The following is a 61,483-nucleotide window of genomic DNA, read 5'->3' on the forward strand; positions in this document are numbered from 1 at the left end:
CAAAGACGCTTCCATGCAGTGATGGTTAGCTACCGTGTAGAGGCGAGGCTGCCATTTGGCGCCGTCGGCCCCTCTGGCCACCACCAACACAGGCAAATTGGGTCAAGTGTCTTTCCCAAGGACACAACAGCAGAATACCCCTGGTGGGAGCTGGAATCGAACCCATGACCCTCCAATCATGAGGCAACCCGCTCTACCACCTGAGCTACTGCTGCCCCAGTGTGGTATAGATCCCATAGGTCAAAGGTGGTTTTGCATTCTAGACAATCGCTCATCTCACAGGAAAAAGGAAATCAGTGTTTGTAAGAAACAGATCAAGTAAAGTGGACTCTAGTCGGATCAACAATGAGCTGAGAAGGTTTAAAAAGTCGAGTCTAGGTCCAAGAAGAGCAACCCCAGCTTAACCCCGCCACCTCTGGAGTAGCAAACGAACGGACCTTCACTGAACTCAGCTCGGACAAGCCAAGACAACCAGGCCTGGAGTGGAGCTGAGGGGAAACCCCAAGTCCAGATGACCGCTTCCAGAAGCTGTTGATCCAGACTGGAGGAGTTAGGAACTCAGGTTTGGCTTTTTCACCTGACTGAGACTTAAGAACACATCGGACCACATCAGTGTCTGCAGACACACCTGAAGAACTGGAGGTTTGATCCAAGCACCTGTCAATCAATAGGTCATGAATCAGCTGACCGATGACACTGCTGACGTCCTGTTGCAACAGAAGTCAGGTTGATGGAACCCAACCGCGCCACCTGCTGGCTGGAGCAGAGCCTTTACAGAATCTGTGAACACGCTCCATCGTCGCTTCTCCTGTTTTGGTTGAAAGTGAACAATCAGCTGTTGACCTTTGAATCCAGAAGTGATTCCAGTGGCTGAATGTCTGGCACCCTCTGCTGGACACTTTGATGATCAACATGTTGCTTCAACTGAAGGTGACTAAAACTTTCCAATGTTTATTACAAAATGCAACAAAACATGTGGACTGGATTTATTCTATCAGCAAACACAACACGATGACGAACAACCTTCAACCCGTCAGAACCAAAACAAACCCACACCACATGGAGCTAAAGAGGGACAGAACCAGAACATGAAGACAGATCAGCATTAAACTAACTCCAATCACACAGTCCACATTTCTGGTGAACTCGGGACAGCAGGAAACAGAGTGGAGGGGGCGGGGCTTAGGTCTGCTTGTGTTCACAGAAACGGTTTCATTTTGGTGACCGCTCCTCCTCCAGCTTTATTTTACACTAAAATAATTCATTCACAGATGGAGCTGATCCCGGACAGGACCCCTTTAGCTTTTCCTTTGCGATCACAATAAAACCTTTCTGTGACTGGCTGAGGGGGAGGAGCTTGTGTGCACTGGTGTGTCTGAGTCATGTGACCTTGTTGGCCTCTGCAGCGTTACTTGATGAACTGGTGAAGAACTGGTGGTGCCGTCCACTCTGCAACTGAAGGATGAACGAGGCAGCGTCGCCATAGCAACGGAGGGTGTCATTTTCACTTTTTACATTTAAATAAGTTATATTTTCACAACATTTTGCTAATTCATAAATAAGTGCATTTTAAACTGCCAACACAACAAAACAGGAAGTGCAGTCTGTCAGAGCAGGGGAGTAACAAAACTACAAACATGGCTGCCTGACTCATCTGTGCTGACTTTCCAGCCTTAAAGTGTCAAAGCATCAACCAATCAGAACTCTGGGAGCTTTTAGCCAATCATATCTCTCAGACAGAACAGGGCAGGACTCTTGAGCAAAAAGAGGTGGGGCTAATGAGTTAACAATGACCAAACTATGGACCAAAACACAGGAAGTGACCAGAAACCAACACAGATTCTTGTGTGACATTAAAGGGTGAGAAAACTGCTGAAGGCTGCACTAACGAATCACAGAAGGTACAGACCGTCGGCTCCATTTCTTTATGATGGGATATCATTTATTGGTCATTGACTAGTACCAATCATCTGCTGACAGTAATGAGTCAATCAAGCTGACTGGGAGGGACTCCATTACCCATAATGCTCTGCAAGCTGAGGCGTAAAAGAGCAAAAACAATTCAGCTTCAGTTTGGTCAGGTGTGCGGGCTATGGGAAGGGGGAGGGGCCTGAACTTTAAATTTAATCCCATTTGAAGAGCAAGAAGCTAGCAATCACTTCGGACCACATAAGGTCCCCCCCCCCCCCCGAATATTATTAACCTTAGAAGGACATCCTGCAGTTATCTACACACAAGAATTAACCAGTTCCTGAAACCTGGATAAGCAGAACCTCCAACAGGTCCAGAACGTTTCTCAGTTTCAACAGAGCTGGTCCCAAACTAGTCCAGAACCAGTAAGAGCTGGTTCAGAACCAACTAGGACCAGCCAACACCAGTCCATAGTTGAGTGGCATTACTCTGAGTCGGACTCCAGCGGAGCGGTCTCATCCACAATGGGTCTGTTCTGGAGCTTGGTGGCGGTGTGGGCCCGCTGCTCACTCTCCAGGTGAGCCTTCTTGTGGCGCGAGAAGCTGGATGAGTGCATGAAGGTCTTGTTGCACGCCATACACATGTAGGTCTTGGTCTTGGAACCGGGAAGACCCGTCTTGGTGTGGAGCTGCCTCCCGCAGCCACTGCTGTCCGCCGCAAGGTGGATCTGCTGGTGCCGAGCCAGGCTGGAGGCATAGCTGAATCGCTTCCCACACTGGCTGCAGCCATGGCGCCCGGCTCCAACGTCTCCTTCAGCGCCGTCCTCAGAGGAGGTGGGGCCTCGTTTGCCGGGTCGGCCTCTGCGACGGCGGTTCTTCTTGCACAGGGTGTAGAAGTTGGGTTTGTCACGGGAGCAGAGCTTCAGACGGATCTTGAGGTCGGAGGAGCTCTCGCTCAGATTCTCCTTGCCAGGCGTGTAGCTGTCCAGCAGTTCCTTGACGTGGGTCACCTGATGTTTGGACAGCAGCGTAGAGGTCCTGAAGCTCATGTCACACTGTGGGCAGGCATAGAACTTGTCAGAACCCTGGGTCTGGATGATGGCAGTGGCCACATGCTGCTGCTGCTGCTGGTGCTGCCGCCGCCTTTTGGTCCCCTTGTTCTTGGTGCCAACCTTCAGTGGGCGGTGCAGGGTGGTCATGCTGGTGCCAAGGGCAGAGTCCTTGAGGAGACCCTTTCCCTTTTTGTGGATGAGGCGGTGGCGAGAGAGGCTGGAGCTATGGTTGAACTCCTTACCACAGATGTTGCAGGGGTGGATGCGTCGCTTCCCGTGCAGCCTCAGGTGGCTCCCCAGCATTCTGCAGGTAAACAAGCACACAATACACATGAGGATGCTTTGGCTTAGGCAGAGCAGCAGCATCACAGAGCCCCACCTACCCAGCCCCACCCCAGCAGACTATCTACTCCCATCCCTGCATTTGATCAACTTCCAGACTACGTAGGACATAGACACCGAGGTAAAGTTTGGTCCTCCCCTCCCCGTGATGGAACAGGAGTGTTCATGCCAGTTTAGGAGGAACCAAGGTCCTCCCGAGGCCCCCCCGAGCCAGGGCCAGGTACCGCCGTATGCTCCTGCCCCTCTACTGGCAAGCCAGGACCCAATCCCCCAGGCCCAGCCCAGATTCCAATCTGGGGATGACCACCCCCCCACACCCCTAGCCACCATACCCTCACCCACCCTGGGGCAATGCAGCCATCAGGCAGCGACCTGTGGCCATCGTCAAGAACTCCCAAGCTCCAAAACACGGCTGCCAGAAGTCCACCCACCGAGACCTCCCAACCACCACTAGTGGGGCAGCAGCCCCCAAGCCCCAGACCCGCCCAGAGAACCCACCCTCCAGGACCCTCCACCACATCAACCACAGAATCGTGTAGGACAATAACAACGACCCTTCATCATCGCTATGTGATGGAACAGATCAAAGGAGCTCTGAGAGATTTGAAGTGGAGGCAGAAGCGGTCTCAGGTGTAATTTGGTTAATGCAAAGATTATTTATCCTGTATATGAGGATAGTTTTCTTGATGATGCTTACGGCAGTCAGAACCACGTGAACCAAATTGGCTTCAATTGGGACATCGTCCAGGTTTCCCAGCAAGCAAAATGAGGGGGAAGTTGAGATGGCTGCTCCATTTTCATAACTTATGTAAATCACACACATTCTATAAACCAGGGATTCCCAAAGTGTGGTGCGCGCACCCCTGGGGGTGCGCGAGCTGCCGCTAGGGGGTGCGCGAGGTGAAAAGTGTAATGGCTGCGGAGCTCAGAGAAGTCTGTCATATGTCACCGTTAGCGTAGAAACTCATTTGTGGGCGGGCCAAAGAAAAAGTAAGTGGGCCCAATAAATGTAATTGAAAACAAGTATATTTTTGCGCGTGTCCTCCACATGTGCCCTAGCTTCATAATAACAATGCGCCGAGCTTCAGCACTCTGGCCTGCGCACGCCGATATGTTCCGTATTTGATCATTTTTAACGGTGTTGGAGAAATCTGAAGGTGGTGAGTCATTCTGGCAGATTGTAATCAACACCTGTCTCATGCAGGTGTTCTGACGTTGTAAACCTCACACACAGAGCATTGTGGATGTAACAAAATAACAAGAAATGATCCCCATTCAGGCTATTAACAGCGCGCTAACGATCTGAAGTTCAGAGTGCGTCTGTCAGAGGTCAGACGCGTTCCAGCGGAACCACAGCTCACGGGTGCACAAGTGAGCACATCTGGGCTGGGCAGAAGTCATTTTACAACATTGGTTTAAATAGCACGAGACGCGGTGACTTGAGCGGCTGTGTCACACACACACAGAATCAATAAGCGCACACGCTGCTTTAACTCCGGCGCGCCGTCAGACTGAAGGCAGAAATGAACGCTGCCTCCACCGTGATAAAAACTTTTAAGAGGTTTTTTTTCATTCAAGGTCAAATTAAGATATTAGCTTCTGGGATGAGTCGGGTCCGCTCCAGCCAGTGACTCCTCATGAACCTGACCACAACTCATGTTACTGCAGCATTTGTTATTCCGGTCCGCATGGCAGCGGATCGCAGATTCAGCCACACCATAAAACAGCAATAAGTCGGTCTGAGGTAAAAGTGAACATCATGGCTATATCTTGTCCCCTATTGACATTTGATCACGCACAAGTAGGTGATCAGCTCAGGTTTATGCAGAGCAGAAGGAAGGAGAGCGCTCTGGCCGCACAGGTTAAACGTTCCTACTTTAAGAAAACCGTTAAATTGCATTGTTTATGTGCTACCTGGGCACTCTAAATATTTATTTAAAATGAAATCAGAGGAAATTGTAATGGTATCGAATGTTTATTAATTACTATTTAAAAATGAAAGTGATGGGGAATTTTTTTAACCCTCTCTGTTTAGCTTGACATTGATATATATATAGAGCCATGCCCCGATGTGGGGGCTGGGGGGGGGGGGGGGTGCGTCAACATGGTCGGGACATAGAAGGGGGTGCGCGGCTAAATAAGTTTGGGAACCACTGCTATAAACTATTGATAAAAGGCATGATTACATTCTATAAAAGGTGTTCAACCCCTGAAATATCTCTTGTTCATTCTCAGAGATTTTGCTTAGGAAAAATTCACTCAACTACTGGTCTGCAACGTTGATGGTTTACCTCCACAAATAACACAAGCCTGGAGGAGTTCTGCTGTGTGGTGGAGTTGCTAATGCTAACGGATAACTTTTACTAGACATTCTCTAAAGAGACATTCTCTGCTGTTTTCTGGACACTAAATCAACAACAGCCTTCCACTTCATGAGTCCAGATGGGTGAGTCCATGAATGTTAAATGACTGTGACGTAGATCTGTCAGGATTTTCTAATCCTGGAGTTTCACCGTCGGTTTTCTATCAGAAGCTAATGCAGGAAATAGGTGTAGGAGACCCTTTTCATGTTCAGCCTGCATGAAACACTCAGAGTGACTGACTGTCAGAAACAGTAATTAAAATGGTTTTTCAGTGAACCACACCTTTAATTATATTTGCCTAAAAGCCTTTTTAGAGTTTCTGTAAAAAGACAAAAAGGTTAAAACAGGGTATCTGCAGGTTTAAGGGAGCCAAATTTAAGACTTTTTAAGACCTTTTTTAAGGCCACTTGGACCAAATTTAAGCAGTTTTTTTTTTTTTTATTTGAGCTATAATTTCCAGCTATTGCCTGGAACCGGTGCTAACCACATCGTGAATGTGGGATTAGCCATCCGGTTACCATTAATGTTGCACTTCCCCATGGCGCAAACTCCCACTAGCTTAACATGCTCATCTAAAAATAGCCCCCTTTCACAACCAACCCAACGTGTACGGTTCCGCTTACGCCAATACCATACACAAAAAATGCTGAACACTAACTAGAAATTCATGGAAATTTTATAGAAACAAAATAATCTTGTTTATTGGGTCTTTGGTAATTTAAGACTTTTGGAAACTATTTAATGATTATTTGTAATTTTTAAGGATTTTTAAGGCCTTAAATTTGGAAAAGCAAATTTAAGACTTTTTAAGACTTTTTAAGGACCTGCAGATACCCTGGCGCTGAAGGATGGAGACTCCTTAAAGAGTTAAGATGCTGAGGTTCTTCTAGTGCAGTTGTTATTATGAATATTACTGATTACTTGCATGTAATTTCTACTTCATATCTTTTCTATTTATTCAGTAAGAATAGTATTTGGACAAGGATTGATTATATTATTGCTATGTAGTAGGCTTGGGCGGTATCCAAACTTTAATACCGTCTAGCTTCCTCCACAGTTTACCACGGTGTACGGTATTACCGGGACTAATTTCAAAATGATGACGTAAGCCTCAGGTGGCATTACCAGGCTGTTAGTTTGGACCTTCACCATACAGAAACCGAATAACAAACATGATAACTATAACAACACATAATATTAACAAAAACGCAGCTTATAAAAAGATGAAAAACCAGCATGTTTACCTTTTGTGGCTTTAAACCTCCGACTGCTCTGCTGAAAACCCGCTTCGACGAGCCTGTGACACGGTATACAGGTACTTTGGTGCTAGTCGCAACATCTGGGGAAGACTGGCTGCTTATTTTGCACCAGAAACTTGTGTTGACATCTTTTAATAACTGGCTCCAGACAGAAAGCTGCCATTACAGCTAAGGCTTGCTCCTCTGCGGTTCAGTCGGAGCGTGGGTCTTCCACTGTCATCTTCCGTTAGCACTAATGACCTCATCAGTGTTCACCGGTGTGGTATCAGGGCACCATACCAGTCAGAGGAGCATACCAGCAGAAAATGTGCATGTGCTTATCTGCTGATGTGGTGTCACTGGGGTTAGGGTAAGAGTTAGGGTGCAGGGTAGGATTACAACTACATCAGTCTGACATACCTGGCCCCGTCAGACTGGTATGCTCTGTAATATGGGTATGCCAATCTGACATGGTATGGTGCTTCGACAGAACACCAGAACAACTCCTTAGCTGGTGCACGAACGGCCATGTTTCTCTCGGCGTGTCGTCCTCCGCGCTGTCATGTGATGACATCATGTTCATTAACTTTATGGAGAGTCTCCAAAAGTTGGACAAAACATTTGAAACTACTTCAGTAAAATTGAAAATTCAACCACGTTCTTTTACACCGAATGACTTTTATTTATCTTTTGCTTTTATTTTTTAATCCTCGTCTCCTACCTGCACGCATTTTTGCATGACGGTACTGGAACTATGGATGTCCCGATACAACTTTCTGACTTCCGATACAATACCGATATTGTAGCCTTCAGTATTGACCAATACCAATATCAGCACAAACCATACATACTTGTACCTGTTTCGTAGTGTGGAACGTATGACAGGCTTGATCACGGATATTACTCAATCAGAGAACAAGAGCCAATAACAGTTAGTATGAAAAAAATGACAATTTTTTTTAACCAGTTGTTACAAAAATGTGAACCTTAACGGACCACTTATATCAGAGATTTTGACGCCGTCCGATATAATTCGCCTGTTTTTGTGCCGATAGAGTTACTTCCGATATCGATATCCGAAAGGGTCACCCCTAATTGGAACTGACACCAGCTGTAAACGGTAATACCGTAATACCGCCCAAGCCTACTATGCAGAACAGGAATTACAGAGAGGTGTTGTTGATCAAATATTAAAATGGTTTTGCCATACAGGCTTGTTGTAGACAGAAACAGGAGACCGTAAAACAACACAACATGAACCGTTGTTCACTGGAATGTTCTAATATTACCATTAAATCCGTTCAGTCACTAACGTAATCTGACTCAGGTGAAGCTAATCTGTCTGCGTGATGAGATGATAAATTGGGAGTGACGCAACTTTTTTTCTGCTGGTGTTCTGACTATCCATGCTTCCTTGTCGAATATTCCCCCGGCAGCATGTTACGACAGTTTCGCTCTTGTTTACAGTAGAGTAACACGCCAATAAGCACGGTTTATTTTAAATAGGTGATATTACTCAAAAATACAGAGCTGTTGTACAATTATTAGCAAAAATATACAGTGTTTATGGCAATTTATTTATGAAAAATACCATGTTTGTCATGATTCAGTGAATGATGTTAAATCCATCCATTTTCTATACAAGCTTATCCTCGCAGGGTCCTGGGAGGCTGGTGCCTATCTTCAGCCGTTTCCAGACATCCAGGCGGGGTACACCCTGGACTGGTTACCAGTCCATCGCAGGGCATGTGTTTGGACTGTGGGAGGAAGCCGCAGCACCCGGAGAGAACCCACGCGTTCACAGGGAGAACATGGAAACTCCATGCAGAAAGACACCAGGCTGGGATGTGAACCCAGGACCTTCTTGCTGCACGGCAGCAGCGCTAACCACTGCTCCACTGTGCAGCCAATGACGGTAAACAATGGGAGAAATGTATTGTTTACAGTATGATAACGATATTTTACAAGCCATTTACAAGCTAACTGTCAGGTAAACATACGAAAAGAAAGAAAAGCAATAAAGTGATCAAGATAAAAATCATGAGGCTCTTCACAAACACAAAACTAAATGTTAAAGTATTAAAAATATTTCAAGAACTGATTAAAAATGTTTAAAATTAGAGAAAAAAAATTGTGGTTAAAAAAACGTAAGGAAAGGGAGAGGGAAATCAGAGGATCCTGGGAAAGGCAGAATCAGAGCAGAACCAGGGGAGGGTGGTGATGAAGGTCCCACCAAAGCCTGAACAGGTGAGTTTAAAGGAGACCACTGATCTCAGGCTCAGACGGAAAGAGCCTGAGATCAGTGATCATAAATTAATCCTCTCTTAAATACTGAACTGAAAAAGAGGCGAGCTGAAGAAAACCTAGGGAGTTCTGAAGAAACGTGAGAGACAGTGAAGCAAGCACAGAGAGATCAGAATCAGAATCAGAAGTTTTTATTGCCATATGTGTGCCGAGTCACAACATTAGGAAATTGCTGCGGTATTTTGGTGCAGAAGGTAAGATAGAAAAAAAAATTAATTAAGAGATAAGCAAATATAAGAACTAATAAAACACTCATGATAAAATTATTAATGTAAAAAGTGGCAAGAATTAGAGAAGCAGCTATCTACTCCGTGTAGGTATTTATCTGAGTATTTGTTGAATGGTTCAAGCACAGCATCGGGTCACGTGACTGGGACCAATCAACTTGAGTGGGCTGCCCTAGGATGTTCATTCAAAAGTCCAACTGCAGAGGGGAAGAAACTGTTTTTGTGGCGAGAGGTTCTGGTCCGAATGGATCTGAGCCTTCTGCCAGATGGGAGCGAGTCGAAGAGACTGTGTCCAGGGTGAGATGAGTCAGCTCTTATCCGACCTGCACGTCTCAGTGTCCTAGAGGTGTACAGATCTTGAATGGAGGGGAGTTTGCGGCCAATGACCTTCTCTGCAGAGCGCACGACACGCTGCAGCCTCTTCTTGTCCCTGGTGGTAGCTCCAGCGTACCACACGGTGATGGAGGAGGTGAGGATGGACTCGATGATAGCGGTGTAGAATTGCCTCATTGACTGGGGTTATAGGTTAAATTTCTTCAACTGCCTCAGGAAGTACATCCTCTGCTGGGCCTTTTTTCTGATGGTGGTGATGGATGGGCTCCCATTTGAGGTCCTGGGTGATGGTGGTGCCCAGGAAGCGACATGAGTCCATCATCGTGATGGGAGTGTCAGACAGGTTGGGGGGGGGGGGGGGGGTTGCTTAAAGTCCACAACAACCTCCGCTGTCTTCTGGGTGTTTAGCACCAGGTTGTTGTGGCTGCACCAGGACACCAGCCGTTCAGCCTCCATTCTGTAAGCGGACTCATCCCCATCAGAGATGAGTCCGATGATGGTGGTGTCGTCAGCAAACTTAATTAGTTTGACAGACTCGTGCTTGGAGGTGCAGCTGTTGGTGTACAGGGAGAAGAGCAGAGGGAAAAGAACACAGCCCTGTGGTGAGCCGGTGCTGATGGTCCGTTGGTCCGAGACATTCTTCCCCAGCCTGACTTGTTGTTTCCTGTCTGTCAGGAAGTCAGTGATCCACCTGCAGATGGGGTCAGGCACGTTCATCTGGGACATTTTGTCACAGACAGATCCGTTACGGTCTGTGTGTGCGCGTGGATGCCTGGGCCGAGCTGACTGAGCTCCCGGCTGCAGAGTTTGCACAAAGCGTGAAGACAGTCAGTTACCCAATGAGGATTTTCCTTCAGCACGATTACAGATATTTACGAGTTTTACATTCGTTTCATGCTCGTATTCGTCAAAAATGCTTTATCGGTACGCTCATCCCTAGCTGTAACCACCCTGCCCTGCCTCCTCCTCCTTGCTGCCTGCCGGCTGTGATCACAAGCAGCAACACAGTAGTTCCCGCTGCTTCTTCGGAAAATGGTGCAAAAAATAAATAAATACATTTAAAAAAATCAATAAAACTTGGGATCTTGTAGGCGTGGCGGTGGGATTTCAGCCGTGGCGGGCCGCCACGGCTACGCCTATGTAAGGGAAACACTGGAGTCTAAGCAGGTGTGGAACATCTGCAGTTTAGACATCTCATGGGGCTTAAAGGAGATGTACAGTTGGATGTCATCTGTGTAAAGATGGTAGGAGATTCCTTTAAAGGAGGTCAGGATGTGCTGAAGAGGAAGCAGATAGAGGAGGAAGAGTAGAGGCCAAAGCACAGAACCTTGTGGGACACCATGGGTGAGGGATGTGGTGGAGGACCTAAACTTGGAGGTGGCCACAGAGAAGGAACACTCAGACAGATATAACAAGCAGTAATAGAACAACTTCCAGAGGTGGCGCGTCTCTTCAGGTAAACAGACCGTGACGTAGAAATCGGTCACCAAAGTAGCAAATTTCGACGAGTAGCAGGGATTGTCGGAACACCAGCTCTTTAGCTGGATGAGACATTGTTCTGAATTTCTCTTTTAGCAGCTTTGGGAGTCTTAAATATCTCCTCACAGTAGGCTTGAAGCACTACCTAGGACGGAACGGAGCAGTCTCGGTGGTTGTTGATGCTGGTTCTGCTGCACACGTTCGTTCAGTTTCACTTTCACTTTGGTCTGCTAATTTTAATTTATATCTATTTATGGATTTTTTTTGCGATGTTGGAGACGTCTTTACGGTGGGCTAACCGCAGCGTTTCACACCGTGGTTAATAGTCAAACTAAGACCGGAAAATAAATTGAAAATGTATCGTTATTGAAATTTTTGACTCTTATCGTGAATAAATTTGATAATAAAGAAATGAAAAGATGTGTGTAGGTTGGCAACGTTTATGTCCCTTAAGGAAGCTTTACCACCTCGAGTCACATAAAAATGTGACTTGACGTAATACACGTGACAGCCCCATCTAGTGGACAACTTTTGTCTCTGCGCATACCTTTAGTTATCGTCCATTTATCGTTATTGAGGTGAAATCCTCAATATATCGTGATATTGGTTTTAGGCCAAATCGCCCAGCCCTAAGTCAAACTGGTTGTTCCTTGCAACCCTAGTTGGGACATCACATTTCAGACACTTTGACAGGTTTTCACATACTCTGCACAGAATCTCTATCCATATCCGTTTCCTGACTACGTGGGGGGGTTTGGTCCGCCTTTACAGGATAAACAGAACTCTGGTCGGCAGCCACAGTGAAATGGCTGGCCGAAATACAAACAAACGCCCTCAAATAATTAAGAACCACTAAGCGAAATGTAAAGTTTAGAGCAGAACATTTATCCACAAGTTTCCTGATCGAGCACATGAATGAGAATATATGTCACGACCACTTAAGAGATGGAACAAGCTATAAACTCGATATAAACTTTGCAGAGTCATCTTGTTTGAAATTATACTGATTTATTTAAAATATTGAGATGTTGACCAACCCTTATCTGAACTGAACTAAAGCCAACTCACATCTTAAAGAGCAAGTCACCCCTTACAAGAGGCGTTCTTCACTCCCACTTCATGTTTGAAAAATGCAACAAATGCTGTTGCCTAGCAGACCGAGAGGGTGGAGCCACTAACAAATACACACACTCACGACATTGTGACATCATAATGTACCAGTTTACATCATAGCATACCCCTTAGCCAATAGCGGTGGCAGAATTCAAATGCAGTGAAGAGTTTTTACCTGACAACGGCACAACACTGACAGTTTCAGGCAGAAAATTTAAATTTTAACTAAAATGCACTAAAGTGCGAAACTATTGACTACACGTGTCTGCAGCACGATTAGACACACATTTATATAGTTTATCAGAAAAAAATTGTTGATTTGGGGGTGACTTGCTCTTTAAAGTTCTAGTTACCGTAGAAACCGTATAAAACGTATCGTTTTTGAAATACAACTGGTCACTCTGAGTTTCACAAGCATGCTGAACATGAACATAGTGTAGCCAGAACATAGACCTCCTGTAGCCAGGTTTGTGTTGCCTTCAGGAATACAGAGGAACACACACATCAGTACCTATAGCTTTTAGCTAGGTGATATTTGGGCAGATAACTAGATTTATCAGCTGTGATCAACAGCTGGGTGGGGTTAGAGTGTGTTATCAGCTAGCTCCATATCAAAGCACTCAGTCTTATGGTATCCCCCACCCCAGACAAGCAGAGCAGTCAGCAGGCTGAACCTTCTCACCTGTTTGTAGTGGCGCAGAAACCGAAGCACATACAAAACTACATTACGACATGAACTCATTCACTGCCAATGACGACTACTCGTCATTTGCATTTTTTTTTTACTGTGTGGACATCGGAACGAGCCCCCGCACCGTGAGAACAAACATCTCAGCTCTAAAGCCAATCTTCATCTGCATACGTTACACGTCACGTGATCAGGAAGCAGAAAATCCATGTGTTAGGAGATCGTTTTGGGCCGCTGCTGTAAAAAAGGTCAGGCGCGAACCGGAAAAGCTTCTGTCGATCACAATTCAACAACAGATTATGAAAGAACGGATAAAGCTCAAAACGCGCGGATTCTTCCTGATGTAAGAGGGGAGTCTCTGCTTTGTTTTGGTTGTTTTGGCGTCGACATCATCCTAACAGTTAAAAACGCTGAAAAACGTTGGCAGCGAAGGGCTTTACAGACCATGAAAGGGCTGGCAGCGAACAAATTATTTATGGAAGTGAAAACACTGTTAGAAACTGAGCCCATTAAAAGACTCAAAGCAGGTTCTGGAGGTGAAAGTTCAGTGTACCCACCTACTGCCTTTGAAGCTCATGCCACAGTGGGGACAGGTGTATGGCGCTTCCTGATGTGTGGGCTCCAGGGTCCTCTTGGCAAGCGGTGCCGCTCCAGCTTTCCCGGTGTGCGTCTGCTGGTGGCGGTACAGGCTGGAGGCGTGGCTGTAACACTTCCCACAGTAAGTGCAGCGAAACTGACGCTCATCCGGCTCATAGTCGTCCTCATCAGAGTCAACCTCACCATCCAGCTGGCTGCTGCCTGCCTCCACTAGGTCCTCCTGGTCCTCCTCAACATCCTCCTCATCAGAGTCTGTCTTTATCTCCACGCTCTGCTCCGTCACTTCACATGGGTACACCTCCTCATAGGGAGCAAAGAAGGCCTCATCTGTCTCGATCTTTAGTTGGTCAGCCGTCAGGTCTGCTGAGTCATCAGAGTCCTTCTTCACACACGAGATGGTGAACTTGGAGCCCACCTCAGCCCACTTCACCACGTACTCAATGGGCTGAGTGTCAAGCTCCACAGTGATGAAATCTGCTCCCAAAGCATCTGACTCAGACACCATCAGCTCTGTCTCAGAGTCCTCCATCTTGACAAGGTGTGCCCAGCTGTACCCAGGCCCAGGAGCAAGCGAAGCACCTGAAGAAAAGGAGGGACAGATTATTAACAAGATAAAAGAAAAGCAACTATGCCACCAACACGAATCTAAATGCCATCTTTCCCCAAAACAAATAATCAATGACCAGCAATTGACCAACATTAGGTGTTGCTTAGCTCTGCATTCTGATTCAACACAAGTTTTTTTACAGTTCTTACTGATTGATTCACTTTAAAATCCAAAACTGATCGCAATCCTCTATTGGACATCCAGGAAATCAATGTAAAGTCTTTCAAATGAAAATAATAATATAGTGAGTCTGTCCAGAGTCTCCAGACTGAGATCACATTGGGATTAGGACCTCTAGCCTCAGATCACATAAGAAGTAAAAGCTGAGCTCGGACTGGACTGGGACCAGAAACAGAGCCCTGTGGAACTCTAGCCTCATATGAGATCAGGACTAAAGACAGAACTCCTGCCTCTGATCAGATTAGACCAAAGACGGAGGTTTGTGGAACTACAGCTTTAGAACAGATCTGAACCAAGAATGGCACCTAGAGGAAATGCAGACTCAGACCAGGAGGAGGATGGAGCCCTGCCCAGTCATTTCAGAACTATGATTAAATCGAGGAAAATGTGTATTGATGCCATTTTAACATTAAACACTTTGGAGATAAAACTGATGCTTCTGTTATTAAAAAGACTGGTCCAACATCCAAATGGAGAACACCTCCATCTTGTAGTTTTAATAACAAACAAATCTCTGAGCCTAGGTGTTACCATTGAAACACGAATGTTGCAGGAGGTGTAAAGGAGCCTTGATTTTACAGCTCCTAACAGAACAAATATAAAAAAACAGGGATTCATTTGAAATCAATACTTTTATAGCGTTGTGGTGCTAAGCAAATGGCTAACAGGAAGTGCTTAGGTGAACTGCTGCAATAAAAGCACAGATAGTATGAATACATTTGACCACTGAGAAAAAAAGAACAGCTGACCAGTAAGATTTCTCACTTTGGTCTAAATCGGATTGGATAAATGGCTCAAGAACTCTTTTAAAAAAAATCTACAGTAGATTTGAGTTGTTTCGTGTCATTTTGCACACTGATGAATTGCGTTATTGATTTGAGGTGAAAGGTAATCCTAACAATGAAAACAGAGTCCATGTGTTTATAGAAAAGTCTTGATCCAGTCTTAACCTATGAAAACCTTCCAGGTGTCATGTTTAAAGTCTCTAAGTTGGTTTCACTTTTACTCTGAATAGTTTAGGACTAAACCATCTGTTTCAGCATTAACAGTAGCAGCATGAGCTCCCTGGCGCTGGTCTTTCTGCAGCTGGTTGTGTTTTAATCACAGATTAAAGCAGGTCACCACTCATAACACCATTTATGAACGTTGACCGCTCTTCTACCTGCTGGTAGGACTGTGTGATATAGTTTATTAGACTATGAATTCATATGGCACTTAAACGTCGTCATCGTCTTCCTCCGATTATCCGGGTCCTGGTCGCGGGGGCAGCATCCCAACTAGGGAGCTCCAGACCGTCCTCTCCCCAGCCACCTCCACCAGTTCCTCCGGCAGGACCCCAAGGCGTTCCCGGACCAGATTGGAGATGTAACCTCTCCAACGTGTCCTGGGTCGACCCGGGGGCCTCCTGCCGGCAGGAAATGCCCGAAACACCTCCCCAGGGAGGCGTCCAGGAGGCATCCTGACCAGATGCCCAAACCACCTCAACTGGCTCCTTTCGATCCGGAGGAGCAGCGGTTCTACTCCGAGTCCCTCCCGAATGTCCGAGCTCCTCACCCTATCTCTAAGGCTGAGCCCGGCCACCCTACGGAGGACACTCATTTCGGCCGCTTGTATCCGCGATCTTGTTCTTTCGGTCATTACCCAAAGCTCATGACCATAGGTGAGGACTGGGACTTAGATTGACCGGTAAATCGAGAGCCTGGCTTTCTGGCTCAGCTCCCTCTTCACCACGATAGTTTGACTAAGCGTCCGCATCACTGCAGACGCCGAACCAATCTGCCTGTTGATCTTCCGATCCCTCCTACCCTCACTCGTGAACAAGACCCCCAGATACTTAAATGCCTCCACTTGAGGTGGGACCTCTCTCCCGACCCGGAAATGGCAAGCCACCCTTTCCCGGTCGAGAGCCATGGTCTCAGATTTGGAGGTGCTGATCCTCATCCCAGCCGCTTCGCACTCGGCCGCGAACCTACCCAGCAAGAGCTGAAGGTCAGAGCTGGATGAAGCTAGGAGGACCACATCATCCGAAAAAAGCAGAGACGAGATTCTCCTGCCACCAAACTCGACACACTCCACACCACGGCTGCGCCTAGAAATTCTGTCCATAAAGGTAATGAACAGAATCGGTGACAAAGGGCAGCCCTGGCGGAGTCCAACCCTCACCGGTAACAGGTCCGACTTTCTACCGGCTATGCGGACCAAACTCACGCTCCTATAGTAAAGGGACTGAATGGCCCTTAACAAAAGGCCACCCACCCCATACTCCTGGAGCGTTCCCCACAGGGTGCCCCTGGGGACACGGTCATAAGCCTTCTCCAAATCCACAAAACACATGTGGATTGGTTGGGCAAACTCCCATGCCCCCTCCATCACCCTTGCAAGGGTATAGAGCTGGTCCACAGTTCCATGGCCAGGATGAAAACCACATTGCTCCTCCTCAATCTGAGATTAAAAAAATCGATCGGACCCTCCTCTCCAGTACCTTGGAGTAGACCTTTCTAGGGAGGCTGAGGTGTGTGATCCCCCTATAGTTGGAACACAACCCCCGGTCACCCTTCTTAAAGATGGGGACCACCACCCCAGTCTGCCACTCCACAGGAACTGCCCCCGATGACCATGCAATTTTGCAGAGACGGGTCAACCACGAGAGCCCTACCACATCCATAGCCTTGAGATACCCAGGACGAATCTCATGCACCCCTGGGGCTCCGCCGCTGTGTAGTTGTTTGACTACCTCAGCAACTTCTGCTCCAGAGATTGGACAGTCCATCCCAGGACTCCAGGCTCTGGCTCCTCCTCGGAATGCGCGTACGTGGGATTGAGGAGCTCCTCAAAGTATTCCTTCCACTGCCCGACTATAGCCCCAGTTGGCGTCAGCAGCTCCATATCCCCACTGTAAACAGTGTGAGCGAGTTGCTGCCTCCCTCTCCTGAGGCGCCGAACAGTTTGCCAGAACCTCTTTGGAGCCGATCGATAGTCTTTCTCCATGGCCTCACCAAACTCCTCCCACGCCCGAGATTTTGCCTCAGCAACTGCCACTGCTGCACCCCGCTTGGCTATCCGGTACCCATCTGCTGCCTCCGGAGACCCACAGACCAGCCACACCCTGTAGGCCTCCTTCTTCAGCCTAACAGCTCCCTGAACCTCTGGTGTCCACCATCGGGTACGGGGGTTGCCACCACGACTTGCACCGGCCACCTTGCGACCACAGCTAGCAACAGCCGCCTCAACAATCGCAAAGTGGAACAAGGCCCACTCGGAGTCGATGTCCCCCACTGCTCTTGGGACGCGGTCAAAGCTCTGCCGGAGGTGGGAGTTCAAGACCTGGCAGACCCAAATGACCTGGCAGACCCTCACTATGCATTTGGGTCTGCCAGGTCTACGCGGCATCTTCCCCGGCCATCTGATCCAACTCACCACCAGGTGGTGATCAGTTGACAGCTCCGCTCCTCTCTTCACTCGGGTGTCCAAAATATACGGCCGCAGGTCAGATGATACGACTACAAAGTCTATCATCGACCAGCGACCTAGGCTGCCCTGGTACCAATTGTACCGATGGGCATCCTTATGTTCGAACATGGTGTTCGTTATGGCCAAACTGCGGCTTGCATTGAAGTCCAATAACGAAACACTACTCGAGCTCAGATCAGGAGGGGCCGTTCCTCCCAATCACACCCCTCCAGGTCATGCTGTCATTGCCCACGTGAGCATTGAAGTCCCCCAGCAGGACAATGGAGTACCCTGATGGAGCACTATCTAGCACTCGTCCCAGGGACTCCAAAAAGGGTGGGTAATCTGAACTGATATTTGGCACATTAGCACAAACAACAGTCTGGACCCGTTCCCCGACCCGAAGGCGCAGGGAAGCTACCCTCTCGTCCCCTGGGGTAAACCCCAACACACAGGCAGAGAGTCTTGGGGCTAACAAAAAGCCAACCCCAGCCCTCTGCCTCTCACCTGGAGCAACTCCAGCAAAGGAGAGTGTCCAACCCCTCTCAAGGACTTGGGTTCCAGAGCCAATGCTATGTGTCGAGGTGAGTCCGGTACCGCTCAACCTCTGCCACAAGTTCCTGCTCCTTCCCCGCCAGCGAGGTGACATTCCATGACCCAATAACCAGTTTCCTTGTCCGGGGATCGGACCGCCAAGGCTCCCGCCTCGGTCTGCCACCCAATCCACACTGCACCGGACCCTTCCTGTTCCTCCTGTGGGTGGTGGGTCCACAGTTGGATGAGCCCATGTATCTGGTTTGGGCTGGGCCCAGCCGGGCCCCATGGGTGAAAGCCCGGCCACCAGGCGCTCGCTCACGGGCCCCAACCCCAGGCCTGGCTCCAGGGTGGGACCCCGGCAACCCTCCGGGCCAGGTACTCCGACTCTTTGTTTTTACTTCCATGAAAGATCTTCACTATTCAAGTGATTTTACCAGCAGCAATATTCTTTAATATCTATTTACTTGTTTATAATGTAATGAACGGGCCATAGTCAACAGGTGAAAAAACAAAAAGCAACATCACACAAATATGAAACTGAGGCTTAATGATAAATATTTACTCTTAAATGATCGGATTAAGCCCGCAGTGATAACGACATCCCTGGTGCTTTAAAATTCCTCGTGCTTTGTAAACGATTACATTATTTATGTGTTTATTGATTACTGACAGCAAACTGGTGAAAACTCAACCCTGACTAAACCAGTAGAACTGTGGTGCTACGACTGGTTTCACTGGTCTGGTTCGTGTGATCTAGAATGGTCCTAACATCTGGAACTAGTTCAGCAGCTGTGATTCACCTCTAGCTGCAGGTGTGGCCCAGCTCACCTAGAGGGGCCAGAGACCCACTAACGCGACTAAACCAGAACCTGGGGGACCCTGGAGGTGCTGACCGGGCCGGATGAGCTCTCTGGGACCCCTTCAAAGAACCGAGCCCGCGTAGCTTTACATAACTGGCAGTCAACTCCACGTCATGCAAGTGATGGATGCGGGTGACCCTTTCTTCGCATGGTCACGTGACCCTAGACGTTTTGAGCCGTCAACTAAAACCCGCCGGATGCTCAGCTTTGACAACTCCGTTCACCAGTCTGATATGTTCAGGCCCGCCCAGAACCCGACACACGAAGTCTCGGTTTTGTTTTGGCGCAGATGAAAACACCCGGTCCCACCAGCCATCGTTAGGTTAATGATCAATATGAACACGGTATCTCAGCCAGAACCCGCAGAGGGCGGCTGCCAGCCGGGCATCCGTCACTAACGGCCAAGTTCTGCTTCATACACAAATTTAAAATCTAATGTTTGAACGCCGAAATTATTTAAACATCGACCTCTTTCGAAAAAAGTCCCCATCTTGGTCTGGAAGATCTGTTTCTGGGTCGTACGGGGCTGAGTTGTAAAATAGACTTTTTGTTGCAGGAGTTCCGGGGATCGGCCCGGCTGGCAGCCAGAGATGAGGAAGCAGAACGAGCCTCTGTCCCCGCACCAGTAACTATCAAAATAAAGCGGAGGGCCGCTAACGAGGCGGGATTAGGAAACTCACCGAGGTTCTGCGCGCTGGAGGGTCGGTAATACGTTCAGTTAACCGTCGTTAACCGTGAAATTCACCGGCCAGCAGTGACAATAAACAGGAAGCCGCGGACACGAAACACTGTAGTAAAGGATTAAATGGTCGCCAAACAGCGGAAATACACCGGATTGTCCTTCAAAATAAAAGCGTGATCAGAAAAATCCAGTTGACGTCGGTGACATAATCGGTTTAGGCAAAACTTGTACACATTTTACTTGGATACTTAAAAATAAATAATGAAACCAGAGTGCAATAAATACGTATTGTTAGGAAAATTCGAATACATATTAAAAATAAAAAAACTAAAACATTTTCAGATTAATATAAGTTATTACAAACACAAATAGATATAGAAAAATGTAATGGTACTATAATTTTATCATTTGAAATACAAAAACCATTACCACGAATCCCAATAATACTTAGCAAAATTCAGATAACGAAGGAGTGTATCAAAACAAATATTTTCTACTTATTTTTTTATTAGCATGTGTACATCATTCTTATTTTCTTATATTCATAAAACAAAGTAAAACACAAAAATAAAGCATAGACATATTTGAATGTGACAGGTCTTATTTTTTGTTGGTAAAATCAAATTCACCTTTATTGTCGTTACAACTTGTACAACAAAATTTGCTATGCTCTGTGGATGATAAATACTAAAATGCTTAAAAAAGTAAAATCACACACACACACACACACACACACACACACACACACACACACACACACTTAACGACAACTGTGATTCAAAAGTTCTTTGTTTTTGTTGCACCAGTCCTGTATCCATGTGGAACCATCATGTCGCTTCTGTTGATAAACAGAGAAACCCGTAAATCACGTTACAGAGGACACCATGTTGTGTTTTGGACACAGAGTACTAGAGATGAAGAAGACAACATGCATGATTCAAGTCCTGTTTTTATGTTATTAACAAGTGCATTGATCCAAAGGTTATCGCTGTAGTTATGCTGCTATAGGCTTAGACTGCTGGAGGACATACTGCCCACTTTCCACACTCAACTACTTTCTTCTACAATTTGCTCTTTAACTGTATTATTTCCTGCCATTTCAGCTGTTAACTTTATTTTTTCTCTTAACTGTTTTTCTCCCCAGAAGAAGCTACAATGGTGTTCTGCTGAGCTGTGGTGGCCTCATGGTGGGGACCATCGGCTAGCACACTGCTGCTAACCACTTAGACATTTTCCCTCTCCTGATAACAATTTACTCTCTTTTACATTAAATGTGCTACTACTAGTTTACCTGTTTAATTATAGATTCACTGGGATAAATACAATAAACTTTATCTCTCACCAAATAGAGTATTTACTAAGAAATCACAATGTAACCACAGACTTGGTGTGTGTGTGTGTGTGCGTGCATGCGTGCGTGTGTGTGTGTATCTGCTCTGTCTCCATCCCCAGTGAGTCGTGGTGGATGGCTGCTTATACTGAGCCAGGATCCTCTTGAGGTTTCTTCCTGTTAAAAGGGAGTTTTCCTCTCCACTGTTACTGCATGCTTGCGCAGTATGAGGATTGTTGTAAAGACTGACACTAGTCAGTGAATCGATGCAACCTGCTGGGTTCCTTATATAGGAAACTTTTTTCTGATTGGCTTAATGAACTGGGACCTCATTTATCAAGCTTGCTTACGCACAAAACGGGGTCGGAAAACTGCGTAAGCAACTTTCCATGCAAACTTTGGGATTTATGAAACAAAACTTTAGGTTACTGTCGTAACCCCGGTTCTCTGAGTAACATGAGTGAGATGTCTCACTATGGGATACGCCCCTCCGCGGATTCCTCAGAAGCACTTATCTCAATACGCCAATCCTGATTGGCCAGTGACCGTGACGTACGCGTCCCCCTGCTACTATAAGTAGCAAGCGTCCCCACGCACGCACTATTCAAGATAAACACCTCTTCTCGCTTCGCCCAGCAAGAAGGGTTGTCTGGTGAGACATCTCACTCATGTTACTCAGAGAACCGGGGTTACGACAGTAACCTAAAGTTCTCTTTCTTAACATTCGTTTCGATGTCTCACTATGGGATATGGAGACTCCCGTATTGCCAGACAGCTTATCCAGCGATCACCAACCTACAGGGATACGTCTTGGCCCGCCAAAGACCCCACACTCAGAATCGTGTGAGTCATTGCAGGGACCGAAACATCAAGCTTATAGAAGCGTGCAAATGCAAGTGGAGAAGCCCAACTTGCTGCAGCACAAATCTCCTGGATTGACAGCCCCCGAAAAAGGGCCCAAGAAGCAGACAGGCCCCTAGTAGAATGGGCCCTGAGCCCAACAGGAGCCTGAATGCCCTGACAGGAGTAAGCCATAGAAATAGCCTCCACAATCCAGTGGGAAAGCCTCTGCTTTGTGACGGGTTTCCCCTTACGAGGCCCACCCCATGACACAAAAAGCTGGTCCCCCCTGCGAAGGTTCTCCGTCCGATTCACATACTCCTTGAGCGCGCGAATCGGACACAGCTTGTGCCACCGCTCCTCCTCAGGAGAGGAGAAGGGTGGCGGGTAGAAAGCTGTGAGGATAATAGGAGAAAAGGAGCCCACCACCTTAGGCACAAAGGCAGGGTTGGGCTTCAGGGACACCTTCATGTCACCGGGTGCAAACTGGGTGCAGGATGGGTGCACAGAGAGAGCCTGTAAGTCACTAACTCGCTTTGCAGATACCAAAGCCAGGAGTAGCACCACCTTAAGAGACAGGATCTTAAGGTCCAGGCCGTCCATAGGTTCAAATGGAGGCCCGGAGAGGGCCGACAGCACCAAGGACAGATCCCATGAGGGCACCAGGGGTCGAGACACAGGGAGAAGCCTGCGCGCGCCCCTCATGAAGCTACACACCAGGGGGTGTTGACCTGCCAGCTTCTTCCCAAAACCCAAGTGTCGGGAGGAAATGGCTGCTAGGTACACTTTAATGGTGGAGAAAGCCTTCTTCCCATCCAACAAGTCTTGCAGGAAAGACAGAATGACGTTCACCGGGCATTGGAAGGGTGAGACCTCCCTGCCCTGACACCAGGCTTCAAACACCCTCCATTTACAGTCATATAGGGACCTAGTGGAGGGGGCCCTAGCATTCTGAATGGTTCGAATGACCGCCTGGGGCAGCTCTGCTGACACTAGCCCGCACCCCTCAGGGGCCAGGCCCACAGGGCCAGCCGTTCTGGATGAAGGTGGAAGATCGAGCCTCCCGCTTGGGACACCAGGTCCCTGCGAAGCGGAAGTTTCCAAGGTTGGCCCTCCAGGAGTTGGAAAATGTCCACCACCCAATGCATAGCTGGCCAGTATGGGGCCACCAGAATGAGAGTGTGGAGCTGGGTTCGTACCCTCAGCAAGGTGGGTGGTATCAGGGCCACTGGGGGAAAAGCGTAAAGCAGTCCCCGTGGCCAGTCGTGCGCCAGCGCGTCCACGCCGAGTGGAGCGTCTCGGTCGCGCAGAGGACAGTGAGCATTCTCCTTGGAGGCAAAAAGATCCACTACGGCTGTGCCGAACCGGATCCAAATCTGTTCCAACACTGCTAGATGCAGGCTCCAATCCCCGTACAGGGGTGTCCCTCTGGACAACAGATACGCCCCCCGATTCAGAACACCCGGGACATGGGTGGCTCTGATTGAGAGGAGATGCCTGCTGCACCATAGGATCAGTCTGCGTGCCAGCGTGTGTAACCGCACGGAGCGCAGCCCCCCCTGGTGGTTTATATAAGCCACAGTCAAGGTGTTGTCTGTTCTCACTAGGACATGATGGCCGGAGAGAAAAGGCAGGAAGCGCCTCAGGGCTAGAAAGACCGTGAGGAGTTCCAGATAATTTATGTGTGTCCCCCAGAGCTCTCTGCTCCACACACCCCTGACAGAGCGACCCTCCAGGAGCCCCCCCCCAACCTGACAGGCTCGCATCTGTCGTGACCACTTTCCTCACGAGAACCAACCCCAAAGGCACCCCCTGTGCCAAGAGGGAAGGGTGACGCCAACAGCGGAGCGCCGTGACGCACGCTGCAGAGACCGTCACCCTGCGCGCTCTGTGGCGTACTGGAGAGAGACCCAGAGAAGCCACCCAGCGTTGAGAATCTCTCATGTGTAGACGGCCGAGTGGTACCACTGAAATAGCCGACGCCATGAGACCCAAAAGCCTGAGGCATAACGCAAACCGCACCGAACTGTGTAGGCGGAAGCGCGCCAGGCAGAACGAGAGCGCGTTCACGCGCGGTGCCGAGAGACGGGCCGTGAACGCACCTGAGTCCAGATTCAGACCTAGAAAGGTTATTTTCTGGGAGGGGAGGAAAGCGCTTTTCTGCCAGTTTATTCTGAAACCCAGACCACACAAGGGAGGGATCACAACCAGCGTGTTTGACGCTGTTTCCTCTCTGGACCGTGCCAGCAGGAGCCAGTCGTCTAAATACGTGGCCAGCCGAATGCCCCTCCCTCTCAGAGGGGCGATCGCCGCCTCCGTACACCTGACAAACACCCTCGGGCTCAGCGAGAGGCCGAATGGGAGCACGGTGTATTCGTAACACACTCCCTGAAAGGCAAACCTCAGAAATGTCCTGTGTGGAGGGTACACGGGAACATGAAAGTATGCGTCCCTCAGGTCGATTGAGGTGAGCCAGTTGCTCTGGTGAATCAGACGCAAAAGGGATGAGAGCGTGAGCATTTTGAATCTGTACTTTCTGAGGCATCGGTTCAGGGCCCTCAGATCCAGGATCGGGCGAATCCCGGTCCCTCCCCGTTTCGGGACCAGGAAGTACCTGGAGTCGAAACCGCTCTGAGACCGATCGGGAGGCACAATGCATATCGCTCCCTTCTCCAGCAGGGAGGAGATTTCTCCCTGAAGGATGTGAGCTGACGACCCCTGGGCGTGGGAGAACACTACGCCGGAGAATCGAGGAGGAACAGAAGCGAATTGGAGCCTGTAACCCCTCGAAATTGTTCTCAGCACCCAACGTGAAGCAGAAACCGCTGTCCATTCCTCCCTGTGAGTGGAGAGCGGTGACACAGCCGTGACACACGGAGCACCAGCTCCCTCCAGAGGTTGTGGGGCAGCGGTGCTCGTGGCAGCCACTGCGCATGTGCGGGGGCTTTGTGCTTTGACGGCCCAGGCTTACGGGGACGACCCGTGGCGCCGCCCCCGCCTGGAACCGCTCATGGGTGACATTTATACTGATTTTTGCTGCGCCCTTGACATCTTGTCTGGATGCGACAGCGAACCTTTTAATGCTCCTTGAGCGTGACATGTTTGTGAAAAACAATGTGAGTGCTTGTGACGTGTGCTTTGAGCCGGCACCGCCGGCTGCACGTCCTGGCCCCACCCTGGACCGCTCGGGAACTCTGCCGGAGGGGTTCCGTGAGGGGGGGGAGAAAGCACCATGGCAACATCCAACAGGAGGAGCTGGCGAACGGGGAATCGCCAGCTGCAGCGTCGGGAGGGAAGAACTCCGACAGGCTGCCCACTTCTTCCTCCTCACCTGCTGACCGCCGTGTCTGGTGGATTGTCCCGGTGGCGGAGCAGCTTGGTTGCCGGATCCCTGAGGCCAAACTGGTCGAGGCTCTGAGCCCGAAGGAGCTGGTTGGACAGCTTGAGGCTTCGGGCGCTTTGGGATCCGGAACTGAGGCTGGGCTCGGGCAGCTGCCTGAGGCAGGTTCGGCCGAGCCGGCAGCGCCTGTGAGGGTTTACGGGGAAGGCAGAGATGAAGGGCTTCATCCTCTTTCTTTTTAGCCGCACACCGTTGCTGCATTGATGCCAGGGCAGAGCCGAAAATGCCTTCAGGCACGATTGGCATGTCCAAAATGTCCTCCTTCTCTCTCTCAGAGAGGTTGGTGAGGTTCAGCCATCGTGCACGTTCTTGAAGCACCATCATGCCCATAGCTTTAGCCGTAGCATGGACCGCGCAGCGCTGCACACGCAGGCAGATGTCGGTCAGTACGGTGATTTCCTCCCGCACCTCCGGGTCCGGCTTCGTATTCATGTCCTCACAGAGCTCGGCTTGGTACGCCGAGAGCATGGAGGAGACATTCAAAGCTCGGACCGAGATGGCGGCAGCCTTGTACGCCCTCTCGTTCAGCGCCGACTGGAAGCGGTCCGCCTTCGCAGGGAGAGCGGGAGGCCTGGAGGAAGTCGCCGAGAGCCGTGGGTGCAGGTGGGCTGCAACCAGCGGTTCCATCGGCGGCATGCGAAGCATGCCAGCCGTCTCCATCCCTTCGAAGTCCAGCGAGGAGGCTCCTTGGACAGGAGACCTGGAGCTGAACGGGTGTTTGTCCCAGGAGGACCCCACTTCTTGGAGTAGCTCCGGGAAGGCGGGGAGGAGGGGCTTTGCCACCCTCGTGGCCTGAGGCAGCTTCTTTCCCTTGTAGCGGGATCTGACAGCCTCAGTGACCACGGTGGGCCAAGGGATGTTGAGCCTGGTCGCAGCGCGTCGGCAGACTGACTGCATGTCCAGGTGGGCGGCTGGAGAAACCGCTCCATCCCTGGGAGAGGACGGAAAGCTAGGCATGGAGGCCTGAGCGATGGGGAGAAAGACGTCGTCCTCCTCGTCCTCCTCTGAAATGAGGAGTTCCGAGGTGTCCTCGTCGTCTCCGTAGTCCAACTCCAACACATCCTCGGCGGGGAGGCTCGGACCGGCCAGTTCGAGCTGTGAGCCCCAGCTGAGTTCGGCACACGGTTCCGGCTCCGGGAGGACATGTTCGCTGGCGTCCCCAGGCGGTGGCCCAGGGGCCGGCAGGCAAGGGTCCTTCCCCGACAGGCTAGCTTGGCGCGCTAGCCGCCGGCGAAGGCTCTTCAGGGTGAAGCAAGCGCAGCTCTCACATGACCCGGGGACTTCCAATGCCAGCTGGGCGTGTTCCAGCCCGAGGCAGCTCGAGCAGACCCTGTGCGGGTCTTTGCTTGAGATTTTGTTCCCACAGGTACAGAGGCGAGCTCCTGCACCGTCGACTCCTCTGGTGGGAGGAGCGGCTTCCATGTTGGCTAACTGGTGTGTTAGCATAGAACGAACAGATGCACTGGAGTGTGAAGCTGCTCGTTATGCCCCGAGCCTATGGTGAAGGTCAGGACAGAAGGACGGTAAGTTAACGTTCGGCGACGGAGAGAATATTAGAAGGCTCCGTCTGTGAACAGTTGAGCTAACTTACCTCAGAGATAAGCGACCACCGAAGCGAGAAGAGGTGATTGAATAGTGCGTGCGTGGGGACGCTTGCTACTTATAGTAGCAGGGGGACGCGTACGTCACGGTCACTGGCCAATCAGGATTGGCGTATTGAGATAAGTGCTTCTGAGGAATCCGCGGAGGGGCGTATCCCATAGTGAGACATCGAAACGAATGTTAAGAAAGAGAACTTAGCAGAAAAATGTGTGCAGCTTTAAGCTGACTAAGGACCTGGCTTACTCACATTTTGGACATGGAGAGCACCTGCAGTGCTGCTGCTGCTAAGGATACAATTATGAAATCCTGCAGCATTATCACTTGTACTGCTTCGTTTTCACACAGAACAAGCCCCCCCCCCCCCCCCCACACACACACACACACACAGACACACACACAGACATACACACACACACACACAGCCTGAAGCGCAGAATATGGAATGCAGAATATCAGCAGGGGGACAGATTGAGACAGAATGTCATGCTTCTAAGTGAGTGTGTTTACATGCAGCCAGTAACCCTTTTAAAACCCGAATATTTACAATAACCCAGTTCTGCAGGTCCATGTAAACACAGCCAAAAACCCGGATATGCTCATAACCGGGTTTTTAAAAACCCGGTTACTACACCTGGGGTAACCCTTTTCTAACCCGAATGTTTGGTCGTGTAAACGCATACCGGGATATCCCCATCAAAGCGTGTGTTCTGCGCATGCTCTGTTCGCAAGGAATCTTGGTCTTTAGAGTAGCGAGACGTCTTGTATGCGCCAGAACACCGGAAGTAAACAACAAGTTGGGAGCAGCATGGCGAGTCGCAGCACAGCACCACACTTTCGGAGTGACGAGGAAACTAAAGCGCAAACAAACGCGTCGCTATCTCTTCCGAACTGGTAAACATGTTGTTTTCACGGATATCGGAACAAGAAGAACCGGAAATGACGCATATTGCATCTGGACGTAGTCCACACGTCCTGACGCTACCCCAACGTCCGCATTTAAATCAGGTTATGCAAGTTTTCTATTTATGCTTGTAAACGGGTTATTCTGATCAACTCAGAAGACCGAATACAAACCTTAACCCCATCATAACCCGGATATTGGCTGCATGTAAACAGTGTGTGTGTCCTGTCACTAGGGCTGTCGCGGTTGAGGAATTCCCCCTGCGGTGATTCAGGGTGGCTTAATATTGCGGTGTGCGATATTATTGCAGCCCTTTTTTATTGCAGTACTATCTAAACATAATGTTTACACATTTAAAAAAGGTTAAAAATTGCCGTGCCTTCTTTAATAACACTTTACTGAATGCAGATCAAAGGGCAGTAACAACACAAATCGCAGTAACGCTTGTTTCTCCGACAGTCGGAGTCCGACTGAACTTAAAAACAACAAAATTCAGGAGAAGGTTAAACTTTTAAATGCAAATTTGGCTGCAGCATCTAACAAATAAGAAACAAGTCCCCATTTTGTTTAGTTGTTTAAAATCAAGCATAAAAAATTACATGTACCGGGTGCGCGCGCGCCGGGGGGCGGGCGCACTATCATTTCACTTTCACACACACGAATGACGGTGATTTATAGCTCGGTCACGTCCTTGTTACCTACAAGGAAAACCAGCATGTTAACTACGGTTTGAGAGAGGATCTGAGAGGGGTGGCAACATTTGCAGCAACACTGAAAACCCTCTCAGATGGAGCGCTCGTTGAACGCACACGTACTTGCGTGCGACTCTGGCGAGCAAAGGGAATCTCTCCCGGTTGTTGCTCCACCGTGTCACGGGGGTTTTCTTTAGGGTGGATGCATTCCTCCTGCAGGTAGCGAGTGAGCTCCAGCTCGGCTCAAACTCTCTTCGGGACGGCTGCAGAAGCAGTGCTTGTCCGGGACTTCAGCAGGTCTCCGAGCATTTATTTATTTATTTTTGCCGCTGGTGGCAGCTCCGTCTCGGCCAAGGACCCTGGCTGCGCAGCAGCTGACGTACTGAAAACCAAAGTGCTCCCAAAGGAGCGAAGTAACGTTTCGTTTTGATACCAGTGCAGCCGTTCTTCTCAACATGCATCATTGAGTTGAACCAAGTTCAGTAATCGCGGTGGCGCATGATGCAGCGCGGTGGGCTTCTTCATATCGCGATATTTCATTTTTGCGGTTACCGCGACAGCCCTACCTGTCACTGTGACCCAATTGATCATGCGCTCTGGCTACTTGTACAGGGGAAATCTCTGACTGGTTAGCGTGCGTAACTTTCACCCGGGAGTCTGGGGATCGAATCCCGATTGGACCATTTTTTTAATATCCGCCACAGATCTCTCTGAAGAATTCGCAACATTGACGGCTTCTGCAACGCTGTGCCACTCGGTGGATTTTCTCTTATTTGTTTTGCAAAAGCACTTCCTTTCATTTCTCCACCTCACCCACAGGTACCTCAATTCCTGCTTCTGTGAAATAGTGCTTCCCTGATCTACGGTCGCCATCGTCATTGGCGAAACACTGCAACAGCCAGCTTACGTATATGCATGAGATCCACAAGACACTTTGCATTGACTATTTATGGCAGTGAGTGGGCGTGGTGAGGGCGGGATGTGACTAAAAAGCAGCTGAGAAACATTCTCGTTAGTCTCCGATTTACAAAGCGGAGATTGCGTGCAGCTGTGCGTACTCCATGTTTGATAGATCACAATCCTACTTGGCGTAAGTAAATTTTTTTGCTGAGCTTAAGTACGGTTTTAGTAAGGATTCTATGCAATGTTTGATAAATGAGACCCCTGACCTGTATTGGAATGTTTTCTGTGTGAAGGTCCTTGAGACGACTCGTCGTGATTTGGCAACGGGGTTTTATCTTTTATTTCTTTAGAAGAAAGGCTTTTAGCACTTCTACTTGTTGTGGTTTTAAAGACATTTAAGTCATTTAGAACAGAGGAAAGAGCCGCAGCGAACTCCGCCGCTGTCATCCAGCAATGGTCAGTTTAGGTACAGCCTGACCTTGCACCATCTATTCAACATCTGGTCAGAAAGGAGAAACACTGCATGTGTTCCTTTTAAAATGAGCCTGCCTTCACACCAGCTGGGATTCAGACTCTGCTAGTCTGAACGATAAACGATAACTTTCTTTCCCAAGGTCTCATCTGTCTGCCTCCACAGAAGAACTCCAGCTCGAATCAGTTGCTAAATTCAAGAATGATTTAATAAATCAATATGAACTTCTTCCATGACTTATAATCTAGATAATCATGAAATAAACATTTGTTTATTACAACTTATAATAATTATAGTATAATGAAATGCTTCATTAATCTGTGCACACTGAATGGATATTATATTATGGTGTCTACTAGAACCTGCCATGTGTTAAACATGTTTAGACGACAGGTCCTCACACCTGCACCTCCACAATAACACGTACAGCTAAGTTAAACCCTGACACACATAGGATTAACCCAGTCAGAACATACTGTATCAAGAAGGTGTGTTTCTGAGTTGTCTTGGTAACATCTCTCAAACCTGTCAGCCTCTGATTGGCTGTGAAAATCATAACAGCTAAACCTTAAAACTAGAGATTCTGAGTAATTCGTCAGTTCTAGAGAATCGCTCAGACTGGCCATCTGTAGCAAAACCTCTTTAACCATCAAAGATTTTGACACGTCGTCAAAACCTTTTTGCACCTGCAAAGCTGATGAGCAAACAGTTCCTGCAGAAACAAAGCTGATATTGTTAGATTCATTAAGAGTCCGCCAGACGCTCGGTTCCATCCTGACTGTTGTGACCTGAGACATCTCTGGACTGAAGAGTCGGTACCACGGTATTCTACAGCCCTCCGGTGCCAGAGGTCAGCCGACCCCTGTGACTTTCAGATCCACCAAGAGGGTCTCTCCAAAACGGGTAAAGTAGACATGACAGATTGCGTCTGAATGTTCTTCTGATGATAACAACTTTATAGTTTAGAGCAAACCAAATTCTTTTCGCCAGAACTCAGCTTATTTTGATAAGGAAGCTCTGACTGACATCGCATTCACACATAGGTTCCTTCATCATGTTTAGTTACATCCACTCACAGTAAATGCTTAATTAATTAGTCATGTTTTAAATTGTTTGTAAAATAAATTCTTACTTTTATAAACCTGACTCCTTCTTGAAGTAACACGAAGTGTGGTTGATCACTGAAAAAGCAAAGAACCTAGATCTTCTGAATTAAATTCTAGAATCTTCTGAATAATTACAATAAAGACCTTGCAGGTTAATATTTTATATTTATATAGAATATTACATCTTCCTGGTCATAACAGATAAAATAATCAATTTGCCTCCGCTACATTTAAGAGAAACTGAGTGTCACTGTGTGTGACATCCACGACGTTGTAGTTTTTTAGCTGTAGTCAAAAATGGCATCTGGCAATGACAGAAACATCTTTCTTCAGCAGAAAAGCTTTTAGTGCTTCTACTTGTTGTGGTTTTAAAGACATTCAAGTCAGTTAGACCAGAGGAAAGAGCCGCAGCGAACTCCGCTACAGTCGCCATGTTTATGACAAACTCGGCGTTGTGGTGTGTGACGTACGCTGCTCAGCGCTGATTGGCTTGGTTAGGATTCTCAGAGGCGGGGTTTTTTGAGTAGGAGAGTTCCCAGACCCTTTCTCTGTGCAGAATTAATTTCTGACTATATTAAACGATTTCTTCGGTTGTAAAGTGTGAAGTAAACTCAGACGAAGTAAAATCCAAGCCGATCCCGTTCATGTTCATGTTTATGATCCGTGTTTGTTTACCTTTTTTGCCTGCCAATATGGCGTCTACTAACTGAGAGTCACGTGGGGTCCGGAGCTCTATACGGGCATTGAACGGCACTGAAAATTGGTTTAACACACAGGTCCGATTTGCGCTTTCGGTGCCGAGATGACTCTTTTTCTCAGACCTTCTCCCCAACGGTCAGACTGGGACCAAGGCAACACTACAGACTGACTGGCTACATGAAATTACGCACACAGCCTCCATTCTGCAAGAAGAATGAGCCAGTGGGGTGAGGGGTACGCACTCGGTACCGTTTCGCTGCCGCGTTCCTTCTTTGGGAGTGAGCTGTGGAGAAGGGGGAGAATGCGTGCACGCAAGGGCACAGCAAGCTTTTGTAAAGTGTGGGTGTTGAGATTTCTCTGAGTTATACAGTGTGTATATAAATAAATAAATAAATAAATAAATATACAGGTCCTTCTCAAAAAGTAGCATATTGTGATAAAGTTCATTATTGTCTGTAATGTACTTATAAACATTAGGCTTTCATATATTTTAGATTCATTACCCACAACTGAAGTAGTTCAAGCCGTTTATTGTTTCTAATATTGATGATTTTGGCATACAGCTCATGAAAACCCAAAATCACCATCTCAAAAAATTAGCATATTTCATCCAACCAATAAAAGAAAAGTGTTTTTAATACAAAAAGTCAACCTTCAAATAATTATGTTCAGTTATGCTCAATACTCGGTCGGGAATCTTTTAGCAGAAATGAGTGCTTCAATGCGGCGTGGCATGGAGGCCATCAGCCTGTGGCACTGCTGAGGTGTTATGGAGGCCCAGGATGCTTCGATAGCGGCCTTAAGCTCATCCAGAGTGTTGGGTCTTGCGTCTCTCAACTTTCTCTTCACAATATCCCACAGATTCTCTAGGGGGTTCAGGTCAGGAGAGTTGGCAGGCCAATTGAGCGCAGTAATACCATGGTCAGTAAACCATCTACCAGTGGTTTTGGCACTGTGAGCAGGTGCCAGGTCATGCTGAAAAATCAAATCTTCATCTCCATAAAGCTTTTCAGCAGATGGAAGCTTGAAGTGCTCCAAAATCTCCTGATAGCTAGCTGCATTGACCCTGCCCTTGATAAAACACAGTGGAGCAACACCAGCAGCTGACATGGCACCCCAGACCATCACTGACTGTGGGTACTTGACACTGGACTTCAGGCATTTTGGCATTTCCCTCTGCCCAGTCTCCCTCCAGACTCTGGCACCGTGATTTCCGAATGACATGCAAAATTTGCTTTCATCCGAAAAAGTACTTTGGACCACTGAGAAACAGTCCAGTGCTGCTTCTCTGTAGCCCAGGTCAAAAGTTGGTTCAAAAGTGGCTTGACCTGGGGAATGCGGCACCTGTAGCCCATTTCCTGCACACGCCTGTGCACGGTGGCTCTGGATGTTTCTACTCCAGACTCAGTCCACTGCTTCGGCAGGTCCTCCAAGTTTTGGAATCGGTCCTTCTCCACAATCTTCCTCAGGGTCCGGTCACCTCTTCTCGTTGTGCAGCGTTTTCTGCCACACTTTTTCCTTCCCACAGACTTCCCACTGAGGTGCCTTGATACAGCACTCTGGGAACAGAAATTTCGTCCTGTGTCTTACCCTCTTGCTTGAGGGTGTCAATGATGGCCTTCTGGACAGCAGTCAGGTCGGCAGTCTTACCCATGATTGCGGTTTTGAGTAATGAACCAGGCTGGGAGTTTTTAAAAGCCTCCGGAATCTTTTGCAGGTGTTTAGAGTTAATTAGTTGATTCAGATGATTAGGTTAGTAGCTCGTTTAGAGAACCTTTTTATGATATGCTAATTTTTTGAGATAGGGATTTTGGGTTTTCATGAGCTGTACGCCAAAATCATCAATATTAGAAACAATAAAAGGCTTGAACTATTTCAGTTGTGTGTAATGAATCAAATATATATGAAAGTCTAATGTTTATCAGTACATTACAGACAATAATGAACTTTATCACAATATGCTAATTTTTTGAGAAGGCAATCCTGGATTAACCTCATCCAATCAATGTGCACACCCTGTTTTCACTGATTGGATAGAAATCCCTCCATCAAACTGTGTGTGTGTGTGTGTGTGTGTGTGTGTGTGTGTGTGTGTGTGTGTGTGTGTGTGTGTGTGTGTGTGTGTGTGTGTGTGTGTGTGTGTGTGTCTGCCCTGTCTTCTCCATCCCCAGTGAGTCGTGGAGGATGGCTGCTTATACTGAGCCAGGATTCTCTGGAGGATTCTTCCTGTTAAAAGGGAGTTTTCCTCTCCACTGTCGCTGCATGCTTGCGCAGTATGAGGATTGCTGTAAAGACTGTGACACTAGTCAGCGACCGATGCAACCTGCTGGGTTCCTTATATAGGAAACTTTTTTCTGATTGGCTTAATGAGCTGACCTGTATTGGAATGTTTACCGTGTGAAGGTCCTTGAGAGGACTCTTGTCGTGATTTTGCGCTATATAAATAAACTTGAATTCAATTGAATTCATCCAGGTGAGAGGGCAGGTTCGTCGAGTGGTCAGATTCTGGTTCCAGCAACCCAACAAGGCCATTCCAGTAAACAGGACTCTACGTTATGTTAAAGGAAGAAGGTGAAGCCTCCAGGTTAGTCATTACACCTATTGGTTGTTTTATGGCTTTTATTGATAAGGAAGTTGCTTTAACAATTGATTTTTTAGTCGCAACACTGATAAAGTTCCTTTGGTTGGAAGTGACATCCTGGCAACTGTAAACAACAGCAGGAACCCTGGTGTGAACGTGAAGCTGCTCTTTGATCCTCACCTTTACCTGACCATGTCACGTCCTGTTCCTGACTTCCAATGAACATCAAGATCGTCTAGTTTCACTCTTCAGCACAGAGGAGGAGGAGGACCCGGGGGGAGGAGGGGTCAGAAAGAGGAGGAGCAGGAGGAAGAGAATATGAGCTAGGGAGAAGCCACGACCATCAAACTCCCAGCAGCCTCTTCCGACCGGAAACGAACCAAAATAAGCCCTGAGCGCAGCAGAGCGATTGATCCGCGGAAATATTTATGTTTATTTATTTAGCAGACGCTTTTATCCAAAGCTACTTACAATTTATAACCTACAGGGCATGTTGTGGTCTATGGGAGTACCCGGAGAAAACCCAAGCATGCACGGGGAGAACACGCAACTCCACGCAGAAAGGCCGCAGCAGAGTATCGAACCTGCAACCTTCGTGCTACGAGGCAACAGTGCTAACCACTGCGCCACCATGCAGCCCACCGAAAATGTGCTGCTCCACCTCAATTTTTCCCGTCTTCTCCAACATCCTTCACATCACACCTCATGTTTCATTCATCCTCCTCATTTCTCCATCATCATCCATTGGATCCCACTCACCCGTGAGTCGGCTGTCGGTTCTTCTCCCGACCATCCATCCATCCATCCATCCATCCACACACCGTAGCCAATATTCTGTTTCTAACGTCAAATAACGGAGCTATCACTCCCACAAACACTTACAAATTCAACCCAGGAGGTCCGGCTTCTGGCTCGGTCCAGGACGAGGTTCTGAGTCGGTGGAATTTCTGCCGCACCTCTGTCACATTCCGACCGTGGAGCGGCAGCAGCAGCCTGAACGGAAAACGACGCCGCTGCGGCGTGAACGCACGTCTGGACGCTGCACCGTCGATTATAACTATGGCAAGCCAAAGGGGTCAAAAAAGCGCGTTCCAAAGGGGTCAAAAAAGTGCGTTGTGGCCGCCCAAAGCAGAATAGAAAGCCAATGGCCAATAGAAAATAACATTTTCAACTAAATTATATAAAATAACTAACCTTTATATGTCAATAGTGATTTTATTTTGCGCAGACAGGTGTGTTTTGTGAATAACTTTGGATACACTAATGAAGTTTATCTAATTTTTTGGGAGGACGTGTGTTTTGGGGGAATTATGAAAAACAATTAGAAAAGTTGCTGTATTCCATTCAGTGGAGGCTTCATACACCTGGCAATAAAGAGGGAAACAGAAGGGTTTAATCTCAGGAATGTACAAATATTTTATTGTGAGGACTGAAACCAAGGACAAAATTCATGTAAAAAAAACTTGGGAGTTGTAAAATATCATATGAGGAAGTATTGTCTCTGCATTATTTTGTGCACAAAGGCAAAAATCGTGACTTTTTTTTTTTTAGAAAATATGAAATTCCACAAAAACTGTTATGTGAGAAAAAATATTTTTATGCCTATTTGTGACACTCCAAGGCTGTGACGATTTAATCCCAACACAGGTAATCTGAACAAAAGACACAAAAAATGAATAGATTTTTTTCATTTTTAAATTTTTTTCACAATTATAGTTTTGATAATACGCCAGCAATAAAGGGGTTAAATCTCAGAAACACAAATTTTTTATATATTTTGTTAGGGCTGAAGCCAAGGATAAAATTATTTTATTTAATAAAAAAAATACAAGTGGCCGAAATGAGTTTTCTTCGAAGAGTGGCATGGGCTCTCCCTTAGAGATGGGGTGAGAAGCTCGGTCATTCGGGAGGCACTCAGAGTAGACCCGCTGCTCCTCCATATCGAGAGGAGCCACTTGAGGTGGCTCGGGCATCAGGATGACTCCTAGACGCCTCCCTGATCAAAAACTCAACAGGGACCCCAGGGAGTCCCTGGTGAGGGTGGGCATGTCCAACCGGTAGGAGACCTAAAGGGAGACCCAGGACACGGTGGAGGGACTATGTCTCTCACCTGGCCAGGGAACCCCTTGGGATTCCCCCGGAGGAGCTGGCCCAAGTGGCTGGAGTGAGGGAAGTCTGGGTCTCTCGCTTTAGGCTACTGCCCCCGCGACCCAACTCCAGATAAGCAGATGAAAATGGATTGATGGATGGATGGATAAATAAAAAAATTGGGACATATAAAATATTATATAATATTTCTACAGGAAGTTTTGGATGTGCATTTTTTGTGCTCAAAAACATTAGAAACTTAAAAGGTTATATAAGGGTTAAAGAAAGACAAAAAAAGCTGGTTAAATAAACAAAGGAAGTAAAATGGGTAGATAAACAAAGAGACATCAATAGTGCGTCTGCAGACGGTGAGGCGCAGTGGTCAACATGACTGCAACAGCAAAATGAGACCCACGCTCTCGGCCCTCATGCCTTTGAGACCCAGAGCCTTTCCTGCAGTGATGTAACAGAGGACACACATAGTCATGTTGCTTTCATTCAGTGGCTGTTTTTTGTGTTGTGTGTATGTGGCGGCACGTCTAGTACAGCTCTAGGTGTTTATAGAGTAGTGTTATTTATCAGTTTTGCACGATTTCTTAAAGCCATATTTTTATTTGTTTACTATTAAATCTGTGTACCATGTTCACAAACGTGTCCCTTTTCATTAGTATTTGTAACCAAAGTTTATTCTAAAAATTCCTAATAGCTTGAAATTTTACATTTTTATAAACTGTGGTAGACGCTCCATGCACCATCTTGAAATTCTGTGGATGTTAGGGACATCCATCCATTTTTGTACCTGCTTATCCATGCAGGATCGTGGGGACCTGGTGCCTATCTCCAGCAGTCTTTGGGCAAACGGGGGGGCACACCCTGGACAGGTTGCCAGTCCATCACAGGGGCAACACAGAGACACACAGGACACACAACCATTGTGACAAAAAACGTTGAACGTGAGGGTGATTTTTGGAACCAGGACATGTCAATTCCCAGAAGTATGCTCATATATGGAGAACGCCCAACTGTAGCAGAACATGAGCTGGCTTATTACGGCCAGATAAATTAGCCAGTAGTAAATGCAGGAAACAAAACCCAGAGATAGAGAAGCGGCAGGTCACGCTGTCCCAGTATTGTTACCTTAATGGTAACATGGTCGAAACCACACAGACGGAGGGAAGGTACAGTTGTCTGTGTCATCTGCTGGAAAGGGTATGCTTTCATTGTTTGTTCTGTGGTTGAGATGCTGGCATAACATGTGTGTGATTCTTATACAGGCTGTCCTGCTACTGCTTTTCTGTTTTTCTTTTGTTTTCATGTTGTCTCTTATAAAGGGATACTTCTGTTTTGGTTAACAAAAAGAAAAGTCATAGCTAGTGGTCTAATGTTGTGCACAGTTGGAAAACGGTCATGTTAGACAATGCTGCCATCTAGTGGCGAGTTTTAGTACTATAATAAGCAGTGCAGTCAACTCCTAACTAGGAATTTTCCGATAACGTCTTTTTGTGCCGATATCAGAATCAGAATTCAGAATCAGAAAAGGTTTATTGCCATTGTCAGTGAACAAGCTGTTCACAAACTAGTAACTTCCTTCGGTACTAATGTGCTACATATAACATGAATAATAAATTTCAAAAATTGAATAAGTAGAATAAAATATAATAAAACTAGCATAAAACATTCAGCTATAAAAAAGGCAGGTAATGGTAATATGGCCGATAACGTGACGTTATGTCAAGTACAGCAGACGAGCATGGTTGTGTATTTATAAGCTGTTCACAAGTCTAACGGCAGATGGAAAGAAGCTGTTCTTATGGCGGGAGGTTCTGGTCTGGATGGACCGTAACCTCCTGCCTGAGGGAAGCGGCTCGAAAAGTCTGTGTCCCGGGTGAGAAGGGTCAGCTGCTATCCGGCCTCCACGCCCCCGAGTTCTGGAGACGTACAGGTCCTGGAGAGATGGAAGGCTGCAGCCAATCACCTTCTCAGCGGAGAGCACAATGCGCTGCAGTCTATTTTTGTCCCTCACTGTGGCTCCAGCGTACCACACAGCGATGGAGGAGGTGAGGATGGACTCAATGATGGCCGTGTAAAACTGCACCATCATCTGGGCCGGCAGCTTGGCCTTTTTCAACTGCCGCAGAAAGTACATCCTCTGCTGGGCCTTTTTGATCAGGGAGCTGATGGATGGCTCCCACCTAAGGTCCTGTGTGATGGTGGTTCCGAGGAAGCGGAAGGAGTCCACAGTGGTGACGGGGGGTGTCCGTCAGGACGAGGGGAGAGATGGGTTCCCCATGATATGATTCCGAGTCATTTGATTTTGAGTATCTGCCAACACCAAGTCCCGATCCGGTACTCCGGTACAGAAAAGCATTAAAATAATAAGAAAACAACCAAATTGTCCTTTAAGTTAAATTTTTTTTTAGGAAATACACTTATTAAAAACTTGTTTGTATTGTGAATAAATTTAAAAGTAGCAGCATTGCTCTTATTTCAAGTTGTTTACTCCCTCAATAGCGAGCCTAACTCTCCTCCCTTTCCAGTCGGCTCATGGGTCCTCAGAAGATCCAAAAAATCAATGCAAGTCAACGGGGCTAAAAGAGTTATTTTCTAATCCACTTAGCCTTACGCCTTGGATCACACATATGTGTTGTACTGCAATTTAAATGAAAACTAATGATGGGTGTTTAGCCCACGCCAGTCACGTACTTTGAGATTTATCAGCTTGTAAAAGTTTGTAATTAACACGACTACATCAGCACGTCGCAAATGTAACATCACCACATAATCTTCTCTCCCCTAGCGTAGCTGCTCTTTACCACATGATCAGATTTACGATGGGTTTTTTTCCTCCTGAAGGAAGGATTTGAAGTTTGCAGAACTTACAGCCATTTTCCCTAAGTTTTTCTCTGTTTCTGGGTCGATGACGTCACTTTCAGTAAACACATTTGCAGTCCTGTCTTAGCCTGGCAAGCCAGACTAAATAGATGTATTATGTGCCATTCCCATCTGTACTGGGTCGGCCCGGGCCGGGTAGCGTAGGTTGTTTACATATCTGGGTGGCCTGGTAATTTTCCGGGCCAACCAAGGCTCATTCTCAGCCCTCTTCTCGAGGGGGTCTGCTGCAGGCCGACCAGGGCCAACACACCCACTGCTGACAGCAAATTCACACCTTCCATTAGAGCAAGCCTCTGATTGGTGGGTAGAATCAGCCCACATGGGCTTAAGGCAAGGATGTGTGGAATCAACCGGGCCAGGCTGGGGCCGACTGGGGCTACCCGGCCCGGGCCGACCTGGTACAGATGGGAATGGCCCATTATTTAGTCTGGCCACTCTCCATTGACGGCTCTCGGTCGTGGGGCGGGTTCTACCGTTGTCTTTCAAATGATCTCCTCATTCTACTAGACAATGAATGTGACGTCTTTTTGTTTTACTCTGTTGCATCATCCCACCCACCAGGCATATAGAGTGCCCTGATTGGCCCACAAAGCGGATAAGGCTCTGTGATTTATTCACTAAGCAGATAGAGCACCATGATTGGCCCACCATTATGGACCAATCACAGCTCTTTATGTGTTTGAAACCCCTCTAGAGAGCTGTGATTGGCTAGCCAGAGTCCTGGTAGGAGCTGCTGAGGTTCCAATGGAGCGTGCCTAGACCAAACTTTGCAAAGCAAGAATTTGGTCTAGTTCACTAGGCTAGTGCTGTGTAGCAATGGGAACAATAATACCTAGCTGCAGACGGAGCCCAGTCCAAACACGCCCCCATGTGCCTGTTGAGCTACCCCCAAGCTCAATAACAGCGGCCCTTCCAGCGGGCGGGGAGCATCCCGCTGTCAGCTCCAGCAGCTCCACACATTTGAAAGAATACGTTTATACAGAAATAGTAATAATGTAATTAAACAGACAGGACTCCAGGTTTAAATATGAAGGTATGGATTTTTTTCTTGCATACACACTTTATGGCCATCCCCAGTGAGATTATAAAACACAGAAACCACCAACAAATAATCAGTTGCCGGACAATAGGCACAACATACCTATGCTTATTTAAGTTAGCAGGTGAGTAATGTATGTGCAAGTGTTTATTTTAAGTGCAATAAAAATAAATATCAGAAAAAGTAATTAGTGGTAATCGTTTTAATTAACCTCTTAAGCCCACTAGCCTCCACTTTTGGGAGCACGCCTCCTACAGCAACATTTAACTTTCAACCATTTGTTATTACGGTCCATCACAGAGATGCCAGCACCAACTGACATAAAAGGGGTGCAGAGACTAGTTGGAATGATCAACTATCTATCAAAGTTCTACAAGCTTCTGTCAGACGACTGTGAGCCTCTCAGACAACTGACGCACAGAGACAGCCTATGGGAGTGGACAGACGTGCAGGACGAAGCATTGAAAAGACTAAAGGAGAAACTAACACAAGTCCCAGTTTTGAAATATTACAGCCCTGAAGAAGAGCTAATGCTGCAGTGTGATGCCATCGAGACGGGGCTGGGAGCAGCCCTGACTCAACATGGAAAACCAGAGGCATTTGCAAGTCGTGCACTGACGCTCACTGAGAGAGGCTATGCACAAATTGAAAAGGAATGTTTGGCTATTGTGTTTGGGATGGAGAAATTCCACCAATATACATATGGTCGTCTTGTGAGAGTGCAATCAGACCACAAGCCACTCGAGAGCATTATTAAAAAGCCACTGTTACATGCACCTAAGAGACCGCAAAGGATGTCATTGAGACTGTAACAATATGATATAACCATAACATATGTTCCCGGCCGCGAGATGCTACTCGCTGATACGCTGAGTAGGGCCTACCTGCTGGACAGCATCAAAAGCCAGACGGAGTTGGAGACAGAATGTGTCAACATGGTGGATTATGTTCCTGTTTCAACAGAAAGCATGGACAGAATATGGGCAGGGACAAGAACCGGCAGCACATTACAAACGCTAATAAAGACAATACAAAAGGGGTGGCTGGCCTGTAAAAAAGAGGTACCTGCTGGAATAACCCAGTTCCAATCGTTGCAGGATGAACTGAGCACACAGGATTGATTGGTCTTCAAGGGAGAGAGAGTGGTGATTCCACAAGCTCTCCAGGCAGATATAACACAGCGAATTCACTCAACACACATCGGAACAAAAGGGTGCCTCAGGAGAGCTAGAGACTGCGTCTACTGGCACGGTATGAATGACCACATCAAAAAGTACATCGCTACATGTGACATATGTCGGTCTGTGGATGCAAGACAACAGAAAGAGACACTAAAGCCACACGAGCCGACCACCAGACCATGGACCAAAGTTGGGACAGATTTATTCAACTTTGAGGGTAGGGACTACCTAATAACAGTTGATTACTCCAACTTTTGGGAGATAGATTATCTACCGGATACCAAGTCGAGTACTGTGATTAGGAAACTAAAGGCTCATTTCGCACGTCAGGGAATCCCAAATATTGTGTTTTCTGACAACGGGCCCCAGTACAGCTCCACAGAGTTTGCCAACTTCAGTCGGAAATGGGAATTTCAACACCATAACTCATCCCCGGGCTATCCGCAGAGTAATGGCAAAGCAGAATCTGCTGATAAAACTGCCAAACGACTCATGAAAAAGGCAAAATTGGCTGGACAGGATCCATATTTGGCCTTATTGGACCACAGAAACACCCCAACACAAGGTTTGACTACCAGCCCGGCACAGAGACTGTTAAGCAGGAGTACGAGGACACTCCTCCCGATAGGAGACAGATTGTTGTAACCCAAAGTGGCTGATGACAGGTTAGCACTGAGAAAAAACAGAGAGAGACAAAGTACTACAACAGGACGGCAAAGGACATGGACACATTAAACCCAGGGGACGTGGTGCAAGTCCAACCTTTTGAACAACGCACCTTGTGGTCCAAGGCTAGAGTGTGTAACACTCGGGGAAACAGATCCTATGATGTGGAGTTGGACAACGGCAGAGTCCTCAGAAGGAATCATCGCCATCTGAGGCGAGCTGCGGAGGTCAAAAAAGACATGTCAGTACATCCCCAGCCGGAGGGACAGAACCTTACTGGGCCGACACAGAACGAAGGGAACACACAAATCAGCACTACCAGGTCAGGACGGGTGGTACAACAACCCGGATATCTGAAGGACTGTGTATGCAATTAAGGGGTACTATGTGAGTTATATGTTGAGATTTGTTTACTGGTTAGAGAACAGAACAACACATCTGTGACAATATTTGGAGTTAGGGCTTTGTGATCTGTTTACTTGTTTGGAAAGAAAAAAAAGTAAATAGAAATCTTTATTTCTTATGGGAAATTGTGTCCAACAAAGAAATGGCATGTCTAAGTTTTGTGCCAGTTGCAAACTGAGTTCTCAACGTATGAAAAGTTCATTGTCTTTGTAAAAGAAAAGGGATGTAGCAATGGGAATTGCTCTTAACCGTGTGTTCCGCTCCGAGTCTAGAGAGTGTAACACAGGAAGGTGAGCGGTAGACACTCATGGCTGATTATTGAGAGTTCAATAAAAGTTTGCCTCGGACGAGGGAACGTTCAACTGAGCATCTTGTGGAGCTTATAGAGAGAACAAGATGAAACATCCTGGACTTATTTGAACACAAAACCCAAATTATTGTTTCCCCCGTTCAAAATTACAAGTGTTCTTGGTATCAAAATGTGATTTTAAAATTCACGGACATCATATGTGCAATCCATGGCACAAAACTAGCGGAATTAGAAAACAGCGTTTTTAGCCCCACTGACTTGCATTCACTTTTTCGTTCTTCCGAGGACCCATGATGTGAAAGTAGATGGGCGTGACTTGCGTGTTCACGTGATGGAGCAGGCAGGCGGTGCCTTCGGCAGGCAGGGTAACTTTTTTCTACAACACATGTAGCTCAGCGTGCAGCAACGACTTCTGAGGAAAGTGGACAAGAATGGACCTACAGGGAGTGCAGAATTATTAGGCAAATGAGTATTTTGTCCACATCATCCTCTTCATGCATGTTGTCTTACTCCAAGCTGTATAAGCTCGAAAGCCTACTACCAATTAAGCATATTAGGTGATGTGCGTCTCTGTAATGAGAAGGGGTGTGGTCTAATGACATCAACACCCTATATCAGGTGTGCATAATTATTAGGCAACTTCCTTTCCTTTGGCAAAATGGGTCAAAAGAAGGACTTGACAGGCTCAGAAAAGTCAAAAGTAGTGAGATATCTTGCAGAGGGATGAAGCAGTCTTAAAATTGCAAAGCTTCTGAAGCGTGATCATCGAACAATCAAGCGTTTCATTCAAAATAGTCAACAGGGTCGCAAGAAGCGTGTAGACAAACCAAGGCGCAAAATAACTGCCCATGAACTGAGAAAAGTCAAGCATACAGCTGCCAAGATGCCACTTGCCACCAGTTTGGCCATATTTCAGAGCTGCAACATCACTGGAGTGCCCAAAAGCACAAGGTGTGCAATACTCAGAGACATGGCCAAGGTAAGAAAGGCTGAAAGACGACCACCACTGAACAAGACACACAAGCTGAAACGTCAAGACTGGGCCAAGAAATGTCTCAAGACTGATTTTTCTAAGGTTTTATGGACTGATGAAATGAGAGTGAGTCTTGATGGGCCAGATGGATGGGCCCGTGGCTGGATTGGTGAAGGGCAGAGAGCTCCAGTCTGACTCAGACGCCAGCAAGGTGGAGGTAGAGTACTGGTTTGGGCTGGTATCATCAAAGATGAGCTTGTGGGGCCTTTTCGGGTTGAGGATGGAGTCAAGCTCAACTCCCAGTCCTACTGCCAGTTTCTGGAAGACGCCTTCTTCAAGCAGTGGTACAGGAAGAAGTCTGCATCCTTCAAGAAAAACATGATTTTCATGCAGGACAATGCTCCATCACACACGTCCAAGTACTCCACAGCGTGGCTGGCAAGAAATGGTATAAAAGAAGAAAAACTAATGACATGGCCTCCTTGTTCACCTGATCTGAACCCCATTGAGAACCTGTGGTCCATCATCAAATGTGAGATGTACAAGGAGGGAAAACAGTACACCTCTCTGAACAGTGTCTGGGAGGCTGTGGTTGCTGCTGCACGCAATGTTGATGGTGAACAGATCAAAACACTGACAGAATCCATGGATGGCAGGCTTTTGAGTGTCCTTGCAAAGAAAGGTGGCTATATTGGTCGCTGAATTGTTTTTGTATTGCTTTTGAATGTCAGAAATTTATATTTGGGAATGTGGAGATGTTATATTGGTTTCACTGGCAAAAATAAATAATTGAAATGGGTATATATTTGTTTTTTGTTAAGTTGCCTAATAATTATGCACAGTAATAGTCACCTGCACACACAGATATCCCCCTAAAATAGCTAAAACTACAAACTACTTCCAAAAACATTCAGCTTTGATATTAATGAGTTGTTTGGGTTCATTGAGAACATGGTTGTTGTTCAATAATAAAATTATTCCTCAAAAATACAACTTGCCTAATAATTCTGCACTCCCTGTATATTGTGTCTCTCTACTTCTTAATAAAGGTTAAATAGTTTTGAGTTTAGTCATGTCACATGCCAGTGATTTATAAGCCAATAGAAACCTATAAATAATCTATTGCAGTATTTTTTACCATGGTTTAAAACTTTTATCTTATTATAGAATGAATATGACAAATTATCTTTTTGTGTTTGAATGCAGGCTCAATGAACAAGTACATTCAAGGAGGAGCTCACGCCAAAAGTTCATATCAGCCCTCCACCAGCAGTTCAAGAGCTCAAGATCAGTTGTCAGCCGTCACGTCTGAACCTTCTACATCACCCAGCCCTGACCAGGAATTACAAAGTAAAGCACGCCTACAGACCGAGCACAGCCCACAGCCAGCTCTTCTGAAGGCAGAGTGAGTCCTGGATCTGAAAAAGCATCTGAAAATTACATTGGAGAAACACATGTGCCACAACCGGTGCTTTTGGTGTGTGGACCTGTTACATAGTTCTAAATAATAACAATATGGAGTTACTGTGTTGAGTAGTTATATTACGTAAATATCAATCCTACTTTTTGGAAATAATAAGCAGTTTGTGCATACAAGAGAATTAAAGAGAATTTAAGGCGAAGCGCTTGCACATACTGTGTTATTGTGTTGTTTTTTGCGGGGGTGGGGGTGGGGTGGGGGGGGGGTGGGCAGGCACCACGAAGTCTTTGTGCTTAGGGCACCAAAATAGCAAGCAACGGCCCTGTCTACAACTATCCCGCAGCATTTCCTTCCTTTGCAGTTCAGCAGAGAGTCGTCGTATATCCTCTTTAAAGAGCAAGTCACTCCAAATCAACATTTTTTTGCTGATAAACTACATAAATGCATGTCTGATCGTGCTGCAGACATGTGTAGTCAATAATTCGGCACCTTAGTGCATTTTAGTTAAAATTTAAATATTCTGCCTAAAATGTCAGTGTTGCACCGTCGTCAGGTAAAAAGTCAGCACTGCATTTGAATTTAAATCTGCCGTCGCTATTGGCTAAGAGGTACACTATGATGTTAGATGGTACATTATGATGTCACAATGTCGTGAGTGTGTGTATTTGTTAGCGGCTCCACCCTCTCTGTCTGCTAGGCAACAGCATTTGTTGCATTTTTCAAACAGGAAGTGGGAGTTGAGTAAGAATCTGGTACGGGGTGACTTGCTCTTTAAGGTTCTCAATCCTTTTATTCGCTTCAGAAGGCATAAAGGCGTCATTGTGGGGCAGAAGGAGAGGGAAGACACACATTCAAATAGCTTCAAGGCAACAGCGAGAACGTCCTAGCTGAACTGCCTCTGACAGATCCAAAAGATTTTTAGTCCAAATAAAAGTCCAAGAAATCAAAAAATCCCCAAAATCATAAAACTATCAAAGGTCCAACAAAATCCACTATATCCAGCAATCAGTGACAGGAAAGAAGAGGTTTTTAGAGGAACTGGAGCAGAAAAGTAGGGAGCTGAAGCAAACTCGTTCTCTGAGTCTTGTGTCTGGTCCTTACTGGTTCTCACTGTGGATAGGAAAGATCTGTGACTGAAGACATTCATCAGGACTGGGTTAGGGCTCACCATCCTGTTGGAGCTGAGACCTACTTCATGGGTACAGATCCATATGAAGATCTACCCACGACCCTGACCTTTGAACTAGAATATATCAGGATGCCTTTATGTATAATGATAGTATTTTACTGCTCTTTGGAGGAAATACTGGCATTTTTTTCATTTAAATCAATGTAAACGGGATTAAAAATGACAGAAAGCTGCATGTTTCGTTTTTACTTGATTCTGAAGTGCACACCTGGGTCCAGCAGGAGGCAGCAGGTTCCTGACGGGGCGGAGCCTGCTCTGGGATTAAAGCTCCCAGAATGCACTGCGGCCGGCTGATTGTAAACAACTCATGAAGGAGACGAACGGATGATCGGTGAGTTCCGTAGCTGGCCGATCACTTTAATTGATCCGTTACTAAATGATCAGTGACGTTGGTTGTTCGGATGAGTTCTGGTTATGCTTCCGGTGACTGTCAGATTAAAAGCGGGTCTAATTGTGGACCCACAGGAAACACGTTACAATAAAATTTGTCGTCTTAACAAATGACCATGTTTGTCTTTACCTAAATGCAAAGGTCCAGCTTTAGGGACCCAGACTGCCGCCAAGCCAGCCTCCCGTTCGGAAACGGTCGTCAACCCAGCACCTCTTCGATTTTTACGTGCGCAACTACATCATCCATTACGGTACCTTCGTTCAAGAGTGCCTTTCAAAATTAAAGGGCACTTCCGGGATGTGGGCCTGAACATGCTGATGAACGGATTTCAAAGTTTTTGTTTGTGTTAAAATTGTGTGTAAAATAAAACTGCGTTTTAAATAATATGTCTATTTTAAAAAACTTTAAATTAAAAACAATAAACACATTTGTCTGCTTTGCAAATTTTATCCCATTTTTATATCTTTGGTACGTTCTTGCTGTGTTTGACTTCTAATTCCATTTTTGGTTCTTTTTTTAAAACACAGAAAAGGTTTCGCTTTACCTTGCTGACGGTTTCGTTTGCGGCTGCAAACATCCTCAGAGCTGACGCTGATGGTGGCGTCACTTCCTACTCCGTTTATCCACGGGCAGCAGAGGACGTTGTCGCCCTCTGCTGCCCGCTCTCCCCTCTCCGATGATGCAGTCCCATGCACGATCCAATGTGTAAACTCCATCGTCTCTGTTCATAGTCTCGCATCCATGGATGCGGACTATGAAGTAATGAGACAGCGGGATGTGTTTACAAAATCTCATGCAAACGCTGCAATAAAACATACATAGGAGAAACCGGACGCCAACTCAAAACATGAACAATAGAACATAGAAAGGAGTGCGAGAAAGAAACAAGTTGAAGGCACACGAGCAGCAAAACAAGAAGCAGAAAGCACAATAAAGAAGTCAACCGTAACAGATCACTGCACAAGAGAAAACCATATAATGGACTGGGACAACACAAGGACCACAAACACCGATCAACAGAAATACAAAAGATGGATAAAGGAAGCTATAGCGATAAGAAGACATAGAGGCGGGACTATGAACAGAGACAATAGAGTTTACACATTGGATCGTGCATGGGACTGCATGGACTGCATCATCGGAGAAGGGAGAGCGGGCAGCAGAGGGTGACAACGTCCTCTGCTGCCCGCGGATAAACGGAGAAGGAAGTGACGCCACCATCAGCGTCAGCTCTGAGGATGTTTGCAGCCGCAAACGAAACGTTAGCAAGGTAAAGAGAAACCTTATCTGTTATAAAAAAAGAACCAAAAATGGAATTAAATCTTATCCCTTCCCTCCCTTTCATCCTGATTTGATAGGGCATTTCAAAGTAATATCAAAGTTGACAATAATGCCCATTTTCACTATATTCAATATCTATATATGGGTTTCTTTCTCAAAAACTGTCTGATTTCATAACACCATTCCACTTCAGTGGTAAAATACACATCGACTACTACATTAATAAGGATCTGATGTGGCATTTCAAAATAAACCGATCAAAGCTGACAATAAAGACAATTCTCACTATATTCAATGGTTAATTTCTCAAAAACTGTCTGAATCCTCAACATCATTCCACCACAGTGTTGGAGTAGTATCCAATGTGGAATTTAGAAACAAACCATTTTCAAACCTAATATCTCATCTATTTAGTCCATAGTTATTTACCTCTTCTTACAAAAACTGATGGTCAGTCTCAAGAAAGCCCATCTTTGCTATCCCAATTGAAGTATTATTCTCAAAAACAAGTCAATACAAGTAATTTGTGAATGTGAATTTAAAAAAGGGAAATTTATAATAACTTACAGTATACAATTAAGTTTCACTTTCTCAGAGATAAAAAATATATAACTTTTTTACTTAGCTTAAGATCTCACTGTTTTTAAATAACAAAACAAGTAGTCGATGTGTACTCTAACAATGAGGTGGAATGATGTTGCAGAATCAGACAGTTTTTGAAAAAGAAACCATTGAATATTGTGAAAATTGTCTTCATTGTCAAATTTGATTGAACTTTATTTTGAAATGCCACATCAGATCACGATGAAAGGGAGTGGAGTTATAAGAGTTGCAAAGTAGACAAACGTCTTTATTGTTACATTATTTGTATGAAATGCACTTCATAAATAGTTTGATTGATTGATTGTTGGGTTAGGATTGGGAATTGAAAGTATTTTTAAAAGATTATATCATTTAAAATGCAGTTTTATCTTACACACAATTTAACACACACTTTGAAATCCGTTCATCAGCATGTTCAGACACAAATCCTGGGAGTGCGCTTTTAATTTGAAAGGCACTTTTGAACAGGGCACCGTAATGCCTTATGTAGGTGCGCCCGTAAAAATCGAAGGAGGGTTGGCTTGGCACTTGTTCAGCAGTGTACTCAGACCCATTCTCGGACCATCACCCTAGATGTGCTAGAGGTGCGTGTTTTAGTTTTACCTCTGCTTCAACACACCTGATTTCAGTCAGCAGGTGATTAACTGCAGAGCCGGATGAGCTGCTGCACAGGTGAATCAAGTGTGTTGGAGCAGAGAAACCACTAAAACATGCTGGATACCAGCCCTCACACCTCCAACAAGTTATCAAAATAAAAAAGAGCAGAATTTATATTTCCAGTTCCCTGGTACTACTCCAGAGACAATGCTCTGATTAATAATGGTAAGAACCCAAGGACCAACAGAGGAAAAACCCTCTTTTTAAAGCCTAGGGGGCGTCAAATCCAAGGGAGAACCAGCAGGTTTTACAGAGTTAACATAAACCCAAAGGCTGTCCGACGTAAGCGGATCAAACTGACTAAAAGTGTCTTAGCGGGGACCAGAAAGAGTCTGACAGAATCTGGGCTCTGATATAGACTATTTTGTCCACAAAAAACCTCAAAAATGCTTTGCAAGTCATCACAGAGGGCTCAGTACCCACTGGTGGATGAATACTGAGGATATTATCTATTACATTAAAAAGCATCTGTAGCTTATGACGTGCCGAGAAGCTTTATCCCTCAACACATGTGGAGACAGCCAGCAGAACTACACATGCACATCTCCTTATTTAGATGCATAGAGGTGTGGAACACCAGGGAGAAGGCTGTGGTTCCAAGACCAATGAGATCCCTGGTCCTCGAACAACTGAGACACTGGGAAGAATCCTGAAGCTCCAGGTCTCTGGAAGAGGACGGGAGCTTGACTCCAGCTGCAGAAAACCCAGTCGAAGACTTCAGGAGCTTCTTTTGACCTTCCCTGCTGAAAACAACAGCATAGGTGTCACTAGCAAATGTTGTGTCTCGAGGCTGGTCCAGCAGCTAAACCAGCACCAAAGCACAACGTAAAAACTACTCAGTTTTTTCAGCTGGGTTTAATTCAGGAAAAAACGGATTCTTAGAAGTTCTGCAGCACTCTCTCACCTGAGGCCCACCTGTGTTCCTGCAGTGTTTGTGCGGTACAACCTGGGGCCTGGTGTGGCCGTGGAGCTGCAGGAGGAGGCAAGTGTGGCTGAGCTCAAGGAGGTGGTGGGGAGTCGACAGGGAGTCAGTCCAGAGGAGCTCCGAGTGCTGTTTGCTGGCAGGGAGCTGCAGAGTTCCACCTCCCTGCAGGTGAGCTCCTACAACTAACCCATTTACAGGTATGCTCACCAGGTGGTTACTTCTCACATTACTCCTTCTCATCCTCTCAGGGTTGTGACCTTCCTGAGCAGAGTACCGTCCATGTGGTCCACCCTCCTCCAGGCTCTTCCTCCTCCCAGCTCCTCCTCCTGCAGGAGCACCTGTCTCCAGTCAGAGAGAAGGAGCAGCGTAGGCTGACCAGGTTAGACCTGAGCTCCTCTCGTCTCCCAGCAACCTCCTCAGGACTTGCTGTTATCCTAGAGGCAAATGTGAGAGGAGGGGAAGGAGGAGCAACAGGAGGAGAAGAAGTAGAAAAAACAAGAGGAGCAACGGGAGGAGAAGTAGACAAAACAAGAGGAGCAACAGGAGGAGAGGAGGGTTGTGCTGATGAGAGAGTTCAGAGATCAGAGCAGCAAGCTGAGGCTCAGAAAGGTTGATACTCTCTGCATCCAGATGTTTGTACCTGACATGTAATGCTAGTATTTGTGAAACACATGTTGTTTGTATCCAGATGTGCGTGTCTGTAGTACTTTCTTTGTGTACTGTAAAAGCTGCAGTTCCATTCAGCCTGGAAAACTTCGCGTTCGCTGTTGGGTCTGCAAAGAGACAACGTTAACGCTCAGTAGGGTAAGTACTGCTTCTGTGTACTGAGCTTATATACTGCTAGAATGGATGAGGAATAGCAATACTCTGTAGTATTACTATATTATAGTAATATCGAACATTATGGAGTAATTGCTTTGTATAGTAATATTGAGTATGACCAGTACTACATATGTAGTATAGAAGAGTATTACCAGGGTTACCTCCATCTGGGAACCTGTCATAACAAGGCTGGTTTTCTGCCTTGTTTACGTGTGTCTTCCTCCAGAAGATGGAACGCTTAACTTTAATAAAATAATATTATTCTTGCTTATACAATGATTTTCCTCACTTTACGGGTTAATTACAATTACATAGAACAATGATTGTTTTATCTAAAGTGATTTTGATAATGTCTTGATTGCTCCCCCTGGGTCAGATCATACTTAATAACAACATCGCCTATCATAGCTATGCTGATGACACGCAGATCTACCTAGCCCTATCACCTAGTGACTGTCGGCCACTGGACTCACTCTGTCAGTGTCTAGAACAAGTGAATGACTGGACGCAGTCAAACTTCCTTCAGCTAAACAAAGACAAGATTGAAGTTATTGTCTTTGGCAACAAGAAGGTTAGGATGGATGCAATGGTCTCCTAACTGGTCTTTCCAAAAAAGCTGTGAAGCAACTGCAGCTTGTTCAGAATGCTGCTGCTAGAGTCTTAACAAGAACTAAGAGAACAGAGCATGTCACTCCTGTTCTTAGATCCCTATACTGGTTACCAGTAAACTACAGAATAGATTTCAAAATGCTCCTACTAGTTTATAAATCACTCAATGGCATGGGACCAAAATACATGTCCGATCTCATTCCTGTATACACACCCAACAGGGCTCTGAAATCCCTTGGAAACCACGGGTCAGAACCAAACATGGTGGAGATGCATTTAGCTGCTATTCAATTCAATTCAAGATACTTCATTAATCCCAGAGGGAAATTAGAGATGCTGCTCACATATGGAATCAGCTTCTCCAGAACCTCAGATGAGCCCCAACTTTAGTGTTGTTTAAATCAAAACTTAAATCTGACCTGTCCCCAGTTACTAGAGGTGTGCCCCAGGGCTCTATCCTGGGGCCCCTTCTCTTCATTGTTTACCTTCTACCACTAGGTCATATTTTCTGGAAATTTAACATTCAGTTGCAGATGACACCCAGCTCTATTTGATTCCAAACTCGATTCCCAACTCTCTCCCCCTCCCTCTCCCCATGTTTAACTGAAATTAAATCATGGTTTTCCTCCAACCTCCTCATACTTAATAGTGACAAAACCGAAGTCTTACTTGTTGGTACAAAATCCATCTTATCCAAAGCTGAAACTTTTTCTCTTAGCATTGATTCCTCTACTACCTGTTCCTCCCACCAGGTTAAGAGCCTGGGTGTCATTCTGGATAGCACTTTGTCATTCACATCTCATATCAATAATGTCACTCGGTTAGCTTCGTAATATTAATCGCCTTCGCCCCGCCCTTACTCCCCATTCAGCTTCTATTCTCATCCACAGTTTAGTTACTTCCCAAATAGATTACTGTAACTCACTTCTGGTTGGTCTACCTCAATAAACCCTCCACAAGCTCCGGTTAGTCCAGAACTCTGCTGCATGAGTCATCACCTGCATGCCCCTATTTCACCACATCAGTCCGGTCCTTCGGCAACTCCACTGGCTCCCAGTTAAACAGTGGATCGAGTTCAAAGTCCTACGTCTCACTTTCAAAGCTGTTCACAATTTTTGTCCTTCATATCTATCTGATCTCATTCACACTGTTTCTCTAGTCTGGTCCCTAAGATCGTCATCTTCCATCCACCTTACTGTTCCATTCTTCTGTGCCACCTCCATGGTCCTCAGATCCTTCAGATGATCCCCCCCCCCCCCCCCCCTGGAATTCTCTGCCACAAGTCATCCGGAACTCTGACTCCCTTCCCACCTTCAAATCCAAACTAACAACTCACCTTTTCCAGACTTCATTTTGTTTATGAGATAGCTTGTTATCTGATTTTTGTTTTGTTTTCCTAGGGTTTTTATGAGTGATTTGTTGCTGCTTTTAACTTTTAGCTTGACTTTTATCATTCTCGTACAGTGACCTTGAGTTCCCTGAAAGGCGCTTTAAATAAAATGTATTATTATCATTATTACTATTATTGTCATTAAAACCCTAATGTACTCATCAGCCTTTGAATGAATTGTTTCTTATGCTGCATCGTCTCCACTGTAATCTGGGATGTAATTGTTCAACCTTTATTCTGCCTTTTCCTTTTAGCTCTAAATTATAATTTTATCTGTGTATATTTTAATTTGTGTTCTCCTGTTTATGTCGTCGTGCCATTTCATGCTAATTATAAAGCACATTTAATTGCCCTGTGTTTGAAATGTGCTCTACAAATACAGCTGCCTTGCTTTGCCTTGTCTTGCCTTTACAATAATGAATGATTCAAAAATAACAGTTTGATCTTGAAATGCCTTATTTCAGATCTTAAATACACCAAATGAGTCTACTTGATGATTTAATAATGATTTCGTAATTAGACTCATTTGGTGTATTTAAGATCTGAAATAAAGCATTTCAAGAATAAACATTCATGCTGATTCATTCATTACTGTAAAGCAGTCGAGACATTATTAAATCACTTTAGATAAAACATTCATTGTAGATGAAATGGAATATAATATATAATATAATCAACCCGTAAAGTGAAGTAAATAATTTTATGAGACTGAGTAAGATTCTTTATTAAAGTTATAAAAGAGTCTCGTCTTGTGCCTGCAGATACTGAAACAGGTTGTCATGGCTTCGACCTCTTGGTGGCAAGGTCACAAACAATGTTTTCTGGTTTGGAGACCAAACAGTTAACCTGTGGCACACTGATGTAGCAGGCTGTGGACATTGTCTTAACCTTTGTATTCCAACTTTCTCCAACTCTACAGAGGATTATTACCAGTACTACATGTGTAGCATAGTTAGTATTACCAATACTACATGTGCAGTTTACCAGAGGATTACCAGTACTGCACTTGTAGTACAGATGAGTATTACCAGCACTACATGTGTAGTACAGAGATGTGTTATCAGTGGTGGTGGTGTTACTCTCCTGTCCTCTTTTTTTCAGGGTCCATCCTGCTGGGACGATGTCCTTCTTCCAGGAAGAATCCATGGCCTCTGTCAGGCCGACGGTTGTCATGGTAACACAGCGGTAAGGGGTGGAGCTTAATCAATGTTTAATTGAGAACTGACTGAACCTTACTCTCACTGGGAAATTGGGTTCAGGAATTCTACATGAAATGTGCGTCTCACCCAACATCAGAGGATGACACGTCTGTGACCCTTGACCTCATTATGATGAATATCAGAAACGTCCCATGCATCGCCTGTACCGACATAACGTAAAACACACACACACACACACACACACACACACACACACACACACACACACACACACACACACACACACACACACACACACACCAAACAAACTTTCCATTCCTGGCACTTTGCTACCAGGACTGTAGTTACTTCTGCTACTCCCCTACAATAACCCCCACCCCCCACCCCAACACACGTTTGAAACATTCAGGCACACACACCCTGCAGGCATGATTCTCGTCCCTGCATGGTTAAAGTTCACGTTAATGCACATGGAAATGAAGATTAACTAGAGGTAGAGGAGCAATGAATGTGTTTGACCTTCTATCATCGGGGCAACATGCCAGTGCCCAGTGTTTGGCAGCATTACGTCACGCTGCGAGAAGGGGGGAGGTTAGGAGCCAAGATGCAGAACCAGGGAGACACGAGGCAGGAGGTGGAATAAACATAAAAAAAAAACCTTTATTAGGAGTGATTGTCCCAAAGTGAATCCAATAGTGCAAGAAGCCGAAACCAAAAATCCAAAAATCTTAGTATGAAAGCCAAGAGACCTAGAGACAAAGTGACCCCTTAAAGAGCAGACCTGGAGATATCCAAAAACCAAGAGATTGCCAAAAATCCTAGAGACCGGGGGGGGGGGGGGGGGGGGGGGGGCAAGACGACGCTGACACAAACAATGGACCGACAAACACAGAAAGACAGGACAGGGTTTTATACTCAGGGGCTGGGTGATTAGGAGGATTGGGTACAGGTGATATTAATAAACAAGAGGAGGAGCAGAATAGGGCAGGTGAGGAAAGCCCCAACTAAGGCCCTGTCCACACGTAGCCGGGGATCTGCCAAAATGTAGATATTTTCCTACGTTTTGGCCTGTCATCCACACGAAAACGGATCTTTTTAAAAACTCCGGCCAAAGTGAAGATCTGCGTTTTCTCCGTTTTGGGTGTCGGCGTGTGAACAGACAAAACCGGAGTTTTAAGGTCCGCAACGTCACTTTCCGCAACAAAAAAATGCTGACATCACGTGTGCGACCTGTGTTTACACTAGCCGACAGCATGGATGCCCTCAGAGCTGCGCTCGCTTTATCAATTGTCCAAGCGCTTTCTGCTTGTTTGTTTTTGCAAGCGGAATTACTGCTCCTTGCGGAAGACCACAGACGAAGGACGAGGTTAAGAACGGGGGAAGTACTGCCACCTACAGGTCTGGCATGTCCCTAACAACGTATTTATCTGGGTACGTGTGGACAGTTTTTTTAAACGAGGTGGTGTGGATGCACGTTTTGGAGGGGTGGATATTCGTTTTCAAAAAAACCCCGGCTACGTGTGGACTAGGTCTTAAACCTGTTAAACAAAGCTACTGAACTAAATAACTTAACACTGTAGAAATAAGACACTGGAGAACTAAAGATAATAAAATTAATGACCTAGGAGTAATAGAACCAAAAACACTGGAAGACAGGGGAGGATGATGCCTAAAGGGAGAAACGAACTAGACAATCTACAATAACAGAAAACTAATGATAAGAAAAGTGACTAAGGGAAACATGAGGGAAACCTGGAGAGAACCTGGAGGGGGCTGGGGACCACAGGGAGGCACCTGAGGGGGGATGCAGACAAGGAGACACACGAGGAACACAAGGAGACACATAAGGGGAACCTAGAGAGGGATGGAGAATGCAAGGAGACACTTGAGGGAGACGCAGAATGCAGACCATGACACATTAATGCGTTAGCGTAGCACCACACAGAGCACATATTAGACTCAACCCATACTTATATTTCATCAGATCTTGCCTTTCTTAATATTATGGTAAACCTATTTGGATTAACATGGAATAAACACCCTGTCATTATAAATGAATGCAGAACGCCTGAGAAAGGGTGCGTCTGAAGCATGTGGGGCTCTAACCACCACCATGTCCCTGGTGTTGTCTCAGGGAGGTGGTCCTGGTCTTCCAGTGTGCAGCGCGCCATGTGATCTGTCTGGACTGTTTCTGCCGCTACTGTCAGACTCGCCTGAATGAGCGACAGTTTGTGTATCACTCTGTGATTGGGTATTCTCTTCCATGTGCAGGTGAGGGAATGGAGACTCGGGTGACGATGTGAACAGGTATGAATGGGACCGTAACGGTATGATCTTTGTGTTTCCAGCTGGCTGTGAGGACTCTCTGGTAAAAGAGTTGCATCATTTCAGGATTCTGGGAGATGAACAGGTGACGTACCGTCACACAGGATGTGGGTGCTTGGTTCAGACACTGTGTAGCATGATGTGTCCATGTAAACTACACACTTAGAAGGAATGGGTTTTATATAGCACTTCTTTCTGAAAGAGCCCCATAGTACTTCACAACAGCAATCGTACAGACACCACAGAGAACGGCAACCATAAAATACATATAAACAAAGGCCTATAAAGCATCAAGCAAAGCACCACAGAATTAAAAATCATTAAAAGCCTTCCATGAAGTCAGTAGAGACGCATTCATGCTGTGAGCAGCAGGTTTGAACACTCACCTGTGTGCTTGTTTCAGTATGGGCGGTACCAGCAATATGGGGCGGAAGAGTGTCTGCTGACCCTTGGAGGCCTGTTATGTCCCTCACCTGGCTGCGGGGCGGGACTTCTACCACCCAACGGCATCAGGAGGGTGGAGTGTGACAGACAGCTAGGCTGTGGCTTCATCTTCTGCAGGGACTGCAGAGGACCATATCATGAGGGGGCATGTCAGGTGATGCCAGCTCCACCCACCTCACGTGACTCTTCACAGGTAAGTCACAGGAGGATGAAGGTGAGGATGATGTTGGTGATAGATGATGATGATAATGGTGAGGATGAAGGTGATGATAATGGTGAGGATGATGATGATGATAATGGTGATGATGGTGATGATGGTGAGGATGATGATGATGATGATAATGGTGATGATGATGATGGTGATGATGATAATGGTGATGATGATAATGGTGATGATGATGATGATGATGGTGATGATGATAATGGTGATGATGATGATGATGATGATGATAATGGTGATGGTGAGGATGAAGGTGATAATAATGGTGATGATGATATTGATAATGATGATGATGATGATAATGCTGATGATAATGGTCAGGATGAAGGTGATTATAATGGTGATGATGATGATGACAATGGTGATGATGACAATGGTGATGATGATGATGATGTTGATAATGATGATGATGATGATGATGTTGATAATGATGATGATGATGATAATGGTGATGATAATGATGATGATGATGATGTTGATAATGATGATGATGATGATGTTGATAATGATGATGATGATGATAATGGTGATGATAATGATGATGATGATGATGTTGATAATGATAATGCTGATGATAATGGTCAGGATGATGGTGATGATAATGGTGATGATGATGATGATGATGATAATAATGGTGATGATGATGATGATGATAATGGTGATGATGATGATGATGAGGATGAGGATGAAGATGAAAATAATGGTGATGATGATGATGATGATAATGGTGATGATGATGATGATGATGATAATGGTGATGATGATGATGATAATGGTGATGGTGATGATGATAATGGTGGTGATGATGATGATGATGACGATGATGATGATGATAATGGTGAGGATGAAGGTGATGATAATGGTGACAATGATGATAACAGTGATGATGATGATGATGACGATAATGATGATGATAATGGTGAGGATGAAGGTGATATTAATGGTGATGGTGATGATGATGATGATGATGATGATAATGGTGAGGATGAAGGTGATAATAATGGTGATGACGATGATGATGATTGATTGAGGTTCCTTACTTTGTTCTCTGAGATTAATCTAATGCCGTTCAGGTCAGGTGATTGACTAAGCAATTACCTTTTCTGAATTTCAGGTCCAAAGATGAGAACTTCAGTCTTGTCTTGATTTAAAAGCAGAAAGTTTTGCGCAATCCAATTTTTGATGTCTTCTAGACAAGCCTGTATCCTAACTAACCGATGAGGTTCATCAGTGTTAATGGATAGATATAACTGAGTATCGTCAGCTTAACGGTGGAAGTTTATCCCATGCTGCCTAATGATTTTACCAATTGGAAGCATATATATATATTATATATATATATATATATATATATATATATATATATATATATATATATATATATATATATATATAGTAAAAAGAAATGGTCCAAGCACTGAACCCTGTGGTACTCCACAAGTAACCCTGGAGTATAACTGAGTATCGTCAGCTTAACGGTGGAAGTTTATCCCATGCTGCCTAATGATTTTACCAATTGGAAGCATATATATATATATATATATATATATATATATATATATATATATATATATATATATATAGTAAAAAGAAATGGTCCAAGCACTGAACCCTGTGGTACTCCACAAGTAACCCTGGAGTATGAAGAAGATTTGTCATGTACATTTACAAAATGAAATCTGTCAGACAGGTAGGATTTAAACCAGCCTAGCGCTGTTCCTTTGATCCCTACAACATGTTCAAGCCTTTCTAAAAGAACATTGTGATCAACTGTGTCAAAGGCAGCATGATGATAAAATAATTAACCTGTTACCCTTCCTGCAAAGGGTTTTGTTGTTGCAGAGGAGGCATCTCAACAGGGGAGGTGGGACCGGGCATCTCTGCTCCTCATCCAAGAGTCAACCAAACGCTGCCCTCGCTGCTCGGTTCCTGTGGAGAGAAACGGTAGCCATTACGTTCAAGTCACTCACTACTAATACACATGTAGGTGACTGAAGTGTTGTGCTGTTGCCCCATGCAGGTGGCTGCATGCACATGCAGTGCTCCCTCTGCAGAGCTGAGTGGTGCTGGCTGTGTGGCGTTCCCTGGAACCGAGAGTGTATGGGGAACCACTGGTTTGGATAACGGCACACTTTCACAAGACTAAAGCATCTGGTTCATAATTGATCACATTTGTGACCAGGTCTTCCTGTCCCCTCAGACATCCATGTGTTAATTGACCACCCCAGACCAGGATGTCAGTCAGAGTTTTCTACTATCCATGACAAGTGTTATTACTGTAGCTGACTAGAGATAGTGCATGGACAATATCAAGCCCTACCCCACCCCAGAGAGATGCTCTGTAGTTGGTCTGATTGTCCATAGTACGCTAAGACAACCCTGTGGGTCCGAGCCATGTGATCAGCCAACCTCCTACGTTTAAAATCTGAGGTTGTGATAAATGGCAACACCGTACTCTGCTATTCCTAGAGGACTGCCGACATCCTGCTGTGGGTTTCTCTGCTCACAATAATTTAAATAAAGCTGTATCTGTTTTTTGGAACAAGTCATGTTAACAATGAGTTACTAATGAGATAATGTGTTACTAGTATGTTACCAGTGACTTAAAGGTTGAATATAGAACAATAAAAAGCTATATTGTTTTTAAATAAAACCTCCATGGGGTATTTAGAGGTGTCCAGAATGAAGCTAAAGCGCCTCATTAAAAAGCTAGATTTTAATTTTAAAATAATCAAATATTGTTTTGACGGGCGCAACACTGGGTAATGTTCATATCTACCAACCAGTAGAGGGCACCAATGCGGGTTGCCAAACAGTCTGCGAGGCTGGCTCTGTGGAAAATGGCGGACTCTGTGAGTCAAGCAGCTACTTCTGAGCCCAGGAGATGTCATTATTCTTCTCAGAAGAGGAGCGACCATGAAAGATCTAAAACCAGAGTGAGTTTGGGTGAAACCTACAACAAATGGACGGACCCATATAAAAAAATTCACGTATCAGCAGCAAACCTGGCGTCCTGATGACTGGAAGACTTGTTCTATTGCTGCAGCTACAACCTCCACACACTAGATGTCGCTTTGATGTTCCGGTTCCATACTCAACCATTAATGATGAGATTATAATGAGTTAACAATGAGTTGATAATTTAATGGGTTCATAGAATGTTAACAATGGTAAATGACCTGTAATTGTTTAGGGCCTCTGCCAAGGTACTTTAAAGGTGTGGTTGACTGAAAAAACATTTTTAATGATTATTTCTGATTCTAACGGGTCACTCTGGGTTTTTCATGCAGGCTGAACATTAAAACAGTCTTCTACATCTATCTGCTGCATTAGCTTCTGATAGAAAATAGACAGTGAAATGCTAGGACTTGAAAATCCTCAGATCTATGTCACACTGTGAATTTGCATTCATGGCCCTGCCCATTCTGGCTCGGACCCGCCCACAGGAAGGCTTTTTTACATTTTGTTTTGCAGCGAGGAGAGCGCAAAGTGTGCGTTGTTGATAGTGACTTTGCAACATGGCTGAACTCGTTCTTTTAGCCAATCAGAAGCAAGGTGTGTGCACATCATGAGTTTTAATATGTAATCCTGCTGTTTTCAGCCCAACTTCTGCAACTCAGAATAGGAGCATCATAGCTTTTTTTTTATATTGACAAATAAGGCATTCATTTACACTAGAGAACACTGCAAATGTATTGAAGAAACGAGTAAACCACACCTTTAAAACACAGTCATTCACCCACCCACACACACATTCACACACAGGTTGTGATGAGCTACATTGTAGCTACAGCTGCCCTGGGGCACACCTATGGTAGCCAGGCTGCCACCAGCGAGAGGCACCTGGCTACAGCAAAATGGTGACTGGAGCTCCACCTTCATATTGCCCTGTCATAAGTGATTCTTTGACCCCGAAAGTAACGTGACCAAAAGTTACATGCATGGCGTTAACCCAAAGTTCTGCTAGTCAGCAGACAAGTCCGCGCCAGTAGTGATGGCTACAAT

At 45.9% G+C, this 61,483-nt stretch overlaps 2 protein-coding genes across 3 annotated transcripts; one reads left to right on the forward strand and one right to left on the reverse strand.

Annotated features, from left to right (window-relative positions):
* Positions 1-2,175: 2,175 nt before the first annotated feature.
* On the reverse strand, positions 2,176-35,505 carry LOC107396227 (zinc finger protein 135). Of its 2 annotated transcripts, none has more exons than XM_015975831.3 (3): positions 35,371-35,505; positions 13,607-14,225; positions 2,176-3,266 (listed from the first exon to the last, which is right to left on the reverse strand). In XM_015975831.3, the coding sequence occupies exons 2-3, from the start codon at positions 14,173-14,175 to the stop codon at positions 2,396-2,398; spliced, it is 1,440 nt and encodes a 479-aa protein (XP_015831317.3). In that variant the 5' UTR covers positions 14,176-14,225; positions 35,371-35,505; the 3' UTR covers positions 2,176-2,395. The 2 variants fall into 2 exon arrangements, with proteins under 2 accessions (XP_015831317.3, XP_015831314.3); XM_015975828.3 differs by lacking the exon at positions 35,371-35,505 and adding an exon at positions 19,961-20,098.
* Positions 35,506-46,903: 11,398 nt separating this feature from the next.
* Positions 46,904-60,131, forward strand: prkn (parkin RBR E3 ubiquitin protein ligase). The gene is made up of 11 exons (XM_015975834.3): positions 46,904-46,982; positions 50,513-50,676; positions 50,757-51,117; positions 51,197-51,312; positions 54,431-54,514; positions 54,589-54,704; positions 56,624-56,760; positions 56,838-56,899; positions 57,218-57,451; positions 59,305-59,422; positions 59,499-60,131. The coding sequence occupies exons 1-11, from the start codon at positions 46,976-46,978 to the stop codon at positions 59,600-59,602; spliced, it is 1,503 nt and encodes a 500-aa protein (XP_015831320.3). The 5' UTR covers positions 46,904-46,975; the 3' UTR covers positions 59,603-60,131.
* Positions 60,132-61,483: the final 1,352 nt, after the last annotated feature.

Source organism: Nothobranchius furzeri, chromosome 12, assembly GCF_043380555.1.
Source record: "Nothobranchius furzeri strain GRZ-AD chromosome 12, NfurGRZ-RIMD1, whole genome shotgun sequence".
Taxonomy (NCBI): Eukaryota; Metazoa; Chordata; class Actinopteri; order Cyprinodontiformes; family Nothobranchiidae; genus Nothobranchius; species Nothobranchius furzeri.

Bases quoted from the DNA above. Each gene is read 5' to 3' on its own strand.
- LOC107396227 (XM_015975831.3), bottom strand. From the start codon at position 14,175: ATGGAGGACTCTGAGACAGAGCTGATGGTGTCTGAGTCAGATGCTTTG. The intron at 3,267-13,606 runs GTGGGTACACTG...GTTTACCTGCAG, and splicing joins ATGAGCTTCAAAGGCAGTAG to AATGCTGGGGAGCCACCTGA.
- prkn (XM_015975834.3), top strand. The intron at 54,515-54,588 runs GTAAGGGGTGGA...AATTGGGTTCAG, and splicing joins GTTGTCATGGTAACACAGCG to GAATTCTACATGAAATGTGC. The intron at 56,900-57,217 runs GTGACGTACCGT...TGCTTGTTTCAG, and splicing joins GGATTCTGGGAGATGAACAG to TATGGGCGGTACCAGCAATA.